Consider the following 62,831-nt stretch of genomic DNA (forward strand, 5'->3'; position numbering starts at 1 on the left):
CTCCTCTCCTGACATCCTCTGTGATGCTAAGACCCTGTGACCTCCCCTATACATCAGCACCCTCCTCTCCTGACATCTTCTGTGCTGCTGGGATGCTGTGACCTCCCCTATAAGATCAGCACCCTCCTGTCCTGACATCCTCTGTACTGCTGAGACCCTGCGACCTCCCCTATAAGATCAGCACCCTCCTGTCCTGACATCCTCTGTACTGCTGAGACCCTGCGACCTCCCCTGTAAGATCAGCACCCTCCTCTCCTGACATCCTCTGTGCTGCTGTGACCTCTCCTATAAGATCAGCCCCCTCCTCTCCTGACATCCTCTGTGCAGCAAGGGACCAAACATTATGTTTGTTGGGGACAGCATGGGGGGGGCAGTAGTGGATTAGAATGTGGGCGGATTGATCGGGGGGGGGGGGGGGGGGTAGGTGGGGTGGACAGCCCGGGGCCCAGGGTACATTTAATCCGCCACTGATGGGCACCAACTGTACACACTTTCTGTCACCCCAATACAATGAGCAGTGAAGTTCTATGCAGGATGCACTACAAATCCCAGCAATACAGTGTAGTACACACTAGTTTAGGGGGTGCTATCTGTTATGGGCACCAACTGTACATACTTTCTGTCACCCCAATACAATGAGCAGTGAAGTTCTATGCAGGATGCACTACAAATCCCAGCAATACAGTGTAGTACACCAGGACCACCAGCCCCAAAATCAAAAAAGAGTACACTGAGCACTTCTTAGGGGTGTGTATGCAACACCTAATGCCCCCTTTCTGCCAGGTCACCACAGTGTGCTGGTGAAATCACAGTAGCAGCACTGCAACTCCCAGCCAGCAGTCTGTAGTAATAGTATTAATAAAAGCTTTTAAGCCCTGAAAAGGGCTGTTTGTTTATATTGCTAGTATATACCCTGCCTACTGGAACGCTAATTCCCTTCCTAACGCTCTCCCTGACCAGCAGCAGATCTGTCCCTGATCTCTCACAGCATGCGTCTGAAGTGAGCACTGCCGGCGCCGAGTTTTATATGGCAGAGTCATCTGATCTGGCCAACCAATCGCTGCTATCGACATGTATGGGTCCCACGTCATCGCAGGATGTACCAAAGAGTCTCCTGCATGTTTATTGGCTGAGAAATAGCGCCCAAAGTTACAGGAAATGGATGACAAGATTTCCTCGAGTATCGCGAGATACTCGTCCGAGTAACGAGTACCATCGAGTACCCTAATACTCGATCGAGTACCAAGCTCGGACGAGCACATTCGCTCATCACTAATTGTTATACATAATTAGTGCCTGTTATGTTCTTATTCTTGTTTTATTTTTACTCTCATGATTACTATGTTCTATGCTGATAAACAATGTTTTAGATATATAGATCTCCTGCTATTCTATATGCGTTGTTTCTGACTTGTTTTGTACATAATATAGCTCACAAAATCTTAGATGCAACTTTAATATGATGTTGTAATTCTGACATTTATTATATGAAAAATGTAATAAAAAGATTGAAACTGAAAACCTTTCCTGCTCTCTAGACTGGAAAGAATATACCACTTCCTGCAGGACATACAGCAGTTGGTAAGTACTGTAGTACAAGTAAATTACAAATCTCTGACACTTTCTGGTACCAGTTGATTTTAAATATTTTTTTTTCTTTGCTGGAGTTCCCCTTTAAATTATCTCTTTAATGTCCAATCGCTTATCATCCTATAAGAGTGATGACAACTAACAGCAAGTAAATGGGCCTAAAGCTGCTGTGCCCTGACCACATTATTAGGTTAGCCAATTCTATTTACAGCTGCCAGGGTACTACTAGGGACGTGTAATATCAACATGAGTGCCCAAGACATCTCACAGTACACTAATGAGATGTATTAATGCTGCGTTTACACGGAACGATTATCGTGCGAATTTGCACGATAACGATCGAATTCGAACGATAATCGTACGTGTAAACGCAGCAAGATCAAACGACGAGCAAGAAATCGTTTATTTTGATCTTACATGTTCTAAAATCGTCAATTGCAAAAAATTTGCAGATCGTTCCGTATAAACAGTCGTTCACCGATTTTTCCTATGTGCTAGATAGGCTTAAGCGATCGCAAAACGATCGCAAAACGAATATTCCGTACGATATATCGTTCCATCTAAACGCTGATTGTTATTAAAAAAAAATCGTTACTTAGAAATCGTTAATCGTACGATCGGGCGAATTATCGCTCCATGTAAACACAGCATTAGACAAAAGCAAGGTTAAAAACACAGTCCAGTGGAGGTCAAGACAAGTACTGTTCAATAAGGTGTGGTAAGGAATAATGCAAATATACCAGTACCTTAATCTTGCTGCCTTGCACTTTCTTATGTATAGTCTCCTATGGCAAAGACAGTAATACTCACAGCATTAGCAATGCAAACGGATACTGATATATTTGCTTTATTCCTTACCACACCTTATTGAACTGTATGTGTATAAAGATTCAAGTGTGGGGAATTTTCCATTGAGAAAGTGCATCACTGTTGTTGAGGTCAAGACAAGGCCATGGCTAGGAACAAACTAATGGCCCTATTCCACGGGTCGTTTTAGAGGAGCAAACGAGCGCTATTAGCGCTCGTTTGCTCCTCGTTCCCCGCTCGCTGCCACCGCTATTCAACGCGGCTGCAGCGAGCGGGTGAGTGCGGGAGGGGCGGCGGGGAGCTGCGGGGGGGCTGCTCGGAGGATCGCTGATCGTCCGGGCAGCCCATAGGATATAGCAGCGTCTGCTGCCGATGCTCCTATTCAACGGAGCGACGGCAGCAGATCGCTGCTATATCAGTCGCTTGTTTTTCAACATGTTGAAAAACAAGCGACTGCAACGATCAGCCGACATGAACGATGTCGGCTGATCGTTGCACTCTATTCCACGGAACGATTATCGTCCGTAGCGGTCGATATCGTCCGAAAACGAACGATAATCGTTCCGTGGAATAGGGCCATAAGGATGAGCAGCTGATAGCAGATAACATTAGGCCTTCACTTCCTTGCTGAGTTCCTTCCGGCTAACCTTAAAGGACAACTCTAACGGGACCTGAAAAAAAAAACACAGACACACACACACACACACACCATACTCACCAACCCTCCGGTGACAATCGCCACTTGAATCGTCCGCCGTCTGCGTCTCCATCGCCTCCGTCCGCAATCTCCCTCACTTTCGGGTCCATGGGAGAGAAAAGGCTGCCGTTGCGCTTGCGCACTGGCAGCCTTTTCATTGGCTAGAGCGCATGACATGGCTTCCAGCAAGCTCGGCCAATCAGGGCTGAGAAAGCTGGAAGCCATGTAATGCACTCCAGCCAATGAAAAGGCTGCTCGTGCGCAAGTGCACCAGCAGCCTTTTCCTCTCCCATTCACTTCAGCAAAAGACGCAGAGAAGGAAGAAGACCTGGCCCGCACCCCGGGTCTGACGACATTGTCACAAGATGGCGCCTGGGAGAAGAGGACAGGGGTCGACAGTAATCAGGGGCGGATTAACTTTACCATAGGCCCCGGGCTGTTGACCAAGCTTGGGGCCCCCCACCCCACTGTAACTATGGCAGCACTAGCATAGTGTTCATACTACAGGATAGATAATGTCATGATGCCCTGATTTGTGCCAGGAGACAATACACTACTGAAAGTATAAGTCTTTTTTGGGTGGCCATGGGCCCCCCCCCCTGGAGCTCTGGGCCCCAGGCTACCGCCCGAAAAGGACCTATTATAATCCACTACTGACAGTAATTGGTAATGTATACTTTATTTAACTTCTGGGGGGGTGGGTCGGGAGTCGGAAAGTGGGGGAAGGGGGTCAGGCCGGTTATTTACACACAATACAAAGTTATATAACATTGTAATGTGTGTTAAATAAGCTAAAAAAATTTGTGGGAGTTGTCCTTTAACCACTTCCTAAACCATCTTTTACCTTCTACCCCTCACCAACCTCCCCTTACCCCACAAACTCTGAGGACACTCCAGTAGTGTAGGAAAAATTGGCCATAACTGCACCACCGTACTTCCAGAAATACCAATAAAGAAGTGGAGGAGAACCATCCCTCTTACGGGTCCCCCTCAAAGTAACTTTACATTAAAGGACAACTCCCACAAAAATTTTTTTTGCTCATTTAACACACATTACAAAGTTATATAACTTTGTAATGTGGTTAAATACCCGGCCTGGCCCCCTTCCCCCACTTTCGGACCCCCGACCCCCCACCCCGGAAGTTAAGGAATGTATACATTACCTATTACGATCGTCACGGTCCTCTTCTCCAGGGCGGCATCTGGTGACGAAGACGTCAGAGCCGAGGGGCGGTCCGGGTCTTCTTCCTCCTCGGCGTCTTCATGCAAAGTGAATGGGGATGAAAAGGCTGCTGGTGCACATGCGCACCAGCAGCCTTTTCATTGGCTGGAGCGCATCACATGGCTTCCAGCTTGCTCAGCCCTGATTGGCTGAGCTTGCTGGAAGCCATGTGATGCGCTCCAGCCAATGAAAAGGCTGCCGGTGCGCAAGCGCACTGGCAGCCTTTTCCATCCCCTGGACCCGGAAGTTGGAGACATCGCTGGATGGCGGACGGCGGCGACGGAGAGGCGGACGGCGGGCGAATCGAGTGGCGATCGTCACCGGAGAGATGGTGAGTATGGTGTCTGTGTGTGTCTGTGTATTTTTTTTTTTTTGGGGTCCCGCGGGAGTTGTCCTTTTATGTGCCCTGCAACACCTCCCTACCAAAGGCTGTCATGCAATAAAGCAAACAAAAAGCCTACACCCGAACACCAGATAACCTACAATAAAGGCAAGCGGGAGGTTCTGAATCTTTTCCAACTGGAACTGAAGCTCCCCCTCTTCACCACTTCTTCTTATAGGCCATCGTCTGTTGGTAAATGACTCACCTAGCAACTCCAGCACTTTTCCCTGTCAGCTCCTCTCCCCCTCCCACTGACCTTAACTTAAAGGGGTACTCCAGCGAAAAGCTTTTCCCCAGAAATTGAAACACATTACAAAGGTATATAACTTTGTAATGTGCTTCAATCGCCTATCTGCCCCCCTTCCCTATCTTTTCCCCCCTCAATCCCCCATAGGAAGTGAAGTAAACGCATTCTTGCCTAATGACTTTTGACCCCAGGAAGCAATTTTGTGACAATGACATCATCAAGAGGGAGGCGGGTCTAAGCTCTGTTTAGCCAGCCTCCCTTTGTCAGATGACTCAGGTTGCTCAGCTCTGATTGCCTGAACAAGCTGTAAGCCATCTAACAGTTTTACAGAATCAGTTAGACATCACAGGAGACAAAGTGCATCATGGGAAAGCCGAAACCAGGAAGTAAAGAAAAATGAAGCCACCAACTGGAGCTTCAGGGACCTGAAAACAGCAGGAAATTCAAAAGAAGACAGACTCCGGAGGGATGGTAAATGTAAAAACTATGATTGATTGATTTTTTTTTTTATCAGCGCTGGAGTACCCCTTTAACCCTAACTGCCACACACTTGTGCCTTACTTAACCCTCTAGGCCTACAATCCCAGCTAACATAGTTGGAGTAACCGGGCTGCCACTGTCAGATGCTATGGTCACGGTATTGGCACAAGGGTGCAGGGCTAGACCACGGGAACTTGAGCAAGCGAGACCCCAGGACAATTCTTCGTTGCCCCTAGTTAAGGCACCAATAACTAGACCAATGCCAGTGTTCAGATACAACGGGAGTTGTGCGTTTATTAACACGGTGGATGCCAATAGCAACAGTCTCTGGATGCAACCAGTGATAAGCAGACTTGGATACAACTGAGGAGATGGGTGATGTTGCAACAGGCCATAGTGTGACAGTGTCACTTTGGTTTGAAGAAATCTCAACGGAGGATGAGAGTAGTAGTTTTCTGAGAATGATGCTGGGTATAGCGATAATGAGAATACTTGCTGTTAGCAAGAATCTTGAGGATGAGACTGGTTTGGACTGGACCGGAATACGTCTCAGAGGTAGTTGAGAGGATCACACTGAGTTGCGGCCTTCTCCCTGAGGAGCAGCAGAGAACACGTCCTTCCCCCTTGAAGGTAGAGGGAGAACACACACCCTAGAGGGAAAGTGACTAACTGACCCCAGCCAAAAGCTCGACGGCTATTAGGGTTGGTATGGCAGCCGGGGAAAGTCACGTGACACTAGGCCGTTTGCATCACCACACCATGTGACAAGCACAGAAAAATATGCAAATCAATATACATAGGAGAATATGAAGGATACCAAACTTGAACACTGGGGGTCAAAATGAGATGAGCCCTTTGCAGTGGCCATTAACCCTTTCCAGTACAAGAACAAATGGAATATATATATATATAGAGAGAGAGAGAGAGAGAGAGAGAGAGAGAGAGAGAGAAGAACCTTTTTGTACTGGGACACTGAATAGTCATGCTGGGCCTCCGCTGGGTCTGCGCCCCCGACTCTGTGCCCTTCTTTTTTAAGTATCCTCTTGTTATCAATCATACACCACTCTGGATAAATAGGTGATATGTGTCTGACAGTGATGAAGTTAAAAGGCCACACAGCCAATCCAGTGACAGTGGCCTGGTCTGCAATTTATTGAGCTGTGTGACGGTTCATTAAATAAGTGCTGATCTCATTGATTGGTGCCAAACCCACCGACATAGGTATGTTTTTCTAATCCTTAATAACCCCTTTAAGCAAGCATCACCTCTTTCTGCAATGGAAGCTGCATTATAATATATCCATCTATATCATAAAAATCAAAGTCTGTCTGTCTGTCTGTCCTTCTGTCTGTCTGTCCTCTATAGACTTCCAAACGCCTGAACCGTTTGACCCCAAATTTGGCACACAGATACATTGGGTGCCCGGGAAGGTTATTGCGAAGGTCCCGTCCCCGCCAGATGTACAGGAGGGGAGGGGGAGGGGAAAGAGAGGCGCCCCATAGAGATGAATGGGAAAATCTCCTCACTGCAAACACAGGTGATATAATTAGCTGAAGCAGACACGGCAGTTGGAGCCTTAGCAACCAATAGGATTACTGCTTTCATTTTCACAGGGAGCAATGGTTGCTAGGGAAGCTGCCTCACAACATCCACAGTAATAACCGGTAGACCCCCTACTCCATCTATACAGTACATGTATATACAGGACCCCCTACTCCATCTATACAGTACATGTATATACAGGACCTCCTACTCCATCTATACAGTACATGTATATACAGGACCCCCTACTCCATCTATACAGTACATGTATATACAGGACCCCCTACTCCATCTATACAGGACATGTATATACAGGGCCCCCTACTCCATCTATACAGTACATGTATATACAGGGCCCCCTACTCCATCTATACAGAACATGTATATACAGGACCCCCTACTCCATCTATACAGTACATGTATATACAGGACCCCCTACTCCATCCATACAGTACATGTATATACAGGACCCCCTACTCCAACTATACAGTACATGTATATACAGGACCCCCTACTCCATCTATACAGTACATATATATACAGGGCACAACAGATATACCAAACTGTGACTGGGTAACACTGCTACACCAGACCTGACCAATACCGCCATACTGTGCTGGATAACACTGTCATACCAGACCTGACCAAACCGCCATACTGTGACTGGATAACACTGCCAGACCTGACCAATACCGCCATACTGTGACTGGATAACACCGCCACACCAGACCTGACCAATACCGCCATACTGTGACTGGATAACACTGCCACACCAGACCTGACCAATACCGCCATACTGTGACTGGATAACACTGCCACACCAGACCTGACCAATACCGCCATACTGTGACTGGATAACACTGTCATACCAGACCTGACCAATACCGCCATACTGTGACTGGATAATACTGTCATATAAGACCTGACCAATACCGCCATACTGTGACTGGATAACACTGCCATACCAGACCTGACTAATACCGGCAAACTGTGACTGGGTAACACCGCCACACCAGTCCTGACCAATACCACCATACTGTGACTGGATAACACCATCATATCAGACCTGACCGATACTGCCATACTGTGACTGGATAACACTGCTATACCAGACCTGACCAATACCACCATACCGTGACTGGATAACACCGCCACACCAGACCTGACCAATACCGCCATACTGTGACTGGATAACACCCCCATACCAGACATGACCAATACCGACACTCTGTGACTGAATAACACTGCCATACGGGTAAATACAACCCTGCAGGTATACAGGACACTACAGGTATACAGGACCCCAAAACTATACACTACAAGTGCACGGGACCTCCACAAAACTATATACTACAGGTATACAGGACCCCAAACTTTACACTACAGGTATACAGGACCCCAAAACTATATACTACAGGTATACAGGACCTCCACCAACTATATACTTCAGGTATACAGGACCTCCACCAACTATACACTACAGGTATACAGGACCCCAAAACTATACACTACAGGTATACAGGACCTACACCAACTCTATAATACAGGTATACAGCACCTTCACCAACTCTATACTACAGGTATACCGGACCCCAAATATACTATAGGTATACAGGAACTCCACCAGCTATATACTACAGGTATATCGGACCCCAAACTATACACTACAGGTATACAGGACCTCCACCAACTCTATACTATAGTTATACAGGACCCTCAAACTATTTACTACAGGTATACAGGACCCCCGAACTATATACTACAGGTATACAAGACCTCCACCAATTATACACTACAGGTATCCAGGACCCTCAAACTATAAACTACAGGTATACAAGACCTCCACCAACTATACATTACAGGTATACAGCACCAACTATATACTACAGGTATACAGGACCCCTGAACTATACAGTATAGGTATACAGGACCTTCACCAACTGTACACTGCAGGTATACAGGACCTCCCTTAACTATACACTATAGGTATACAGAACCCCTCCAACTATGCACTACAGGTATACACTAATTCCACTGATTAACTCAGATGAAACAATACCTTTAGCTTGGCCTCCTGGGCACCTTAGAACAAATCTAATTAACACACTGACACTTTATACCCGGGCAGCGCTGGGTACATTTTCTAGTTATAATTATATTTCATATGATGCACAAATCCATCAATTTTTATATGAATGTTTTTTGGAGGTCTCTCTCATATTCCCAGGAAACCACACTCCACCCGATTCTAATCCTGAATTACATTTTCCATCTATTAATTCCTGACTCAGAACATTCATTTCTTCTACTTGTTGTAGAGAAAATGCCTGAATACTCAGAATAATGGCTGCACCTGAGGGCTGACAAGAATGATACCACACTCTGCAAATGACATCACTGAGAATGCAGCTTATCCATTCACCAGAGAGCAGCGGTAACAAGCAATCTCTGGCATTTAGTGATGCCCAAGACCAGTCAGGAGTTAGGAAGAGGCTGAGACAGTTGGAACAGTAAAGCAGCAGAGTTTCAGGAATGTCACTACAGTCTGTGAATGATCTCCTCCACCACATTACAGCGGTTCTGACAGATAAGCACCATTGTGAAGAATGAGAAATCAGGAGGGGGCCTCAGCACAGCGCCCAAACCTAGGGATTAGTGATATTGTAGAGAAATCCCTAGAGCACTCTTTCCGTGCTCCAGCTGCCGACCGGATATTATACAATTGTCAGCGGAATGCTGCATAAATAATTCAAGAGCCCGACAACCTGTCATCTGCATCAGGGATGCAGGTGCCAGAGATGCTCTGGGCAGAGGAAGATGAGAAGAACATTAAACACTGAAAGAATTGATGGGCTATATGGCGTCAATGAGCACGCAGCAGCACAGAGGTTCATAAATTGACTGCAACATCACAATAGACCAATTGACTTTAAAGGGGTATTCCACTCAAACATAAAGTTTCATAAGTTGCTGGCCATGGTGAGACTAACAATTCATTCCATACTTGGTATTAGATATTTAGTATCCCTCCCCCAGTTAAAAATGCTGTTTTCTGCTAAAGATACAAAAAAACTGTGTCTGAGCTGTTCAGTCCTTCTCTACTCTCAACTGCTTCCTCCCCCTCCCTTCTGAGAGGCCTGATGTAAACAAGCCCCTATCTGCAACTTTGTAATGCTGGGAGGATGTATCAGAATGAGTTCAATAGCAACTTCACCCTCCTAGCATTACAAAGAAGCTACAAAGTTGCAGATAAAGCCTGCCAGAGACTTGTTTAAAGAAGCCATCTCAGAAGTGAGGGGGAAACTGAGAAAGCAGCTTTCACACAGTTTTTTGTGTCTTCAGCAGAAAGCAGCATCTCAGAACTGGGGGAAGGAGACTTAATAGATAATAACATACATGGAAGAAACTCGTCTCACCATGGACAGCAACATATAAACAGTTAGCACCAAGCAGTAAGATACAGGGATCAGCACTCCTGTTCCTCCGGATAAGCTACGTAGACATGTTTATCTAGTTTGAACAATGCATTTTATTTGCTCTTATAGAGTTCACTTACAAATGCGAGTTTTGCTAACGTCCACAACACTGACATTTCCTACTTTACACATCGCCCTGAATTAGACCAGTGCTCTAAATAATATTACACTGCTTGTGTGCTCATTGCAGAAGTTCTGTTTTTTTTTCTGTTTTTTTTTTTTTAAATGTCAGGTTTACATGTCTGGATAGTCTGCTGTTTGTAGTGCGGATGTTCTAGAATAAACATGACTGGAGAGACAAGGGACTGAAAGCATTCATTGTCACTGTGGGCGTTTCTTACAAGACCAGTCACCAGTAAAGGGGAAAATGTGGCAGCTATATACCTGTACAGAGCTGTGTTATACAGTTACCAGATCTTCCGTTTTACTGGAATAATACAGCTCTGTACAGATATATAACTGCAGCATCTTCTAAGCTTCTGATGACCAATCCTCTGGGAAACATCCACAGACACTATAAAAAGAAAAAAGGAAAGGGACCTCCACCTTGCTCATAGCTCCCTGCCACAGACTTAGTATTGTTACTGGCAATACTTGCAGGATTCTTATATAATGTGGATTCATTTTCATATCTACATTCAGGTTTTCATACAGTTTCATGTATTGCTTTTGAGCATCTTGGTTCATGAACAGAATGACAGAACTGCAGTAAAGACTGACACTGGTCTGTAACCAGTCTAACAATCATGTATATAACAACTGCCAACCCCATGAACTGGGGAAAACAGCTCTCCGGCCACATTGGGGGAAATCTCTCTAATCTTCCTCTCATCTTTCCAATCCATGCTTTACGTCAGCAATCCATGGCTCATTCTCTTCTTAGCACTTTCCTCAGTGCAGATACATCTGTTTGTCTCTATTTGATAGTCAGTTAATAAATTATAACTGGCCCTTGGGTAACATTCCAAGATCACTTACAGAAAGCAGCTACGAACTGTGGAAAGAGACACAAACTGCAAGGAACAATCCCGGCCAAAATCTGGAGGGTTCTCTATTACAATCATCAGCCTCCAGCAGCAAGGAAATATGTAGCAGCTGGAACCAAAACCTACACAGAATAACTCAGTACTACTGATAGAAGATTTTACCTTATTCAGGTTCTTTAAGTAATGGGAGAATACGCAGACACATTTCTAATATACCAGATATTACTCTCCGCCTCTGTTATTTACAGACCAAAATTATAATAATTTTGCAAATATGCTGATTGTTGCAGTACCAGGACACCACTAAATTTCACAGATACTCCATTGTATCCAATATTCTTCTGTAACACAGCAGGTCTTCACTGAATAATGCAACTCAATATTTTTTGTGTCATATTTAGAAATATCCCATATGTGACCCTAGTGCCTTGTTTGACACACAGGCCTCAGACATGAAGGAACATCTAGTGAATTTGGGGCCCCCTTATATTTAGGATTTATTGCAGGCATCACCTCAAGTATCTCTGCATACACTAGGCCTTGGGGTGACAAAATATTTTTGAGAGACAATAAACATTTTCATTAGCACCATTATGGGGTACATGTGACATTTTGATCACTTTTCATTCCATTTAATGTTCCTGTTGGGTACACTTCTGGTTTTAGCACAAAAACTGCTGTGGCATTTTTCATAAAAACTGCCATGTGTGAAACCAGCATAAATCAGCACCAAAAACCCTACTCTCAACAAAAAAAAACAAAGCCATCACTGACAGACAAAATGTCCTACATCCATAGATAAGCTGTCCAGTGCAATACTCTACTACAAGAATCATGCATAGGTGTATGTAATGTTTTCAAGCCACCCAACAAGAAGAGTGCCCACTCAACACCATCCAGCAAACGCAACAAAAATATTAAGCCTATCATTTGTCTAGTGAACTTCCTCACTAGGGATTATCCAGTGCTACAAAAACAAGGCCACTTTCCCCCTACTGTTGTCTCCAGTTTGGGTAGGGTTTTAAAACTCAGTTCCATTGAAGTAAATAAAGCTTAATTGCAAACTGCACCTGAACTGGAGACAACAGTAGGGGGAAAAGTGGCCATGTTTTTGTAGCGCTGAATAACCCCTTAAAGCAAACCAGTTACCAGTTTTACCTTCTATCTGAAGATACATCTACGATTCTATAGATAGGATTCCATTGGGAACCTGTCAGCACTTAAAGGAGACCTGTCACCCCCTGTGCCAGGGTGACAGGCTCCCGGACCCCCGTTACAGCCCCCTATACTCACCTGATCCCGCCGGGTCCCGCTTTTGGATCCGGTCGGGTCACGGAGATATCAGCTCCCGAAGCCCGGCGCGCGCGCTCACAGGAGAGTCCGACGCTCATAGAGAATGACGGAGCATCGGACTCCCCATTCATTCCCTATGAGCGTCGGACTCTCCTGTCAGCGCACGCCGGGCTTCGGGAGCTGATATCTCCGTGACCCGACCGGATCCAAAAGCGGGACCCGGCGGGATCAGGTGAGTATAGGGGGCTGTAACGGGGGGTTGGGAGCCTGTCACCCCGGCACGGGGGGTGACAGGTCCTCTTTAAGGTTAGATAATGCTTTAAACTTCAGTCACATCATGACTTGCATTTATGATTTTGCTGGTGCCCTGTTAGCTATCAGGCCCTTTTATATCACTGATGCCCCTACTGGTTCTGTATTGCTATTCTGTGGTGCATTGGAGAAACCTCCGCTATCTATAGTCTCAGCCACTGTCTCTTTGCCAATGATCTTAATACAATGCTTGAGCCTTCACTGTATCTGCTAGTAATTATATTCTTGAGTAGATTGAAGAAAAGCCTTGCTCTGCTATTTCACAACAGCACATGATGCCGCACACAGGCACAACACTACACGACCCCACTGATCTGCAACTGTTTGGTTTTCTTTGATCTTTAAAATGTTGAAATCTTGAGTGAGACAGAAGGATAAATACTCAGCAGGCATTTAGTGAAAAGCTTATAAACCCAACTACTTTATTAGCTGTCCTAATAACTCATTAAGGGGGTATTCTGAGTTATACGTTTTATGTAAAAATGTGCTCAAGCTTGGCAGAAAACATAAAAAAGCATACTTACCTGCCTTGCTCCCATTGCAGTCACTGTTCTTTCAGAGCCAGTGCTTCTTGTCCTTGGGGTTGGTACAAGGTATTGCCTGCTCAGCCAATCAGTGGCCACAGCGGTCTCCCACATCAGAAACAGGCAGGCTCAGAGGCAAGGGGAGCAATGTAGGTAAGTATATGTTTTTTATGTTTTCTGCTAAGCTGAATACATATTCACATAAAACTTACAACCCAGAATACCCCTTTAACTGCCAGAAAGATGCTGTTATGGCCCACAAGGGAACAATAAATAAAAGACTATAAATTTTATAAAACTTTCCTAATCGCTGCTGGTGTTGCCTGACAGAGGCAGGAGACATGCTGCACATTTGGTGGGCCTGCCCAGGTATACATGAATTGTGGGACAAGAGTCTAACAATTTACAAAGAATATTCTGGAAAGACTGCTGTCAATTCACATCAGCTGGTCTTGTGGTCAAAACTGCCTGGATCTTTTGCTCAAATTAAAAAAAGGGATTCTCCGGCACTTTCTCACCACCGCCCGCATTATCATTGCCCGACACTGGAAAACACCCACTTTACCCACAATTGCAAAATGGATAGGGGAACTTGGAGAATTTGGTAGAATGGAGGAAATCATTGCTGAGGCCCATAACCATTCTGACAAGATTGACAAATTGTGGTTTCCCTGGCGCATGTACATGGACTCTTATCCCTAACTCGCTCGCTCCGAGTCCGTTTAGGCCTTGAGCTTCTAGGCCATTGTGCATGATTGATCTTGGTGTCTCCCCCCCCCCCCCCCTTCGCCTAGTCAATGAGGTTTCTTGACTCCCCTCTTTTTCTCCCTCTCTTTCCATTCCTTTTCTCTTACCTGCTCAGATGTTATTGTAATATTTGTCAATGTTCTTTTGGAACAGTGATGATACAGCACGAATGTTCTATGCTGATTTTGCATTTTGCTTATTCTTCGGTACTTTTTTTTTAAATGGCTGGCACCATACAACTTGCAGGTCTTTTTTCATTTTATATCTTCATGATATGTAGGCTTGGTTTTTGTATGGTTGTCAATAATATTCGATTACACATATAAATACACTGCTCAAAAAAATAAAGGGAACACTTAAACAACACAATATAATGTGATATAAGTAAATCAAACGTTTGTGAAATAAAACTGTCCACTTAGGAAGCAACCCTAATTGACAATCAATTTCACATGCTGTTGTGAAAAACACACTTAATAAAGGAATGGTTCTACAGGTGGGGACCACAGACCACTTCTCAGTACCTATGCTTTCTGGCTGATATTTTGGTCACTTTTGAATGTTGGTGCTCGTGTTAGCATGAGACGGACTCTATAACCCACACAAGTGGCTCAGGTAGTGCAGCTCATCCAGGATGGCACATCAATGCGAGCTGTGGCAAGAAGGTTTTCTGTGTCTGTCAGCGTAGTGTCCAGAGGCTGGAGACACTGCCAGGAGAAAGGCCAGTACACCAGGAGACGTGGGGGAGGCCGTAGGAGGGCAACAACCCAGCAGCAGCAGGACCGCTAATTCCGAACATGAGGAGCACTGCCAGAGCCCTGCTTCTAGTGATGATTTTTGGGTGATTTTGTTGTCAGCACAACTTTGTACAGAACAAAGTATTCAATGAGAATATTTCATTCATTCAGATCTAGGATGTGTTATTTGTTTTAAAGGTTTTCCCTTTATTTTTTGAACAGTGTATTACAAAACCTTTCCCTACAGTACAGTACAAGAATATAAATACTATAATGCATGTATTATGTACAGAAATGTACTGTATATGGAGAGATAACTAATATAATACTGCCCTCCTATGTACAAGTATATACCTACTATAATGGTTGTGATATGTAGAACAATCCTGAGTTAGCACCAATGTCCGTAAATATCTGTTATTCACCCATGAGCTAGGACCTTGTGTGTGAGGAATCTAGGCAAACGGAGAGCAGCAAGGCGGTGCAAAAGCTAATGTAGAACACGTAAATCCAAAGAAAAGAACAAAAGAGCTTGCACTCAACAAAAATCGCTGCAATCCAATCCGTTTATTCAGTCATAGAAGACATGTGTGGGGAGGGGGAGTGAATGCAGGAGCGTCCAACTATAATACTGCTCCCTTTGTACAAGAATATAACTAAAAAAATATGGTTTCCTATGTACAAAAAAATAATTACTATAATACTGTCCTATATGTACAATAATGTAACTCCTATTATACTGCCCCCTATGTACAAGACTATAACTCCTATAATACTGCATCCTATGTACAAGACTATAACTCCTATAATACTGCTTCCTTTGCATAAGAATAGAACTACCACTGTCGTACAGACATAACTGTAGAGGTTGCAGTCATACCTGGCCCCTTATGTCTGAGCGGCTTCAAGTACACTTTGTCCCTAAAAAAATATAACTGCTATATTACTGCACCCCCTCCCTACCCATGTTGGACAAAAATACAACTGCTATAATACTATCTACTAAGTACAAGACTTATACTGTAATACTGCTTGTCATGCCTGCATTTGCTGTGTGATTAACACTGTGTATGCTGAACATACAGCTGCTTAGGAGTTAGTTGACGCACTTTGGGAAGGTATAAATGCATGTTTATCTTGCACAGGTTAATTATCAATGACTCGGATCACTTTTTCCATAGAGATTTCTCACTGCTGTCTGTCAGTGGAGCTTATGTAGATTTTAGGCCTCCAGTGAGTTGAGGCAAGGGGGTCAATGGTGGCCTATATGTGGGGCTCTGTTCACAGCGGCCTTCCAGTGTCTTCACAGCAGCAGGGAAGTTCATGGCAGTCTTGTTTTGGCAGTAAAGGACAGCATGTCTCTTCTCTTCTGCTTTTTGGACACCATCCAGTGTAAAACAGAAGTCATGTGTGGAGGTGAAGGCCGGATGCTTCTTCTCCAAAGGGGGCTTCCACCTGCTTGAATGTAAGTGTCTTAGCAGCTGTACGGAGATGTGTATACTATATAATGTTTTATTTGATTTCTGGCGAATGTGCAAAGCTACAATGATGATAAATGCCACTGCTGCTGCCACTGCTGCCACCTCCTCCTTCATTCTTCTGGAAAGTGACCTTCCAATTCACAATGCAAAATGTATAGTTAACATGTGAACTGGAGGGTTGATTTAAAGCATAAAGTCATTAAAAAAAAAAAAGCATAGTAGCGGGCTACAATTCCCCATTGTCCCCAGCGGCCCCATCACATAGACCTTTAATGAAGCCGCCTAAACAGAGATCACTCCAGAGCGAGGAGTGCAATGCGCTACCATGCAATTCTCCTACCTCGTTCCCCTGATTGGTAGGGGTCTGAGCAGTGAAACCCTTACTGATCAAAACTTTAGACAAGAGTTTTGTTTTTTATTTAATGCCAGTGCCTATTAAATCTGAGAACGGCAGTTTTGCATTAGCTGAAGAAGCACTGGTTACAGACTCTGAACCATATAAGCATCGAGCTCTTCATAATATCATTCCTGCTCCACGTGATCGTGCATGGTTCCAGTGTGACACAGCACCACAGTCCCTTAACCCCAGTAGCGCTGATAGGGAATAAAGTATGAGATCCAGGCAGCGACTCGGAGATGAGATGCCAGGAGGACATTACTGTGGAGACATGCTGTTCCCACTCCACATGTCTGGGCTGCAGCTATTCCTAATATTTACATGACAGAGCTGCTCAGTTATGGATGGAGAATATTTATATGAGCGCCTTACCACAGTTTACCTTACAACCTCCCGCAGACAATCCTCTAAACAAAGCGAAGTCCTCTGCAGAACACATATCACGAAGGAGGACTGAAGTAGTATACAAAGTATACTGTAGTGACTAGTGTGGTAGCAAATACCCAAAAAATCAGTTTAATCATCCATCCTTTAAAGGGGTACTAAAATACTAAGTACTAAAGTACTAAAAGATTTGAGATTTTTAATTAGAAGTAGTTTACAATTCTTTGTAACTTTCTCATAACAGTTGATTTGAAAAGAATTCTATTCTTTTCTCTATGGAGTACCCCTTTAATATGCCATATGTGCCACTAATGCAGCTGCAATAGTGCTTAATAATTGGTGAAGGAGACCACTGCCATTTATCTCTATAGATCAGGATAAGGATCTGGGGGGGTGGGGGGGGTGGCTGACTCCTACTTTCTATCGAGTGTGTCCCTATGGACAGTTGTCTTAATTTGAATTCTTACCCTTGTAGATAAGTAAAACATCACATTGTACACAATATTCTATAATATAATCAGAGGCATGTAATGTCAGTCTGCTGCTCCTAAAGCCAAGCAAATATGGTCTTACTATGTAACCTTGACTGTGGGACATGGAGGTGTTCCTGGATCTTAGTGCCCCCACCCCAATGTCCTGAATACAAATTGAGTTATATCTCTGGCAGATTGTGCTCGGATCTGGACACACAGTTAAATCAAATTATAGAAATTCTGTTTACTCCTGGATGCAAAGTATGAGGAGCGGCCCTGTTTAGTTTGGCTCAGGGACACTATATATCCAGGGAGGATCAGCTCTATTCAAACCAGCTGTTCACACAAGATCACACTGGACCTGATATCTGCACTGACTGAACCTTCAGGAGTCATAAGCACTCAGTGCTTCCCTGGTCTCCTGTCTCCCACAGCCTCAGGAGTAGTGTCAAGCGACTTGTCAAACTGTTAGGGTTCGGCAACTTTCTCTGAACCCGAACGCTTAGCATTTGGCTCCCGGTGTCTGGAGAAGTTGGGAGTTCTGGAAAACATGGATTCAACCATAGTACTCAGGAGTCTCCATACTTGCCAAGACCTGTCAGAGTGTCATATAATCCAGGTTGTTGATGCTTGCTACAACTCTTGCTACAGTCTATTGTCTTTTTAATGAATTATTGAAATAAAATTGAATGATTTTACGTGAGCTGAAGGAATCCAGTCTTTTCTTCTTCATACAGTCTATTGTACAGGTCAAGATTCCAGGCAGGTGTCTGACAAGAGAAGCGTCTTATACCAGGGTCCTTAGTACCTATGTTATAATCTTTTACATGGGAGCATGGGGCAGTATTATAGTAGTTATATTCTTGTACATATTGGGCAGTATTATAGCAGTTATATAACTAGATAAAGGTTCTAGATCTATGAATGTTATCCTTCTTCTAGATTCTTTATTTTAGAATTATTGATGTGCTGTATTTTTGTTTCTGCTTTGGTCACTTTTAGTTTTGCTTTCAGATACTGGCTCAGTATTATATAAGGTATTTCCTTATAAAGAAGAGGAAGTATTATAGCAGTTATATTTTCGTTCATAGGGGTATTATAGTAGATATATGTTTGTACATAGGGATAGTATTATAGTAGTTATATTATTGTATACGGAAGTAGTATTAGGCTATGTTCACACAACGTATATTTTCGTAAAAGTATGGCCGTTGTTGTAATCGGCTTTCTATGGGATCCTGGCCGGAGCGTATACACATGGTATACGTTCCGGCTGGGATCTCTTGCGGCGTTGCAGAGAACTGACATGTCAGTGAATAGCGGCCGCAGAAAACCTTGTCAGTGCACACTATGGAGCGAGCGGCTCCGGCTGCTCGCTCCATAGTTTGCTGTGGGGAGTTTTCATGTGGGCGCGCATGGATGTGCTCGCATCAGAACCCTGTGTCCGAAAAGATCATCCAATAATCTTTTCAGAGACTGGCCAGTTCACGGAACGGCCGGTCTAATACATAGTCTGCGCATAGCCTTATAGTACATAAGAGGCAATTTTATAGTGATTATATTCTTGAACATAAAGGGGCAGTATTAACATGGATTTTTTGTTTTTATGGAATTTCCATTTTTTGGTCTTCTACTTCCAGTTTTTGGACCAATTTTGTTGGCAGATACTGTATTTTTTCTGGTGGAATTGATCAAGTAATTGGTCTGAAGATTGAGGTTATCTATGTATCTATGATATGTACCTGTGGTTCCTGCTGATGGGCAGCAGCTAAAAACTATACATCTAGGAATGTGATGACTGCTGAGAGGTTACAGTAGAACAGAGTTTTATAATAATCTTCTTGTATCATTCAAGAAGAACTCAAACAGGTCTGCTCGGCTTTGGAGAATATTTTACACACAATTTAAGGCAGTGTTTATCTGGAATGAGGTGCCATATTTCCTGTATGCTGAAGAATGAGTATTGTATAAGGATACCAATGGAACCAGGATTTGGTTGGCCAGATGCAATCCCCTTGTATGTTACGGTGCAGGTGGTTGTTAATACTTCATGAGATGTATATGGCTGATAGCATCAGTAAATGCCGCAGAACACTGCACAATAAACTATATAGGGTGAAATTTATCAAACATGGTGTAAAGTGAAACTGGCTCAGTTACCCCTAGCAGCCAATCAGATTCCACCTTTCATTCTTCACAGACTCTTTGCAAAATAAAAGGTGGAATCTGATTGGTTGCTAGGGGCAACTGAGTCAGTTTAATTTTACACCATGTTTCATAAATCTACCCCATAGACCTTGGCCCTCCACATTGAAAACAGGGCCTTGCTCAAGCATAAAACAGCACAGTGTAATACATAGTGTACATAGTATACGGCTGAAGCGTATACTATGTGTATACGCTCCGGCCGGGATCCCATAGACTGAGAGGTAACGTATGTTTCCGTAATAATCACAGCCATTGTACAACGGCCGTGATTTTTTAAAAATATCCGTTGTGTGAACATAGCCCAAGGCTGCGTCACACTATGCTTTTATGTTTATTTTATTGTTTCCATTTCAATACATTTTGTTTTTGCCATGGGCAAAATCATTGTCAACCACGTTTTAAGTATCCAGCAATAAAATGCACATATCTTGCAGTCCGTTTTTGTTTACAATGTAAGTCAATAGGAAACCAATCTTGGAGAATCACCTCCACCAGCATCCATTTAACATATACGTTTTCATCCTTTTCAGCTGTATAAAACTTACAGCTGTAGAAAAATGCAGTATGAACCTAGACTTATATTAATGATATAAAGTGATACATTCAGAGCTCAGGATTTTATACCAGTAAACAATGCTGCGTAATCTTCTACACACAAAAAGAAACCAAATAATCATTTTCATGACCACATTTATTACAACATTGGTTACAAAATTTCCTGCGTTCTTGTGTACGTTATTAATTGTAGCACCAGGTAGAAGATTCATCAGAACAGCCCCTTCCCCTTATTCCCCCAGTAACCTGCAACATCTACATTACTGGTCATAATCATCCCCAGGAGTCTGTGCCATTCAGAGATTTTCATCTCTATAAACAATGGAGTCACTGCGTACATACACAACATCACTTATATCATATGGATGCTGAATTACATCCTGGATTATGCTCCAGAGCTGCACTCACTATTTTGCTAGTAAATTCAGTGTGTGCAGAAGCGTAGCTAGGCTTTTTTTTTTTTTCATGTGGGGGTGACGATTCACTTTTGTGTCCCCTAAGACCAACCCTCTTCCCGGCAGTAATAAAGACTTTTTAATATTTATTCTGGCTACAAGTTGGTTTATACGCACTTGCAAACCATGCACCACCGCTAAAGATAGTACCAAAATTGCAAATATGGACAGGTTTCCTTTTAGGAGATGTAGCACGTGCGGTGTCTCTTCAAACAACTGACCAATTCGCCCAGCACAACACGACAGTAACACAGAGGCCCCTTCATTCTCAGAATCAGTAATGGTCCCACAACCAGCTCTAACATCACAAATATCATGATGGCATATGCAATTACTTTTTATAATAGAAAAAAACTCAGATAGATATGTTTCTGTGTAAATAAATAAACAAATAAATAACTATAGAGATAGATAGATAGATAGATAGATAGATAGATAGATAGATGCATGCACTGGGAGTTTGGGGAGGAAGAAGGATGCAGCCATGGTGCAAAAGGAAAGAAGACATGACATTTTTAATGGGATATTTGCTCAGGACAAATATTCTGTGTCTATGGAGCTGGTGAAAGTAGCCAAGATTATACTCTGGGAGCTTCATTCATAACTAAAATAACATTCATAACACCATGGCCCCGCTCTGGGGATCGCGGGGGGCCCCAGCTGTCGGATCCCCTTATGATCTGACACATACCCAAACAGAGTTTTGCCAGTTTATAGAGTGACCTCTGGAGCAGCCCCTTACACTTACAAATGACTGATTTGTAAGTGATCTAGCCTGCCCTGCGTAATAAGCTTGAGGAGTGGCTGCAGAAAAGCCTCATATCTTTAGTGATTATAAAGCTGGCTGGTACCCACCACCACCACCACCACCTTACAGCCATTTCCTTTAGCTCTAAGTAGCCCTACTTGCCCCATTCCCAGCTACGCCCCTGCATTGCACACATATATTACACATCTTGTGCTGTTACAGCATGCAGTATAAACCATAACTGCGCTCACTATTCTTCTAGTGAAGTCACAGTGTACTCCAGAGCTACACTCACCATCCTGCTGGTAGAGTGACTCCATTGTTTATGGAGATTTATACTGTATATGATCTATAAAAAAGGGTTCAGTTGTGGAATGCTATGTCGTCTCCTGTATACATACTGAAGAATTCGAATTACATAATGCTTAGTCTATTCTGCAGGTCGAGTTATTGACTAAAACCTCTTTGGGTGACCATTGTTTTAGTCCATGTAGTCACAATATGTTGTATTTATTTATGTCCATTTAGGTCTTCCCACTCAGCTTGAAAAGAAATGGGACAAGGTGCCCTGTGACCCAATGTATTTACTATAGTTTACGCTAGAAACTGGTGTAAATTATAGCTGAAATATACGCCAGCTCACAGCTGGTGTAGATTTGAGTTCAAGGATGCACAGACAGCCAAAGATGCAAACCAATCCATAGTTGGTGATCAAGTATTTAACATATGCATGATATTAATTTAAAGGGCCAGTGTCCAATCCTCAGTATATAAAGTTTAATCGGTGTAGAATACAAAATTCTACTACTTTCTTATAAACTATGACTATAGTTTTCACTACTGGTGCCAAGTTTTGTTGAAAAACTGCATAAATTTTTGTCACAAATCCTTGCGATCACCGAAAATCTTTACTCAACAGAAATTGGAAAGGATATAAAAGTAGGTGTGATCACTATGGAGTGAACATAGTTTTGGATTACAGAATATGGAGCTTTTTTGGCACAAATTAACAACTACTAATAAATATGGCACAAACCACTCCAACAATCTTATTTTAAAGGGGTGCTCCAGCTAATTTTTTTTATTTCCTGCAGGACATACAGTACTCATAAGTACTGAAAGACTCTTAGTGAATTGTTAGTGAATCCGGACGGCCGGGTGTCCAAACCTGCGCATACCAAATCTACACTTGCTTTCAGCGAGCAGGCATAAATCATGATAAATGAAGCGCAGGAGGAGGCCACTCCTCCTACACGCCTTGTCACGCCCAACCCCCCCCACCACCACCACCGGCCCATCAGGCGAGCAGGGGATACAATATGCATACCCCAGGGAGAAGGGGCAAATCTACTCCTTCTCCCTGGCGTACGCTTGGACGGGACCTTTATAAAAGTCCCCCTTTGTGTAGAGCTAGGTAATTCCTATAAACATACACACTTAATATGTCACGGATGAAGTCAGACACTGCTACCTGCCAATTACCAGTCATTTAAGGGGAAGGAGCAGTAAGTGAGGTGTAAAGTCCTAACCTTGTGTGGTCCCTTCTTGAGACAGTTGTTTATGTGTGGGAGAGGGGATGGTAAGGAAAGGGGGGTGGGTTCCTGACATTATCCATAGCACATTCAGAGATAAAAAATAAACAGAGGGTGACTATTACCCCAAATATAAAATAACAAGGCGCCAGCACTGCTGTATAGAAAATAATCCAAATAATATCATATAAAATACAATACAAAAGGTAATTATATACAATACTGAGAGGTGGAGGGGTACCACCATGCCCTCCAGCCCCCTACCCCAATGCCTCCAACCCCTGCCAACCCCCTTTTTTGGTCTAAATTCTTCATCAGAATTCTTGTTGCCTCATTAGTGACCCTACATGCCAGAGGATGTGGTGATGCCGCTCGAGTTATTAGAGGGTTTTCAATGGACACAAACTTCTTAGTAATGTCCTGAATTAACAACTGTTTCCACAATGTCAGGAGTCCAGGTCTGGAGGTGGTCACCATATGAACCCTCAAGAACAGAGTTTTTTAGGAGATAGATGGTGCGGTGATAGGCAATATAGGGGATGTTTGGACTCCTCAATGTTTATGAACATCATGCCATAGGTTTTCTTATTATTGCTTCGCAGCGAAGATGCGGAATGCCTTACCTTCTTTACGGTTCTTAAAGCTGGAACAGAAAACAAAAGTAGTCAGAACGTTCTAGGTATTTTAATTTCTTTAAGATGCCCCCTGACCCCTCATGGAGGCAGCTGTGTCATCAAATGAGCCATCTAGTCTTATAGCTGTTTATGGTCAGGTTCCTGCTTTAGATTTAGATGCGATTCAGGGCCACTTAAAACCTGGATAACAACCCTGTAATAGAAGCCATTGCTGGCTGTCACCCAGGCTTTATTACCTCTTTAGGAACCTGAGATCTTGGCTGTACAATAACCGCATGCTGTAAAAAAGGACTGCTCTGTCTGTAGGTATACTTACAGCCCCCCATATATCCATTCTGGGCCTCAAACTCCCTTTCCCTTACAGACGACACAATTTTAATCTTATCTTGATAACTTGCTGAATTATGTCTAGATTTACGTTGCAAATCTGGGCGGCTGAAATCTGGGAAAGAGCTGAACACTGTGTTGTGATCTATGGCAGCAGCAGGAGGTCTGAAGGGGAAAATGAACCCTTCATCTGCCTGAGAGCAATGAGAATCATCCACATCACTGAGGAGAAAACACTGGACAATTTCTGTAAGATCCCATGAGTGACCAGAAATCTTTACAAGGAGGCCACAGCTGCTGTTACTGCTAGAATAGAACATCTGTACATAAAGACACTTTAAACCCCTAGGACGCCAATCGCATGATGCAGTTACCTTTCTGAGTGGATCCCATTTTTATTGGAGCCAAAATAATGATTTTTCTTGTCCACAGGCATCACATCCACGTATCCCCCAGACTCATCTTTAATAACACCTGCGTGTACAGCCGTTCGACAAATACTGGACGTCTAGAAGAGAAGACGATGACACAAGTCAAGAGACTCCAAACAACAGTGACGTCTCAGCTCTACAAAAGTGACTGCTAAGAGACTGTTGTAGCCTTACTCCTGTACCTGACATTGCATTATAGTGATATGGTTACAGTAGAATTAGAGATGAGATACATAGCTCCATCCCCTGTCAGTGACATGGTTGAATTTAATATAATTTCACTGTGGTACAGTAATGGCTATTCCATCTATAATGGCTGACAAGCAGCCTCTCTTGCATAACTAACAAGGTGGTCATGGCACCTGTATACAGCTTTGAACTATAACATTATTTTGATATCTTTTATTCACATGTACAGTATATTAGTAGATCTGCGGGTAGCTGTTTCCAGATGATGGACAGGTTTTTGCTCTGTATACTTGTCCTCATGCCGGCACCTGCACAGTCTGATCTAGAACCCGCTGGGACATTTATTTGGGATATCTGCTGGCAGATTCCGTGCAGCGAGTTGGCAGAAGCCTCTTGTCCTTACATGGTCAGAGTGAGAGTTGGCAGCTGGATTAGGAACCATTCTCCAGCCGCTCTAAATCTGACTGGGACGAAAATCTCAGCAATTCTTGTATGAGGTTCACAGGGGAAAAGTTTGTCCTGCAAGGTATTATGGAACAGCCCAAATGTCATAGCCATTCTGATCACTTGTGTGGACTCCAGGCTGATTTCCTATGATATTATTTATCTCATAAGTGTTTATAACAATGTATCAGTACAGGTAAAATGAACTTGTCTCAGAGGATTGTCTAGACTGGATACAACTGTAACAAATGTTCAGCTGTTTTTCAGTCAGGACAGCTTTTTGGGTTTTGCGTGTAAACAATTAGGCCGGGTTTATACTCATCAGGTGGTGCATCGGCTTTTTCCTCCGGTGCAGGAGAAAAGCACCAGAGGGAAACGCATCTTTGAACTTATTCCTTTGTTTTCAATAGGACAGTTCAAAGCATGCGGCGGGCAAATTGTGCTGCTGCATCGCCGAACGCTTTTTGTGGCAGAACCTTGCAGTGTTCTGACGCACCGCCGGCGTGGTGATGCGGTGGACGCCGCATCCATTGAAGTCTGTGGAGCGCCAGAGGCCTTGCTGGTACCAAAACATGCATATATGCACCGTACGGCTTTTGCCTCCGGCACTCCAAGAAAAGGTTTCCCCAATCCCCATTAACCCTTATGACCCCAGCCCTGTAGCAGAGTGGCCCATGGCAGGAGAGGCAACACCCTATAGGAGATGTCCCCATGTTTTGCTGTCCCCAGTAGAGGGCTCCAATGTAAGTCCCCCCCCCCCCTATAGTAGTTCACCTGCTCTGATGGCTCTGATGCTGCCTTCTGTAGCAGCTGACCCTATAGTAGATGGCCCCCTGTGAGGTGTACCCCTAAAGTAGACCTTCTTTAGGGGTACACCTCACAGGGGGCCATCTAGTCCTGTGCAGCTGTCCCTTATAATAGATGGCCCCTGTATGTATAATTAAAAAAAATGGTCACAATTGATATAATAAACTTATGGCAACTGATTGTAACTGATGCCAACTGATGGTTTTTATTGAAAAAAGGATAGAAAACCTAATGACAACTGATGCCTTTTTGGCATTAGTTATGACATCAGTTGTGGTCAGTTTCTTCCAAAAAAAACCCTGAAATGGATGTAACTTATGTTTGTAAACCTAGCCTTCGTGTTTCCATTGACTGACAGCTAGCATAGACCTTAAAAATGGCAGAGAATTGACACTGAAAACTTTTCATGAGGCAGGAATTAAGCTCTTTGTAGTAAACATTCTCCACTAAGATCTTGTGACCTCCTTTAGTGAACTCATCCTTGAAGATGGTGGACATCTGGCTGAGGTTTTCAAATGAAAACTCCAGGTAGACATTGCGTTTGTTTACTCTGCAATGTTTCCATGAAGTGGTGAGATATCCTTGGAAGGCCACTAATGAGAACAAGATCAGTTTCATAAAGACGATTTCCTAATATTTGCTGCTTTACTTGGTTGTAAAAAGCCAAATCACATGATCACAACATGTGCTGGAGGTTGTACAACGCTCCATGACTCCTCACTCATCCACAAAACATGTCCTGGTATGGACCCTGTCTTTTGATCTGCTACTGCTCACTGGTGTTACTGCTAATAGTAAAATAGTAAAACAGAAAATAGTGTTGCAGCATTACTGCAAACTCAATTGTTACTGATAAGTCATACATACAGGCTCTATGGGTATCAAGCTGCCTTAGTGATGTCACTGATCCTGAGTTATATTGCGTTTTTACTCCAGACACACCAAGAGCAACATTCACAATGCTGTTGACCACTTTCTAGAGTGGGTAACATCCCAAGATTTTTTTGAAAGAGCCCTATTTATTATAAATAGTGCAAGGAACAGAATGTGCCTAAGTGATGGACCTTTAATCTCATTGTTTGTATGCGGGACCATGGTGAGGTGACATAGTACTGCCTTGGGGACAATTTATCTACTAATGCAAGTCACTGACAGAGGACGGGTTGTGAATATCTGTTCATGTAGACTAGTTGTGACAGGTTAAGAATTTCACCCTCCTTTTAGCCCAGTAGACATAGTAAAGGGTTGTCACCACCCATCTGTCTGAATCGCAGTAAATATAACATTTCATCTCTCAGTTTTGCACAATCCTTACTGTTAAAATTAATAACCTTACAAACTACTCACATCTGCATAAATATTCGTGCCAATGACGGGCGCCCAATGCGAAGGTTCACTCTTACAATGGCTAGGGCAGGAAAACCTGTGCAGAGAAGTGAAATGATTAATACAGAGAATCCTGCAAATACTTGACAAAGATCTCCACTATATCACAATCATAAATGATCAATTATTCCTGCCCTCCTGTATATGTCATCCATTGTTCTGCTGAAAGTTTAGTCAGAATTACCGGTTTGGTGTTGCCACACTTTATTCTTTAGTTTCTCGGATTTACCTGGGGCAGTGTTTCGCTGGCTTCTCGTAAGGACAGATCTCGGCCACCGTTGAGTAACAATCAATTGTCTGTACTGAGGAAGGAAATGAGACTTACAGATATTATAAATGTACACACCCATAGATACCTTTATATCGCCCCTCCCCAATATCCTCCACATACCTCCCCATTAATTCCCATATACTCTATACACACACACGTCATATACACCCTCTATAACCCGATATACACCGTCTATAAACTGATATACATGGCTATATACCTTCTTATACACCCCCTTGTTAAACCACATATAACACCCCCCTACCCCCAATACACATTATATTGATACACACCTGTAACTTTCGACACCATGAAAGAATTTCCAGGTTTAAATTTACTAAAGGAAAAAAAAACAATCATCAGTTGCTGAAATTATAGGAATCTACAGCCAGACAGATATTGTTGCATCTTACCTCAATGACTCCACCCCGTTCCTGGTAGATTTTACAAAGAACTGCAGTCGTCCTTTACGAGTTATGTCCACCAGTCCACCATTGTTATCAATGACCCCATAATGTATGGCTGCTCTGCACAAGCTGGACATCTAGAGGAATACAAGTATAACCAGTAATGTCAGGATATGTGAGCAGTGGGGCACCGAAGGGAGAAGGCTAAAAGAGGGAGGGGTATTTTTTGTAGTATGTTCGCCCCATTATAGCCCTAAACCAAGAAGCAGCACTTGTTTACCCCCTTAGTGTTGAGGTCAGAGGGATTAGTTCTAATACTGGGAAAAAGAGGATAGGTGAATCTGAGCTTACACTGTCATAGAACAGGGTCCCAAAGACTTTGACCTTCTTATTTGCACAGCCGGCTGGACAAAAATACCTAGAATTGGAGAAAATGTGAGAAATAAATGTAATCACATCATTTTTTGATTACAGATTGCTGTAGATTAATATATATGTATTACTGTATGGTAGATTGCTATATAATGATGCAAATTATTATTGAACACACTCCATCAGCCGTAGACCTTTATGCTAAATATTCTCATTATACATTTTTACACATTAGCGTTGTTATAACACTACGATTGAGGACATTTTCCCTTCTGGGCAGGCCTGTGAGATCCGCTCATATATTCACCCCAGCACTGGTGTCACTGTACTTTGGTATTTCTGACTTGTTTCATCCATTATGTAATTAAATAAATATGGTTATGCTACATCTCTGCACAACTTAAATGTGTAGTGTCTAAAGCCGTTGGACTGAGCTCTGAAGGCAAGTGCAACCTGGGCACGTTCTAGCGCTACTGACTGATTTTAACTATTGATCTCCTGCAGCAGTCTATAGGAATATATTGTAACAATGGCCGGTCACAAAGAAAGAACTGCCATATGCAGAGGATTGGGGAGTCAGTGGGATCCTAATGATGAAGAGACTAGAGCTTCCACATGTGGAAATATTATCTTAAGGAGTGAACCAAATCGAGGACATTTAGTTTATTTTGCCACCTCAGCTCCAAACCCAATAAAAAGGCTCTAAAAACATTCTTTGTATTATGCCACCAGTGCTATACCTTCCCCAGGACTCAGCACTGGCAATGACTAAACCCTTTCATCCCACTATGGATTGTTATGTCACTGTGGTAACCCCAAATTTACATCCCAGCAAAGCCTATTTATCTCCATTAATAATGAGCGGGCTGAAGAATAAATGGCCTTATATAAACAGAGCGCTCACACCATTACTGGGCCAAAAATTCTGCTTTCTGTGGATTTCAGTGAACAGGGAATGTTTGCAGTGTAAATCCAACTGTTCTGCATGAAATGTCAGCAAAATATTCATTAAAAGCCATTTTATCACTCACTATGAGGAAGGCAAAGCAAAGAGGCATGGAGTACACAAACCTTACGCCTCATAAAAGCCAGTGGGCCTAATTCTTCTGATGTGGTTCCAGATATGCATTCTTTATAGAATCAGAAACTAGTTGGTGTAAATGAAGAGCAGACAGATGGGTTGGGTGTAATCTGCTGCACATCTGGGGTATTTTACACCTTTTGCTGCCCTTTAGTGCCCTACTACATGGAGCGATAATCTGCTGATTATCGCTCTGTGTAATAAAAACAATGATCAGCTGATGAATCGGCCATAGGCTGATCTTTTTGTTTATCTATATAATAAAAATCAAAGTCTGTCTGTCTGTCCCAAATAGACTTCCAAACGCCTGAACCGTTTGACCCCAAATTTGGCACACAGATACATTGGGTGCCCGGGAAGGTTTTAGCGAAGGTCCCGTCCCCGCCAGATGTACAGGAGGGGAGGGGGAGGGGAAAGAGCAGCGCCTCATAGAGATGAATGGGAAAATCTCCTCACTGCAAACACAGGTGATATAATTAGCTGCAGCTTTGCCCAGAGAAAATGGCAGTTGAGAGCCTTAGCAACCAATAGGATTACTGCTTTCATTTTCACAGGGAGTTGTGGTTGCTAGGGAAGCTGCCTCACAACATCCACAGTAATAACTGGTAGACCCCCTACTCCATCTATACAGTACATGTATATACAGGGCCCCCTACTCCATCTATACAGTACATGTATATACAGGACCCCCTACTCCATCTATACAGTACATGTATATACAGGACCCCCTACTCCATCTATACAGTACATGTATATACAGGGCCCCCTACTCCATCTATACAGTACATGTATATACAGGGCCCCCTACTCCATCTATACAGTACATGTATATACAGGACCCCCTACTCCATCTATACAGTACATGTATATACAGGACCCCCTACTCCATCTATACAGTACATGTATATACAGGGCCCCCTACTCCATCTATACAGTACATGTATATACAGGGCCCCCTACTCCATCTATACAGTACATGTATATACAGGACCCCCTACTCCATCTATACAGTACATGTATATACAGGACCCCCTACTCCATCTATACAGTACATGTATATACAGGACCTCCTACTCCATCTATACAGTACATGTATATACAGGACCTCCTACTCCATCCATACAGTACATGTATATACAGGGCCCCCTACTCCATCCATACAGTACATGTATATACAGGACCTCCTACTCCATCTATACAGTACATGTATATACAGGACCCCCTACTCAATCTATACAGTACATGTATATACAGGACCCCCTACTCAATCTATACAGTACATGTATATACAGGGCACAACAGGTATACCAAACTGTGACTGGGTAACATTGCCACACCAGACCTGACCAATACCACCATACTGTGCTGGATAACACTGTCATACCAGACCTGGCCAATACCAACATACTGTGCTGGATAACACTGTCATATCAGACCTGACCAATACCGCCACACTGTGTCTGGATAACACCGCCATACCAGACCTGACCAATACCACCATACCGTGACTGGGTAACACTGCCACACCAGACCTGACCAATACCACCATACTGTGACTGGATAACACCACCATACCAGACCTGACCAATACCGCCATACTGTGACTGGATAACACCATCAAATCAGACCTGACCAATACCACCATACTGTGACTGGATAACACCGCTATACCAGACCTGACCAATACCACCATACTATGACTGGAAAAAACTGCTATACCAGACCTGACCAATACCGCCATACTGTAACTGGATAACACTGTCATACCACACCTGACCAATACCGCCATACTGTGACTGGATAACACTGCCAGACCTGACCAATACCGCCATACTGTGACTGGATAACACTGCCAGACCTGACCAATACCGCCATACTATGACTGGATAACACTGCCATACCAGACCTGACCAATACTGCCATACTGTGACTGGATAACACCGCCATACCAGACATGACCAATACCGACACACTGTGACTAAATAACACTGCCATACCAGACCTGACCAATACCGCCATACTGTTACTGGATAACACCGCTATACCAGACCTGACCAATACCGCCATACCCCCCTCGAAAAGACACCAGATTTTCTGGCAAGTCTGAACGGGAGGGTACTGCCCCTCTGCCCCTCTACGCACCAGACCATGGGTGCCTAATGGTAAATGGTACCCTGCAGGTATACAGGACACTACAGGTATACAGGACCCCAAAACTATACACTACAGGTGCACGGGACCTCCACCAACTATATACTACAGGTATACAGGACCCCAAACTTTACACTACAGGTATACAGGACCTCAAAACTATACACTACAGGTATACAGGACCTTCACCAACTACATACTTCAGGTATACAGGACCTCCACCAACTATATACTACAGGTATACAGGACCCCAAACTATACACTACAGGTATCCAGGACCCCAAAACTATACCCTACAGGTATACAGGAACTCCACCAACTATATACTACAGGTATACAGCACCTTCACCAACTCTATACTACAGGTATACAGGACCCCAAAGCTATATAGTACAGTTATACAGGAACTCCCCCACCTATATACTACAGGTATATAGGACCCCAAACTATACACTACAGGTATACAGGACCCCAAAACTATACCCTACAGGTATACAGGAACTCCACCAACTATATACTACAGGTATACAGCACCTTCACCAACTCTATACTACAGGTATACAGGACCCCAAAGCTATATACTACAGGTATACAGGACCTCCACCAACTCTATACTACAGTTATACAGGACCTTCAAACTATGCACTACAGGTATACAGGACCACCGAACTATATACTACAGGTATACAAGACCTCCACCAATTATACACTACAGGTATCCAGGACCCTCAAACTATAAACTACAGGTATACAAGACCTCCACCAACTATACATTACAGGTATACAGCACCAACTATATACTACAGGTATACGGGACCCCCAAACTATACAGTACAGGTATACAGGACCTTCACCAACTGTACACTGCAGGTATACAGGACCTCCCTCAACTATACACTACAGGTATACAGCCCCCCCAACTACACATTACATGTATACAGGACCCCCCCCAACTATACACTATAGGTATACAGCCCCCCCCAACTATGCACTACAGATATGCGAGACCCCTAAAAACTATACATTGTGGGTTTACAGAACCCCTCTAACTATGCACTACAGGTATACACTATTTTCACTGATTAACTCAGATGAAACAATACCTTTAGCTTGGCCTCCTGGGCACCTTAGTACAAATCTAATTAACACACTGACACACGGGCAGCGCCGGGTACATTTTCTAGTTCCACCCTAAAAATCACTGGCCCCGGGTGCATATCGCTACATGCTGTAGCAATGTGCAGCGGACAGCTGATAACTGTGTAAAAAAAAAAAAAAAAAAAAGCTTATACACACCTCTCTGTGCTCCCTGATGTCCTTGTAGCTTCTGCCCTCAGCCCGCAGCCACCACAGTTCTCTAAAAGGACAGGCCTCTCAGCCAATTACTGGTCGGGGCACTGTCCCATCTTGGTCAGTGATTGGCTGAACGGCTTATCACTTCAAAGACCAGCTCAGAAGTTCCAGCTGCAGTTGCGGGCAAAGGGCAGAAGCTAGATGGACATCGGGGAGTCCGCAGAGGTGTGAATAAGGGACATTGCTAATGATATATATAGAGCCCTTGTTGCATGATTATTGAGCGGTGTAATAAGCTCAGTAGGCGAGCAACGATCTAGAAGTTAGGCGCTATCTTACATTAGTGATCAGGCCGTGTAAAAGGGCCTTAAGTAATGTTCATTCTCTTTAGCTTGTTGTCATTGTCCTTGCTAGTGTGATGTTAGAGCAGAGCTGTGTGCTCTGCAATGTCCCCATCTTGTTGTTTCCTTTCTCCTCTTGTGTTCTCAAAGACTCTGAGTGATAGAACTGAAGCTGCATTCCCCTCCTCCCCTACATCTTACTGTTTTTTAGATATTTTATGAGGAGAATACAGAAAAAGCTTGTACCTGTTGCAGGTGGATCCTTTGCACTTATCCCTCATCCTTGTCTCACATTTGATGACTTGAGCTAGAAAAGAAGTTGTTCATGTGAAGAGATTGTATTTACAGTCCTTTTGCTCTCCAGCAAAGAAATAGGCTGTATTCTCAACTACATCATCAGTGGTGTAATCGATTGTTTGGCTGCTCTCTCAGGGATTTCACCATTGCTCTCTGGTGAATGGAAAGGATGCACTCTAGTGATGTCATAGCTGTTTTAGTGAATGGATAGGCTGCATATCTATTAATGTCACCACTACCCTGTAATGAAAGGATGGATGTATTAGGTGATGTCATCTTTTTCTCTAATGAATAGATAGGCCTCATGTCTTCATTAATATCCCCACTAGGTCTTGGATGCACTCTAGTGAATAAATCAGCTGTATTGTCAGTGATAGTGAATAGATAGGCTGCATTTTACTGTCAAGAAAGACTCAAAGTTCTCAAAAATCTTTCATTACAGCCATATTTCCCATAAATGTGTGTTTAAATCTTACTCATAGGGTTCCCACTGGATGGTTGTGTTGTTTTTGGCACCACTTTAGGCTTGTTGATCTTTTCATGCACCCAAATCAGCGTCTCTTCAGGAGCACGAGGAGATTCAATCTCATTGGTTTCTTCAGTCTCCACTGGCGCAGTGTGCTTGTCACCTGCAGGGTGAAAACAGGACAGCATACAATAAAATAACTAGCAAAATGTTCCCCAGGACACAAGATGTTAACATAAGCAAAACAAGACAAGTAAATAGCTGAGTGGCAATCCTTAGGGGAATCTCTATAAACTTGCAGAAAACAGGACACCTCATCTAAAATAGAACATACCACTTATGGCCGTTCACTTCACTGGCCCTGAAAAATGCCCCTTCTTAAAGGTAAGGTCATACAAAGTGACACTCTGCACAAACTGCACCAGAAATAGTGACAAGAGGTTCAGTTAAAGAAGGTTCTGGAAAATCTGCTTCTCATTTACTTGTGTCAACGAGAACCACAGCAGATAATCGCCAAAAGTCTGACACAGAGAGTCATTGATGACTGTGGATTTCATCAGCACAGAACTGAAAAACTGCTGTTTAATATAGCCATAAGAATTAGGTTGACACCGGGATGTCAGAGTTATACAGCACTGGGTCTTCTAGATCACAATGAGCCGTGAATTATGTAATCTCTTTTCACTGCAGCGTGCTGCAACGTCAGGACATGAATGAGCTGAGCAAGACCTGATGCCTTGTGGCCAGTGTTCAGACAATGCTCCTATAAATCTCACTTTGCCTTTATGGCAGCCCATAAACCACCAGGCGTATTTTGGCACAGCATTGGGTGGATGAGGACTTAATGGAAAATACATAAGAGACCAAAATGTGCAATAGACACGTAATTCACAAGCTGGAGGCAGATTCCAGGGTTTTATTGTAAAAATAATAGAGCAAATTCCCTCTTCATTACTGGAACCTTAATATTTGGTTGCGGAGCAGCAGCCAAAGCTAAAGGGAGCACCCCTGACTATGGGAGGAGGACATCACTTACTTATAATGACATCTGCTTCCAGGCATTCAGGAGTATTAAAGAGTATAACAGGTTAAAACAATGGTGCCAAACCATATAAGAGGGATGGGGTATAGTCAAGTGAAGGATGGAGCAACCTCATTACGATAAGTTAAGAATGGAGCTACCTCCTGGTCATACGTAAATGAATAACCTTGTGGTTTTAGAGAGAAAGTTAGAGCTACTTTCTAGTCATAGAGAGGGTAAAACTACCTTCTGGTCATTGGAGAATGATGGAGCTACCTCTTGATTATAGAGAGAAGGGTGAAGATACCTTCTGGTGATTACTGAAATGCATTCTCCTAGCACTTAATAACTGATGTCAAGGAGAAAGTGATCTTTACGTTCTTTAGACTCTGATGTCTTTTAATTAGGGGTAAGAAGAGACATAACCTCTCCCTTGTAACATTGGCGTTCTTTACCTTTGTAGCAGAGGTTATTTTTGCAGTTGCCTCCGTAGATGGGTGGACACTCAGAGCAAGGTCGGCCATTCTTATAAGGGGCTTCGCCAATCCAGTTTCCCCTAAAAATGAACATAAAATGCCATCATTATGACATGTCCACCAGATTCCTCTGTGCTGCTGGGAGTTCATAAATGGCTGCAGTGTTTATGGCTCCTGATGATGACTAGGATATTTTGCCTTGTCATAAAACTTGTCATAAAGTTCCAGGAAGCTGCAAAGAATTGTCTCGAGGTGCCACTTATCATACTGTTACAGCCACTGCTCTACACATTAGTGACATTCAATTTACATGTTTTTCTACGACAAGATGATTTACTGACACTGGGTGAACAGTTTTCCAGCCCTATGACCAGCAATGAAAGGTCTGCTTGTCCCTCACACATGACCAAGTTCTTACTTTGGGGAATAGTTGCAGACGAGGTAGACGGCATTCTCCCAAATCTCTCCCCAGACATTCATCCTCTTGCAGACATTCACCGCGCAGCCCACTTTAGTGGTTGTGGCCCAGACAATCTGGAGATGGAAAAGACAAGTTGAATAGCTGCAGGTTGTTGATGGATAGAGACAGGTCAGCTGTGGTCTACAGTTTAGGAGGCTAAATAGGAGGTCGGGTTATGGAAAGGCAATAGATAAACCTCTACAGGGACATCTCAGGTAGACACCAATTCAATGTTTATCCAGCTATGTCAATAAGTGGATTTGTAGCTCATCTCAATGCAGAATCCTACAGGAACAGACCAGACTGTGGTAGCAATGTGGCTAGATCAATGCTTCCAAGCACACAACTATCTATCTACCTATCGACCCTTCCCCAGTCATGTTGTAGACCAGCATGCACCTATGTAACAGGCCATAACCCACCTACCTGAGTGTAATGGGTGCACATGGGTCCTGAGCATCGTTCTGGACAGAAGGGGTTACATTCATGGGGGTATGGATATGTGTAATCCTTGACCTCATCATACCAGGACTGGACGTGAAATGCTGGAGTTCGGTACCTTAATGAACATGTTATATAGAATAGAATATAAGTTTGTTTGTTTTTTTGTGTAAAAACAATACACATGACAGAAGAGTACTGATTGTTGCAGCTGTCATTCTCTGAATCTGTCCTTACCTGCCCCAGTGCACCGCCAGATTCTGCCCAATGGACAGGAGCAGGTTGGTGGGTCCATGTTCCCACATGCACTGTTGAGCCCAGGCTTCAGATGACCTCTCTAGCTCATCGTCCCAGGTCTGCAGAAAGGAAAAAGAAATATCTGCATTGTATCCTTGTTGTATTTTACTTATTATTGTTACTGATCTGCCATCAGAGAATGGAAATGTTCATGTTTACATCCAGAGGCACAAAAGCTTGCCCTGGCCTATTCTTTACTCATGCTGCTAGAGGGTCTGTTACAATGTATAGACAAGTATAGACTGGTCTTCAAAAAAATACCATTGCTGATAGGTTTAACTTTTAAAGGATCATCTAGACTGGTAAACTGTGACAACCTCCTTAACTCAAATCAGCAAGACAATGTCAGGATGGGATAACAACCTTTTGATGTAAACAATGAACGTTATTAAATATAGACACTAAGCTAAGATTTAATAAATGGCGAGAAATTAAAAATACAAGTACAATGGTGCCTTGGATTACAAACATAATTTGTTCCGGGGCTGTGCTTGTAATCCAAATCCACTCTTAAACCAAAGCAAATTTTCCCATAAGAAATCACTGATATGCAGACAATTGGTTCCACACCCCAAATATAATGATTTATTATTCTGAATAACATGTAAAACAATTGAAACAAACATTCAGAAACAGCAGAATATGTGATATTATAAGTTACTGTACAGTAATGGAGAGGGTGGTAAACACAAGGACTGACAGAGACTGCAGGGAGTATGAGGGAATGAGATGGGCAGATGTGGGCACAGTATAGCAGCACTCTCTGTCCAGGGAGGGAGGGGTTACAGCTATGAAGAGATTACCTCCACAGTCCTGTCCCCTGATGTATGCCCCAGCCTGAAGTGGATCTGCTATGATTTGGAAGGTGAGGGACACTTCCTGGGTCAGATGACAGAACTGTAGACCCCGCTATGCAGACCATGCCCCTCCCCCACTCGCGCTCCCACCCAGTACAGGGAGCTCTTAAACCAAAGCAATGCTCTTCAACCAAGTCACAATTTTGAAAAACTGTGAGCTCTTAAACCAAAACGCTCTTAAACCAAAATACTCTTAAACCAAGGTACCACTGTATGTTAAAAAGTTACAAAACTTTCTATATTTCTCCTAACTATAGCCATTAGTTATAGAGTAAACCAGATGTTCCCACTTGGTCCAGGGTCAGGGGACATGACCCAGAAAATCTACACCTCAGACTTCGGAGGCTGCACCGTACATGTGACCTGAAGATTGGGATTAGCTTCAGTCACCTGCAGAGCCAATTTATGTTCCTTGATCTCAGTTTATGGAGAGATTTTCATTCCCCCATCCCCCCTTCTGGACGCTTCTTGACTTAATTAACATTAACCATAATGGACAATCTGTGCTGGAATCCTGCTCATTTATTAAAATGTATCCAAAAGGCAGGTACATGAGGGTTACCATCCAATAATTAAAATCATAAGACTGTCGAGTCACCACCTGATCAGAGACTTAAGTCTGTGTTTACACAATACTTTTTTTTTTTCCCTAGCAGTTTTCTCATGTTTTTTTCATTTAAAAATACCACCCAAACACCACATGCCTTGACCTTTATAGTTTTGCTATGTGGTTACTGCCAGCATGGCTTTTTTAATATAAATCATGCTTTTATGTTTCCGTATCCATGTAATAATGTGTTAGCCTAGAGGTAAAATGTGCAGTGGGTGACAGTCCCATACTCCTCTAGGCTGGCACAGTGACAAGGGGGCTGCACAAATGATGGTGCTAATGATGTTCCCCTGGGACCCCCCCCCCCCCCCCCCCAATGGATTGTCTGAACTGATGGTATTTTTTGATGCCTGTGATGGTCAAGTGCAAAAATGAGAGTGGTAAACTTTAGCCCCTATTACACTTGCTGCTGGCACTATTACAAGTGTCAGCAGCAAGCAGGTAAGTGCAGGGGGGGCCGCGGGAAGCTGCAGGGGGGGGGGGAGAAGAGTTGTGTTGGCCTGCCCAGGTGATCGCTAAATCTTCCGGACAGCCCATAGAAGATACCGGCAGTCCGCTGCTGCCACCCTTATTCCACGGAGCAACGGCAGCAGATTGTTGCTCTCTAGACGTTTGTCTTTCAACATGTTGAAAGACAACGTCAGACAACCATCAGCTGACATCGTTCATGTCGGCTGATCGTTGTCTTCTATTACACCAGACGACTATCATCCGAATATGGACGATAATCGTTTCGTGCAATAGGGCCTTTAGACACACAATTCTTTTCTGGAAACAACAGATTTCTCCACAAGAGGCACAATCCTTAAACAGGTTGAAGGGCAGGCATAAGGATAAAGCAGGGTAGCCTACAATATTGGAGTTTCTGGGTACCTTGAGCTGGTCCACTATATTCTTGCACTTGTTAGTGTCACTAGTCTCTTGACTTCCTCCCTGGAGCAGGCAGTAACTGGATCCTGACAGAGCCCTGAGGTGGCACCTCATCATCATATCTATCAGTCTCCAGGTAATATTTCTCGTATTAATGGGGTGCAGATCTGTAGACTCATCACCACTCTCCATAGTTGCACTAGACTCTGCAATAAACTCCCTCTCCTTAGAAGGGCCACTCTTAATTCACTGAATTTCTTTACCATCAGTAGAGAGGTTGGAGCAGAGCAATCTCCTCCCTGCCTTCAAAAAGATCCCTAGCTTGGTGTATGTTAATGCTTCTCTGCTCTGACCCATACTTGGTACAATGCAGTATCAATATGAACAGTTTTAAAACATATATAAACCATAACTATGAAACAGCACAACATGGATCCCAGTGGGACACTGCAATTATACCGGTCACCATCTTCTTTACTGTTACAGCGGCAAATGGCAACAATGAGAATATATACCTGAAGCATTCAGAGCTCATTGTGGAGCTTGGGCTTCTAGGAGAAACATAGTGCTCCTGTCTCATATCCAGTGTTTTAAGGAACATACTGGGAGTTCTTTCTACATCCTTAGTGGACACATCCTCATCTTCCATTGGAAGCCACATCAAAAAGAAGAGAATACATGAGTTTTTCCCCCCTGCACCTTAAGAGAAGAGTTCTTAACAGTTCATTTCCACTTCCACTTTTCTTCCACTTCTGGATCAATCAGAATTATTCAGGATTATTATACATTTCTGACCCCTGGATCAGTCTCCATTTAGCCATCTATGTAACTTGCTGGATATGACAAAGTCCAATGGGACCAGTAATAATTCCTTTATTTATATAGCACTAAGTGCAGCACATTACTAATCGGTCACTGTTCCATTAGGGCTTACAATCTAAATTCTCGTGGAATGAATCTAAAGCACCCAGAGGAAACCCCTACAAACCTGGGGAGAACGTCCTCCTTGCAGATGTTGATCTAGGTGGGATGTGAACCCCGGACCCCAGCACTGCAAGGCAACAGTGCTAACCACTGAAACACCATGCTGAGTTCCAGTCATTTCATTTAGCAGCTTAAAGTCCTCCAGGGCTCCAGACAGGTCATAGCTAGGCCATATGATGAGAGGATGTCTGCTGTTCACTCACTTGTACTAAAGTTATGGCTGGAAGTGTTGGAATGTACAGATTTTCTGTGCAATTAATAAACCAAAAGGTGTGTCAATAGTCTTCCTGTGAATGACTAGCAATGGCAAAAAGTGATCTTTATATCATCTAAACCTATATTGTGGGATGACCACTTAGAATGTAGAATGTTCACTAGAGAGCAGCAGTGTCATTACTGAGAATGCAGCCAATCCATTCACTAGAGAGTAGTGGTGACATCACTGAGAATGCAGCCTATTCATTCATTAGAGTGCAGCAGTGACATCACCAAAAATACAGCCTATCTATTCACTAGAGAGCTGCAGTCACATTACTGAGAATGCAGCCTATCCATTCACTAGAAAGCAGTAGTGACATCACTGAGAATGCAGCCTATCCATTCACTAGAAAGTAGTGGTGACATCACTGAGAATGCAGCCTATTCATTCATTAGAGAGCAGCAGTGACATCACCAAAAATACAGCATATCTATTCACTAGAGAACGACAATGTTATCACAGAGAAAGCAGTCTATCCACCGAGCAGTAGAGAGCAACTGTGACATTGCTGTGAATGCAGCCTATACATTCACTGAAGACCAGCAGTACTATCACTGAGAAGGCAGCCTATACATTCACTAGAGAGCAGTACTGACATCACAGAGATGTATTTGATCCCTTATATTTTATCCATCAAATGACATTACCGGTAAATCCTTTTGCACACATCACCCCATATCTGTTATTTTGAGATATACATTTTTCTTTGTGAAGGGGGGCTGCATTAAAAGTCCCTTTTAGTTCCATAAAGTAAGTACACAGTAGTTCACTGATGCTCCCTGGTGCTCAGTAAACTTTACCCTTTCCCGTCAAAGGAGGAACGTCTCTATGGATGACATGGCCTCATTTTCCATACAGTAACTCTATAGCTCCAGCATATAGATTTTTTTTTTTAATTTGGTTTTGGCTTCGATCCACTGACTTTGAGCCTGGAAAATCTACAGGATAACAGAAGCTCGGAAGCCGCACGGTTGTGTCTGAGTGCAGAGGCTTTGGTATATTTCATGGCAGCAGCAGCATATCCTGTACACAGCTGCTTCCCCACATCTTCTGCCAAAAGTCTCCACTACAAATGAAACACTATTCCGAACGTTCAGCTACAATAAGAGATAATCCAGCTCTCAGCTTCTGGACGGACGCTCCCATTCTCTCGGGGATGAGGCAAGAGATTTTTTTTTTCTACACTTAAATGGAGAATTTTATAGAGAAAAGTTCAATGTCATTAGGAAATTTCCATCATTAGACAAGTCATTATATCAGATTAGTGGGGGTCTAATAGCAGAGACCCCTCCTGATTTCACTCTCCACTAAAATAACTAGAGTGCCTGGGACTCCTGTTCATTGCTTTAAAGTTTAAAGTTTTCACAGAATACACAATGAATGACCAAATGAGTGAGATTGTAGCCACATTTTGCCATGTTTGATGAGACTCCACCTGTATATGACACGGTTAAGGCTTGGTATGGAGGCATTAGTGGCTGTTGTCCTTAAAGGGGTTATCCAGTGTTAGAAAAACATGGCCACTTTCTTCCAGAGACAACACAAATCTTGTCTTCAGTTCAGGGGTGGTGTGCAGTTAAGGTTCATTCACTTCAATGGTGCCATGTTTTTGTAGCACTGGAAAACCCCTTTAACTTCTGGAGAAAACTGTGTTAAGCTAATTCATGACAACATGAAGACCATTTGTTCTCATGCAACCTAGATGGCTTCCACCCAGGAGCTCAACCAGACCACCTAACAGACCAGAGTTGGACCACCTATTATCAATGCATTAAAATATCTATAGGACCAGATAACCTTGCAGACAATCAGATGAATACAACATAAAATTAGATTACCCTGCAGTTAACCAAGCATTCAGTGCATTCATAGTAGTAGATCTCCCAGCAGCCACTTCCATCATTAGAAAATGTTCATAGGACTAGATCACTCTGCAGCCAATCACATGACAACACCAAGCATGGCAGTAGATCACGCCTGCACTGTGGAGCTCCCCTATTTGAGGTCAGTTCCTAAATGAAGGTTTTATAGAGATCTGTATAGGGCAGGGGGCTACCTCAGCCAATCACCATCCATAGTAATGACATTTTGTTTGTACAGCGCTGCCATTACTGTAGGATGTATTTTCCATATGTGACGCTGGTGTGGGATCTAATGATGCAGTGCATGGCACAGGACTCCTCTACCTGCCACTTCTCCTAAAATGCTCCTTCTCATGAAGTCACTTCAGGTCACCTCGGACCATGAAGTGAGGTCCTGAGGCTGTAATTTTCATGGCAAACATTCCGGCTGCGTCTGCCAGCTCTTCCCTGTACTTTTCCACAGCCCTAGAATAAGGCTCTTTCTTGCCCGTCTGCCTCTGTGGGCAGAGAAGTTACCTCCAATAAACTGACTCTGGCTTCAGATGTTTTTCACCTAATCTATTCTTGTAGCCATAATAACCCTTTCACTGCCAAAGCAACTGTGCGCTGCTGGAGAGTAACAGGACCATCAGCGCTGGGCCAGGTATCCACTGCCACCCTGCATCGTGTTAATTCACATTCCACAGAAAACCCCATTGATAGACACCATATACTAACATGTATATTCTTTAGTTCTGCTCATGCCTGTCATATTGTTTAGGGACTAGACAGCAGGTTTTAGTTTTCTGCTAGAATATTACTCTATGTGTCTCCTATTCTCACTGGCACTGGGAGCGGAGAGACACTAATGATGGAGGATTTCTGGGTAAGGGCAATAGTGGTGCGACACACTGTATTTTACTTAGTAATATATCCAGTAGGTGTAACTGCTTTGTACTGATCTATGGTAGTGAAGGAGGATGAGGAATAAACAATGGTGGATTCTAAGTGCAGGATAATCTTATAATGTTAAAGGGGTTATCGAGTGCTACAAAAACATGGCCACTTTCTTTCGGAGACAACATGACTCTTGTCTCCAGTTCAGGTGTGGTTTGCATTTAAAGGAGTTATCCAGCGCTACAAAAACATGGCCACTTTCCCCCTACTGTTGTCTCCAGTTTGGGTGGGGTTTTGAAACTCAGTTCCATTGAAGTTCCATTCCACCTGAACTGGAGACAACAGTAGGGGGAAAATTGGCCATGTTTTTGTAGCGCTGGATAACCCCTTTAAGCTCCATTCACTTCAATAGAACTGAGCAGCAAAACCCCGCCCAAGCTGGAGACAAGAGTGGGGCTGTCTCTGGAAGAAAGTGGCCATGTTTTTGTAGCGCTGGATAACCCCTTTAATGTTTCTTACCTGATAACACCAGAATGAGGTGAGGGCACTAAGGCTATACCCCGAAGTTGGGTCTATAATCCACATGACTTGCATAACGCATTAATAGGGATAAAAATAAAATGTAAATCTACCATGTAACGGTGACCACAACATTGGCACACTCCTTTCCTGAAATACTTTGTACTGCTTGGTGGACCCAGCTCCTCCCATTGTGTATGTCTCATTCTGTTAACCCTCTACAAGACCAATCCACTAATTTCCTGAATTTTGGGGGAGATTTATAAAACCTTGTACAGAGGAGCAGTTGCCCATAGCAACCAATCAGAATCCAGCTTTAATTTTTAAAATGGCTTCTGAAAAAATGAAAGCTGGAACCTGATTGGTTGCTATAGTTTCATATATACTCTATGCTGTGGGGAGGAACCTACACTTTGGCTTCACTTTTTTTGGAAATGCTAATTTAGATCAGTTATTGATTAAATATATGACCTATTAATACAGGTCACATTTCATCATAATAAGGAGAATTTCCAGAATCTATATGTAGATCCCTTATGTACAGCCCTCAGCATAATGCAGGTCTGCATTGGTCTCCATAGGATTCATATTTTTTTCCTAGACATAAAACTCTTTCATTCTTATAAAATCCTGGAGAATCTGGAGAACAGAGAATTCAGTGGAGGCAAATGTGAAGCACTGTTCGACAGGTTCTGGTTATACACAGGCAAACGCTGTGCCTCAGCCTTCATATCCAACGCCAACCAAAATACTGGGCTGTGCCTTGTTCTGCCTGTGAGTTCTCACTCCATTCTCAGCTCTGTGACCAAAATAGATTCTGTGAGGCCTAAAAGACAAGAGGCTCTGAGCAGAACCAGAGAAGAGACAGACACTAACCCACCCTTCTACAGTCAGACATCTTAAATGTGACCCTTCATGTCATGGAATACAGTCGTCAAAACTAGGTTAACAACCAACATGGCCGCATGCACAGGGGTCGTCATCCTGTTTTCATGCATTTCTAAGTAGCTGCCACCCTAACTTTTTTGAGGAAGTATAGGTGTATCACTATGGGACTTCACAGCATTGCCATTCATAGATCTGGGAAAGCTGAGTGGTCACAGTATCAGTGGTCACAGAATCAGTGGTCACAGAAGTTGTCACTAGAGATGAGCGAACCTCGAGCATGCTCGAGTCGATCTGAACCCGAACTTTCGGCATTTGATTAGCGGTGGCTGCTGAAGTTGGATAAAGCCCTAAGGCTATGTGGAAAACATGGATATAGTCATATCCATGTTTTCCAGACAACCTTAGAGCTTTATCCAAGTTCAGCAGCCACCGCTAATCAAATGCCGATCGTTCGGGTTCAGATCGACTCGAGCATGCTCGAGGTTCGCTCATCTTTAGTTGTCACCCATCTTTCCCAGAAACAGATATAAAAGAGTTAGACAAAATTTTAAAAGGACAGACTTACCATGTACTCCATGTTGGAAGCTGATGGGTGGACTTGACCTCGAAGCTTGTTGTGTAGTTGCAGGATTTCCTCCTTATCTGACCTGGATATGGCTCTTCGGTTTCTGGAGTGGGGGGCACTGTCCTTGTATTTGCTCAATAGATTCTCCAGAAAGGTGTTATTAGCCAGGAACATGCAGTGACACTGGTCCACCAGGAAGAGGGCACCGAGCGACAAAACCCACAGACTCATGATGTTATAATGCTGATAGGGAATTTACATGCAGGAGGTGCTGGGAAAGGAGAGGTCTAAGATAAAAAAAAATATAGAAGAAGCAATGTTAGAGGCAAAAAACATTATTTCCCCAATATGGACTTTAAGTGGGATGAACAGCGTCCCTATCATCTGCAAAAACTTTTACAAGTTCTAGAGACATGTCAGAAGTTTTATACAGTAAGGGTCTGGGTACTCTCAACCCCCTACCCCCAGCCTGTAGAATGAATCAGAAGAAGCATGTGGCTAAGTGCTTCACTCTCCAGCTTACTGCCTTTCCTGACTCCCTGCTGAAGGTGGGCTCTATTGTAAGCCTATGGAGACTATCTCCTGCAGCGAGCCAGTGAGCTGGGGAGTGAAGTGCTTAGCCATTCACTTATGGTTCATTCTAGAGTCAAAAGCTCTAGGGATAAGTCAACAGTCTTTTCAAATCACAATACTTGTCCTTTAACATAATAGTGTACATCATGTTATCATGCATGGGGTGGTGTGACCATTTCCTGTAAATAACAGCATTGGTCCAAAGAAATAAAGCCAGCCCTGGGTCACCATTAAAACGAAATAAGGTCACAGTGGAAACGGAGGTTTGGTTAAATTGCAATGTTTCGGCAAATTGCATTGAAACGTTGATAAAGGCAATTTGCCAAAACAACACATCTGTGTTTGTGGACCTCAATAAATTTGCATGCTGCTGAATTTGACTGGACCTCTGTTTCCGCTGTGACCTTATTGCATGAGACCTGCTCTGAGGTTGTGAAGAGGTGAATCCGCATCCAGAAAGTCACTAGAAAGCTGGTGGACTGAAGGAGATGAATGTGTAAGATACAGAGAGAAGATGCCATAATAAGGCCCAGTGTATGGGTACGTTCACATGTTGCAGATTTTCTGCAACTGATCTGCACCTGATTCGATACTTTGATTTGTTTTGGTGCAGAAACCCTGCACATTTTCTACAAAGGATGTGAAGCATATGAATACACCCAATGCAAGCGTTGTGACCAGTATATCCAGAGAGATCAGGAGGCCTAACAGACGGGGGCTGAAGGAACAAGTGATAAGTCTATAGATGCTGAATAGAAAACCCGAGTCTATAATAAACCTTCCTTCTTTAAAGGGAGACAAGTGGCACACGTGGTACCAAGTGGTCAGAGCAACCAAAGTTGCGTTATGAAGTAAAAAAAATACTGGTGGCTGCAATAAAGACAAGATCATTGTGTTACATAAGCTGCATTATTACGCGGGAGGATTTCCCAGCAAGGCTTTGACTAGAACTGTGTAGCCCTATAATAGTTAGAGCTCTCTAGTGGCATACATGTTTCTATGTTGGCAGCTGCAGGTGATCCGAAGGAAATTTCTGCTAAAGGTAGCAGCCTTGTCAGGACTCATGGAGAAGCTTGGCAAAGTGGCTGGTGCAATACTGCGAGGAATACATACTGTTTAGGCAGCAGCCATACATTGTGTTGGACACAGACTACACCGAAAACTCATATGGGGAACCCCAAATAATCAAAACAAATATAAATTCAGACCTTAATTATTAAAATGCTAATTTTATTAAGTCAATCACAGAAAAAACAACACTAAAAACAAGACCTGGGGAGGTGGTAGACCAAGTTGCTGGGACAAGTTATTTAAAGTGCCGATGCATCCATATACATATATTTTAAACTACATGTTATAATTCATGAATTCAATGAATTATAACATGTAGTTTACAATATATGTATATGGATGCACCGGCACTTTAAATAACTTGTCCCAGCAACTTGGTCTCCCACCTCCCCAGGTCTTGTTTTTAGTGTTGTTTTTTCTGTGATTGACTTAATAAAATTTGCATTTTGATAATTAAGGTCTGAATTTATATTTTTTTTTATTATTTGGGGTTCCCCATATGAGTTTTCGGTGTAGTCTGATTTAGGTTTGACATGTGGGGACAAGTGATATGGTCCTTCACATCGTTTTTTTGGTCCTAGTTTTATAGGTGTTTTCATATTGTGTTGGACACAACCTGATCTTCTGGGAAATCATGGTCTGCTTGGCTTCTGGTACAGACAACTGAGAAAATTGAGTCAAAGATAGTGTTCTGTGACTTTCAAGAGTATTATTCTACCTAGTGAGCGTGTATCCCCAGTATCCCCTCCCTCCAACACGACAACTGTGTGCAGAGACAATCCCAGGTGATACTCCATCCAGTGTGACATCCAGTTATATCACCTTCCACTAGAGACATCAAAACATACTCATTTTTACTGCGAGCCTCAGAGGGGACAGAGATCACTGTGAGTGGTGACTATTTATGGACACCGTGACAGAATGCGTTGGTGCTATATAAAGAAATAAAATAATCAGACCATACAGGACTTGCACACAATAATACTAACATATCAGTGACCAAGCTCAGCCATTGGATGCCTGGTATACGGGTGAGTGCACAGTAAGGTTCGCTTCCATCCACGTGTTCTGTGAGGGGTGCTCTGGTGGTCTCCGGCAGGAGCAGCAGCCGGCTCTTGTCCTTACTCCTTCAGTGCTGCACATTTGGCTTTATAAATATGTAAACTGCGATTTTCCCATAAGACTGAAACCGGAAATGTTCAAGGGGGAAAAGTGGAACATTCCACAAGCGTCAAACGACTTAACCCCCTGTGGAACACATCACTGTCTTAAGACAATCAGATACTAGATAGACTTAGACACAGCAGCTTAGCAGACAGTATCACATATGATAGGCTTAGATACAAAAGTTATCAGACAGTATCACATGATACACTTAGATACAGTAACTCCTCAACAAGGTATCACACATGACAGACTTAGCTACAGCAGCTCAACATTCAGAATCACACAACAGATAATGCAGCTCAATAGACAATATTAGGACGTTACGCATGTAGCACACATGATATGCTTAGATACCAGAGTTAGTATCACATATGACAGGCACAGATAGTCTCAGGCTCAGCTCTTAGCTTTTACTTAGACGCATCAGATCTTATACTCCAGTTACCTCCAAAGCTGCAAATACAGCTCTACTTAGTGCTGCACCTGAACTACAACTCTCAGCATACCGTCCCTATCAGCAGATCTGCTTACATAGCAGTACATGTCTCTGACCTCTACAGAGGAGGTTGGAGGTTCAGCTGGAGCAGAGGCCTCATGGAATAGTCTAAGTCATACAGTGAATCACATTAACCATAATAAATGCCAGAGCCAAATCCTCTTCTTCCATCTCTATCCATCCCCCATGACTCTATCCCAGACCCCTAACCACAGCAGAGACAAGCATTAATCACCAAGGGAGGGGGTGCAGGGGGGTCTGTCCATGATATTATGCTGGGATATTACCCGCTGCAACCAGTGATTACTTACATGTCCCAAATGGTGAAAAATGTGATTTATAATTACGGATAACATTGTTATTGTTTATCCGTCAGCCAGTGACTCAAAACATGACAGAAGCAAATTATATTCCATTATTCTGGCAATTGTCACAGATCCCCACATTAGGGATTAGAAATTTTGCCCTTAATCATCCTATACCAGGTGCCTTCAGAGCGCCATCTACAGATGGGAATTCATACTACACTACACTATTCAATATAGCCTCCATTACCTGAGATTTACTTAAACCCCTAAAATCCCAGTAACACCTGGATCCTGGTGATATATCATGCAGTGAACTGTTGCTATCATATTCACAATAATTCAGTGAAACAGAAAAACAGCAAACATGTCACAAGTCACACAATGAAGCGCCCCCACACCTATATGTTACTATTTCTTATTGTATAGGTATAATCTTCTAGTACCCCCAGTATAATAAGAGAGAATACTATCTAATGTATTGCACTTAAAACAAGAGACCACTATTCCATGTATAAGCAGAGAATATGTAAAAGCTAGAGGGATCTACCTGCGCTCACCTCTGGATCCCAGCATTCATGTTGTAGGGTAGGGGGTTTCTTCCAGTGTTCATCCCTGTACCACAGCTGTCATGTTATATACTGAGGACAGGGGGTCCTACCTGTGCTCACATCTGGATCCCAGCTGTCATGTAATATACTGAGGATCTACAGTCATACCTGTGCTCCACACTGTTTCTGGCAATTCTATTTTATACAGTATATGGGAGCTCTACCTGTGCTCACATATGGATCCCAGCTGTCATATAATATACTGAGGATCTACAGTCATACCTGTGCTGCTCACTGTTTCTGGCAGTTCTATTTTGTACAGTATATGGGAGCTCTACCTGTTCTCACCTCTGGATACCAGCTGTCATGTAATATACTGAGGATCTACAGTCATACCTGTGCTGCTCACTGTTTCTGGCAGTTCTATTTTGTACAGTATATGGGAGCCCTAACTGTTCTCACCTCTGGATACCAGCTGTCATTCTATATGCAGAAGAGAAGTCCAACCTGGACTTAGTTCTGGACCCCAGTTATATACAGTGGGGAGGAGGGTCCCTTACCTGTGTTTAGCTCTAAGCTCAAACAATCATGTTAAATAATATACAATTGGGGGCTACCTATAGTATATGGGAGTCCTACCTGGCCTCACCTCTGGATTTCAGCAGTCATAATATATACTGAAGAAGGGGACTGTGCACTATAAATCATGTATATCATGTTTAACCTATACTAACCTCCTGGCTTTAGCAGTCATACAGAAGATATGGGATATTTGTGCTCAGCTCTGAGCTCCAGCAGTCATGCTATATACAGAGGATGGAGGGTCCTACCTGTGCTCAGCTGTGGAGCCCTGCAGTCATGGTATATACAGAGGATGGAGGGTCCTACCTGTGCTCAGCTCTGGGCTCCAGCAGTCATGTTATATACAGAGGATGGAGGGTCCTACCTGTGCTCAGCTCTGGAGCCCTGCAGTCATGTTATATACAGAGGATGGAGGGTCCTACCTGTGCTCAGCTCTGGGCTCCATCAGTCATGCTATATACAGAGGATGGAGGGTCCTACCTGTGCTCAGCTCTGGGCTCCAGCAGTCATGCTATATACAGAGGATGGAGGGTCCTACCTGTGCTCAGCTCTGGGCTCCAGCAGTCGTGTTATATACAGAGGATGGAGGGTCCTACCTGTGCTCAGCTCTGGGCTCCAGCAGTCATGCTATATACAGAGGATGGAGGGTCCTACCTGTACTCAGCTCTGGGCTCCAGCAGTCATGTTATATACAGAGGATGGAGGGTCCTACCTGTGCTCAGCTCTGGAGCCCTGCAGTCATGTTATATACAGAGGATGGAGGGTCCTACCTGTGCTCAGCTCTGGGCTCCAGCAGTCATGCTATATACAGAGGATGGAGGGTCCTACCTGTGCTCAGCTCTGGGCTCCAGCAGTCGTGTTATATACAGAGGATGGAGGGTCCTACCTGTGCTCAGCTCTGGGCTCCAGCAGTCATGCTATATACAGAGGATGGAGGGTCCTACCTGTACTCAGCTCTGGGCTCCAGCAGTCATGTTATATACAGAGAATGGAGGGTCCTACCTGTGCTCAGCTGTGGAGCCCTGCAGTCATGCTATATACAGAGGATGGAGGGTCCTACCTGTGCTCAGCTCTGGAGCCCTGCAGTCATGGTATATACAGAGGATGGAGGGTCCTACCTGTGCTCAGCTCTGGGCTCCAGCAGTCATGCTATATACAGAGGATGGAGGGTCCTACCTGTGCTCAGCTCTGGGCTCCAGCAGTCATGCTATATCCAGAGGATGGAGGGTCCTACCTGTGCTCAGCTCTGGAGCCCTGCAGTCATGGTATATACAGAGGATGGAGGGTCCTACCTGTGCTCAGCTCTGGAGCCCTGCAGTCATGGTATATACAGAGGATGGAGGGTCCTACCTGTGCTCAGCTCTGGAGCCCTGCAGTCATGGTATATACAGAGGATGGAGGGTCCTACCTGTGCTCAGCTCTGGGCTCCAGCAGTACAAGCTCCAAAGTTCTCACTTGCTTTCTCAGCACTGACTTCAGGGCTCAGGACTCTCTCCTATTTATACTTGTGGGGACGTTTGATCATATCCTGGAAGTCTATGTTCTTGGCAACATTTCCTTCACTGACGAAATGAAGAAATAGGTGTCATCAAGGATCTGCTTGTCCAGGCGATGAGATAGCAGCAGGTCCAAGGCTAGGTCACAGCAGTAGTAGTAGCAGCAGCAGCAGCAGCCTGGGAGTGCAGGGGAGAACTCCAGCACTCAGCTCCTATAGGTCAGTGGATGAGGGACACTACAACCCTCCCACCAGTACATCTGCTCCTGCTGCAAGGAATCTCCAGGGCTTCAGGCTTTCTAAACAATCCAAGGAGCTGAGGAGACAGGAGCTTAGATAGTCTGCAACACCTGAAGACACAGCTCAGAGGTAGTAACTGCCACCTGCACCTCCACAATTCACACCTAGTATATAGCCAGGGGCGAAACTAGAAATGGCTGGGCCCCACAGCAAACTTTTGATTGGGGCCCCCCCCCCCTCCTCGACCAACCACTATGCCATCAACACACCCAGCTCTACACAGGTTCTATACACCATATAAATTACACTGCAGTTATATTAAGTGACTCACAGGGGACGCCTTCTCTCATTAGAGTTGTTTCCTTTTCATTTTCTTCTCCATCTGTCCTGGGCCATTATAAGAACTCCGAGCCACGAATCCACAGAATCTGCCAGACAGACAAATTAGGCTCTGTGTAGACAGCTTATAGATTGCCCCTAGTTCAGTCCTCCATATAGATGGCCCCATGTGCATCTACTATAGTAGAGATCCCGCTCTGTGTAATCCATTTATAGTAGATGACACCCTCTGTGCATCACCTATATCAGAGGTAGGGAATCTCTGCTCTCCAGCTTCTGCAAAACTACAACTCCCATCATGTATGGACAGTCAAAAATAAAGCTGTAGTTTTGCAATAGCTGGAGAGCCAAGGTTCCCTATCCCTGCCCTACAGTATATGGTCCCCTCTGTGTAGTCCTCTTAGATGACCCCTCTGTGTCAACCCCCCCAGTGTAGTTCCCCTTATAGATGCCCCCTAGTCCCCTTCATAAATGGCCCCTCTGTGTAGTTCCCCTTTTAGATGGCCCACATTCCCCATAAAAGTAGCCCCCAGTGTTGTCCATCCCCGTCCCGCATATAGGTAGCCCCCAGTGTTGTCCATCCCCGTCCCGCATATAGGTAGCCCCCAGTGTTGTCCATCCCCCATATAGGTAGCCCCCAGTGTTGTGCATTCCCATCCCCCATATAGCCCCCAGTATTGTGCATCCCCCCATATAGCCCCCAGTATTGCGCATCCCCCATATAGCCCCCAGTATTGTGCATCCCCCATGTAGCCCCCAGTGTTGTCCATCCTTAGCCCCCAGTGTTGTCTATCCTTAGCCCCCAGTATTGTGCATCCCCTTCCCCACATAGCCCCCAGTATTGTGCATCCCCTTCCCCACATAGCCCCCAGTATTGTGCATCCCCTTCCCCACATAGCCCCCAGTATTGTGCATCCCCTTCCCCACATAGCCCCCAGTATTGTGCATCCCCTTCCCCACATAGCCCCCAGTATTGTGCATCCCCTTCCCCACATAGCCCCCAGTGTTGTGCATCCCCTTCCCCACATAGCCCGCAGTGTTGTGCATCCCCTTCCCCACATAGCCCGCAGTGTTGTGCATCCCCTTCCCCACATAGCCCGCAGTGTTGTGCATCCCCTTCTCCACATAGCCCGCAGTGTTGCCCCTCTGATAAAAAAAACAAACACATAACTCACCTAACCCCACGCTCCCCCGTCGGTCGCCGGTCTCCTCTTCTCTCTGCCTCCGCCCGATGAGCAGCCCTCTGGTGAAGTCCCGGCAGCGTCATCGCTGAGCGCTCAGTGTGCGCCGCGGCGGCTGGGACTTCCGGTTTGTGTTCTTAGTACCGGAAGTCCCAGCCGCGGCGGCGCACACTGAGTGCTCAGCGATGACGCTGCCAGGACTTCACCAAAGAGCTGCTCATTGGGTGGGACACTCTTGTGATCGCAAGCAGAATGCTTGCTTGCGGTCACAAGAATGATTGACAGGGCGGGAAGCCTATGGCTTCTCGCGCTGTCAGTCAGAACACTGAACACCCGGGAGGCCCGCTCGGCCGCCGGGTGTTGCAAGCGGTCATCTTTGGGGGGCCAAGGCCACGGGCCCCCTGATGTTAGGGGCCCCGTAGCAGCCGCTACGGCTGCTACGGCGGTAGTTCCGCCCCTGTATATAGCACTATAGCATGAATGTGTATAGCCACCTGCTCTTTCCTAAACGAGGTCATGGCTCCAGAGTGCAGCATGAAATCAAGTCATTTTTATGAGGATTAATTTTACTGTGAATCCACATTACAATAGGGAACACTGAGCAATCTAAGTAACTTGGAGCAGGGCATAGCAACCAGGGCCAGACTAGCAGGGGCAAGGATTCCAAAAACTGCAAAGAGGATACCAAGAAGTCTCTGGCAATGCATCTACTAAGGCAGGGGTGTCAAACTCAAATAGACAGTGGGCCAAAATTAAAAACTTGGACAAAGTCGCAGGCCAACCTTGATATTTCCTTGATATTTCCTTGATATTCATTGAAGCACATAAGCAGCATATCTGGAACCTTCAGAGCGGCGTGCAGTGTTCCTGACACTGACAGTGTTGTGCATCAACAAGCACTTTACACTAAGATAAATGATATGGTAAATCCCTATAATAGTGTCCCACAAAGTTGCCCCCACAATGCTGCCCCATATAGTAGTCATCCCCCCCACAATAATGTTCCATATAGTAGCCATCCCCCCATGATAGTGCCCCATGTAGTAGCCAGCCCCTAATAATGTCCTATGTAGCAGCCAGCCTGTGCTCTGAACACCGCTGATACCTCTGCTGGGGACAGGGGCACAGTTGGTCCTCTTGCTGCCTGTGCAGAAGGGCCATGGTGATAGCTGCTGCTCCTAGCCTGGTCTCCGGTGTGCACAATAGCCAGAGCCAAACAAAGCCTGTAAGGGCCCTCAAGCAGTGCTGCCTGCACTTTTTCTATCGATTGATTTTATAAATTGGTTTCCTAGGCGGGCCAAAAATAATGGGGTATAGAGAAATTGTCCTGGAGGTTAAAGTGACTGTACCACCAGACCCAGGCTGAAGCACTGGAGGCGGGCCGACCCACCCTTAGTGGGAGAAAAAACTTCACCCCTCTATGATAGGTTTCCATTGATTCTAATGGAGTCACGTCATGGAGGGGCTGGGGTTTCTTTCTACTGGGGGTGGGTCGGCCCGCCTCCAGTGCTTCAGCCTGGGCCTAGTGGTACAGTCACTTTAAGGGCCTTTTACAAGGGTCGATTAAGGTGTCAGCAATCAGTTGTCACAGCACAGGAAGGAACACTTTTCAGGGTGTGTGTTGGTACTGGAAAAGAGCTAGCTAACACTCAGGCCCCTTCACAAGGGCTGCAGTGGTACCACAACATCTCTAGCTCCTGCATCTAACACCTGCCATCACACTCTATTTGATGATTGTGCTGGCCACTGTATACGACCAATCCATTGCTGTGGTATGTGATGACATCCTTCTACAAATGATGAGGTCCCTCACCTCTGTTTATTATAACATTATAATGAAGTCATCGGTCACTTTTTTTTTTTTTTTGCATTTTTTTTCTCGGCTTAGCTTCTAAGAGCCTTATCACTTATTATTCCACTTACAGGGCTGGTTGGGGTGTCACTTTTTACACCACAATCTCTAATTTTTGTTAGTATCATATTTGTGTAAATGGGAATTTTTGATTGTTTTTTAGAGATGTGACAAAAAATTGCAATTCTTCAATTTCTTATTTTTGTTCACAGTACATCAACACTATCATTATATTTTACTACATCGGACAGTTACGCACGCCACAATACTGTATATAATGTTTATTTTTATGTTTTATTTGTAACATAGTAAAAGAGGGTGATTTAAACTTTTATTGCAGGAGGGGCTTTGTCATATTTGTAAAAACGTATTTATTTTTTACACTTTTTAAAGGGTACCTATAATTTGGACTGAGCGGCAGTATACACTGCAAAAATCCTGCCGGCAGGCTGTCTGTTCAGGCGTACACAGGAGACGGATTTCTTCTGGCTCTGCCTCTATTGCCATACACTTACAATGCTGGCAAATGCTGCGCCGGATAAAATCCGTCAACTACGGAGGATTTTTGCTGCCTATCCTGCCACCTGCTCCAAATGAGAGGTACTCTTTGAGATAGGGGAGTGGCTGCCTCTACTTAGTCGTGGACTCAACCCATCCCACCCAGGAGGATATTATTTTTGCTAGTTTTAGTTGGACCCTGCATGCCCAGAGCATAGGCTTAGGCCACATTCACATGTTTGTGGAATGCCTGTAACAGACTCCCCCCATGCCCGGGCAGCATCTCTGATAAGATGCTGGGAGCGAGGAACTGTACAGATATGTGCATATCTGTGCAGTTCCCCCAGCATCCCAGCATGAGGCAATCTTATCATGGTGGGATGTTTACATTCCATTTGCTATACTATTTGGTATACCAAGAGCCTCATTATTTTTATAGAGATTTTTTGGCAGTTGGGGGGGGGCTGCTTTTAGTGATTTTCATATCTGTATTGGGTCTGTATCTTGCTATTAGCAGCGAGCTGGTGCACCTTTTTTGTGTTTTTGCAATTTCGGCCATAGCAACGTGCTCCTGCTTAGTGTGAATGGTGTTTTAGGAGAGCTGACCAAATTTGTCTTTTAACCCAGCAGAAGCACAGGTGAATGTTTAGACCCAGACAAGACTGATGTATGTGGAAGGGGTAATGTCTATTTTCTGTTTACTCCCAAATCGTGCAGGTTGAAAATCATTGTTATGACGTGTCCTCCCCAGTCCTTGCTAGGGCGGATATCCCCAGAGTTCAGGCAATGCAGCTGGACACTCTGATGGAATTTTTTTTAGTTCAGTTCTTAACTACTAAATGGTTTAAGTATTAAAGTCCAAATCCTTTTAAGTAAGAACCACTCTCTTACTACCTGAAACAAAAAAAACAACACAATATGAAAAACTTAAAGGGAATCTGTCAGCACCCAGGCCCTACCTAAGGTGCCGACAGTGTGCTGTAGCTGGCAGTCCCCTTGTGAGCATGTTGCCTTTTGATAATTTGTCCATGGATTGGATTATGCACAATCTCAGGTCTCCTAGTGTGATGAAGAGTCAAAGAAGAGTTGTGCCTCAGCGTTTGTGCCTTACTCTGGCCACCTCACCACTCCTCCCTCCCCTTCATGAATATCAATGGTGCCTGGCCGCCTGCTTGCTTAGCCATCAGCCAGTACCTGCCAATAGGCACAAACGCTGAGCCACAACTCTTCTTAGACTCCTTCATTACAATAGCAGACCTGAGATGGGCATAATCCACTCCACGGACAAATCACTAAAAGGTACCATGCTCACAAGGGGACTGCTAGCTACAGCACACAGTCAGCAACTCAGATAGGGCCCGGGTGCTGACAGATTCCCTTTAACACAGGTCAACACATTTCCACTGACACACTACCTGTTCTACTGACAAGGCACCACTCTTACCTACTCTACAGAAAAAAGGGATGTGATGTGGGAATGTGGTTTTACATGGTGTTATTAACCATATTTAGTACTGTGCAGTACTTATCACATTTTACCCCATTTATATGCAGTGTTCCAGGGATGGACAATATAACTATTACAACTCAAAATTACCACAGACTCAACCCTCAGCATACAGACCCTAAAATCAGTACAGTCTCTAAAATAAATGCAAACCCAAGGAGGAAGGGGGGGAATCTCTGCGAATTGTTACTCATCCCATTGGGGAACACTTGTCATCCTCTCCCCTGCCTGAAATGGCTGAGAATAGTTATCAAATTTAGGGTTGGTAGGAGGTCACTTATGATTTCTAAGTGTTCCAGTTAATTCTATATACCTAGGAACCCCCCTACCACATGTCTCAGCATCCTTTGCTGTATATTAGGGGCAGTTATTGTTCCCTAAATACCAGTTATTTCGGTAACCCTGTGTGTGACTCATGGAGAGTGACGTTACCGCTGACCACCACAAAATTGCACAATCTCGTCATCTGCCCTGATGTTTCAGCTTTGTGAAAAATGGACACTACAAGAATCAAGGCATCTCTGCAGTTCCCATATCACATCCTCAAATACTGGTAAGACACCAAAACCGGGGAAGATGGTCTCTTTCAGATTAATGAGCAGTCTCTTTGCTATGGGTTACTATTGCACATCTGTTCTGCACTTTTTAATAAAACTCCTCCCACTGCATGATCACAATAACAACCTATGACTCTATGAGCTTATATCACACCTAGGGTATAGTTATACTGTAAGTGGTGAAGTGGCATCATGGAAAGACTCTAGTATTATAAAAAGTGCATAAAACGTGGGCACCTGCAATAAATTTTGCAATTGGACCCAGAAGCTTCAAGTCACATCCCTGGTCTTAATGCCAAGACTTTATACTAAACTTAGGCCTGGTTGCATCTATAGATTACACTGGACACTAAACCTTTAAAGGTTCCCAGATTGATAGGGGATTGGAGACTGTTCATGTTCTGCCTGCCATGTTGGATGATGTGCAGTGATCTCTTCCATCTGGATCTGCGGTCACAACATTTTTGGACCTCAGCATTGGCCTCTTCATGACAATCTCATTACAGTTCTGGTGAAGTCTGCAACATTGTGCAGAGATGAAAGTCAAAGTGGATCATCAGAGAGACCGCACATCAATCTTCTTTCACAGGGCTGTGTACCATAAATGGAGGAGAGGAATACTTCTGATCATTGAAAAGAGGCAAGATATTCTTCAGATCTTTAAGATGATGAGACTAATGACTACAGTAATGGAGACAGTCCACATTCCTCTTCCATCTGCTAAAAATACCAGGAGAAACTCATCAGCAGGATGTTACAGTAATAATCATGCTATATGCTGGGAGTAGTAGTGCCATTCTGGACAGCCTTATTAATATTCAATTCAGAATAGGATAATGTCTATTGCAGTCATGACTACAAAGGAACATTCCCAGGGTATCCTCAGAAAAGTTGACACGTTAAAGTACAGTGGTACCTTGGTTTAAGAGTAACTTGGATTAAAAGCGTTTTGCAAGAGCTTGGTTAAGGAGCATTGCTTTGGTTTAAGAACTCCCTGTACTGGACGGGAGGGGCATGGTCTGCATATCGGGGTCTACAGCACTGTACTCTTACCCAGGAAATCTCCCTCACCTTCCAAATCATAGCAGATCCACTTCAGGCTGGGGCTTACATCAGTGGACAGGACTGTGGAGGTAATCTCTTCATAACTGTAACCCCTCTCTGCCCAGACAGAGTGTGCTACTATACTGTGCCCACATCTGTCCTGCTCATTCCTTCATACTCCCTGCAGTCTCTGTCAGCCCTTGTGTTTCCCATCCTCTCCATTCCTGCTATAATGTGCCTGCACTTACACTCAGCTATACACACTGCTGCTATAATGTGCCTGCACTCGCACTCACCTACACACACTGCTGCTATGTGCCTGTACTTGCACTCAGCTATACACACTGCTGCTATAATGTGCCTGCACTCACACTCACCTACACACACTGATGCTATAATGTGCCTGCACTTACACTCAGCTATACACACTGCTGCTATAATGTGCCTGCACTTACACTCAGCTATACACACTGCTGCTATAATGTGCCTGCACTTACACTTAGCTATACACACTGCTGCTATAATGTGCCTGCACTCACACTCACCTACACACACTGCTGCTATGTGCCTGCACTTGCACTCAGCTATACACACTGCTGCTATAATGTGCCTGCACTTACACTCAGCTATACACACTGCTGCTATAATGTGCCTGCACTTACACTCAGCTATACACTGCTGCTATAATGTGCCTGCAGTCACGCTCAGCTGTACACACTGCTACTTTAATGTGCCTGCCCTTACACTCAGCCATTCAAACTGCTGTATAGAGAAGCTTCTGTCACTGTCCTCCTGCACAGCTCTGTAATCTCACTTCCTGATTGGTCCATGCTGAACACACACCCCTTCCCAATTGCTGTCATGTGACCACAAAGACCTGTGACAGCAGCCCTGCTTTTCTATTCTTGCCTGTTGTAGTACGCTACTTCATTATGGGGATCTGCATATCCATCCTGTATCTAAACTGCTACTCTATTTCCAGGTTTATGCACTTACTATACATTATACACCACATGCTGGTTGCTATACTGTACAGTAACCTATAACATCACAATCAGCCGTTTCTCATTATTTGTTTCATGTGTTCTTCATGTTATTCAGAATAAAAACTCATTTTTTGGGAGATGGAACCAATTGTATGAATATCAGTGATTTCTTATGGGAAAATTTGCTTTTGTTTAAGAGTGGATTTGAATTACAAGCACGGTCCCCGAACAAATTACGCTCATAAGCCAAGACACCACTGTATATCTCATAAACATACTTTACAGTCTATCTACGCCATTCATAACAGGATTAAAAAGAACTGGACAGTCCACATAACCACTACAGAATAAAGCTTGTGGTCCCTACTTACCTAGGTAAAATATTCTTTAGTTATTATTGCAACAGCCCATTTTGTGAGTGCATTATAAACAGCTTACATACAGTCTCCTGCTGCTTTTTTTTTTACTGCAACTGCAGTTGTGGGGGTCAGTATTAACATTCATTTGCTATGGTAACCTGTACCACAACTGTGTCGCCCAAAGGTGGATGCAGCCCTAATGCTGCCTGGAAAACAGAAACGATAGGCTGTATCCATGTTTTCCAGGCCTCCCAACTTCTTTGGATGAAGCAGAGCATGCTCGAGTTGTACACATCTCTATACTGTGCCTTACAGCTCACTCTACAAGTTAGACGACTTGCTGACCAAAACAGCTTAAACTCTACAGAAGTCTCTACTGACCATAGCAGCTTACATTTTAACAGGGGAGAGAACACATCTGACCACAGGGGCTTACACTCTACAGAATACAGGATTCTACTGCTCATAGCAGCTTACAATCTACTGAGAATAATGCTGATTGATCATAAGAGCTTATTATTGGCCTCTAGTGCTTGATAAGTGCCCTTGTCTTCCTGTGTATGAGTCCTATATGGAGCTGTTTGCAATTATACAAACTTTATTAGGACAACATGCAGTAAATATTCTGGTTAACACTTTTACTATAGAGCAGTAAATGCCCAGAAACGGGCCCTTCCCATCTGCAGTGTATTCCTCCTCAGTCACCTCTATAATCAGATGCAGATCTCTCTGTAGCATCCAGGAGAATGAGAACACTCAGCTTGTCCAAAACAGACAGATCACTGAGTGATACGGCACTGTCCCCTTACACAGGAGTGCAAGCTCCAGTGCGTTACAGCAACCCTATGCCAAGCAACCTTCTCCACATTGTAGGGATGTGTTCCCAATTAACTAGATTAATGTTCCCTGGATTGAGACCAGTCCACAGGAAAATAAAATTGCAACATTTCTGAAAAGATCAGCAAAGTGTACGACAGATGAAGGAGTCACGGAGAAAAACAGTCATTAATTGTAAAAGAATATTAGGATTGAACGATGGTGTTTAGAAAGATGAACAGAATTGTAATCTAAAGTCCTTGCTGCATTTAGTAAATGAATGGCATGCACTGGCACTGATGTCACTACTGCTCTCTGGTGACGCACTCAACGAGACCACTGCTTGCTAGTGAATGAACTGGCTGCATTCTCAGAAGAGGCTGAAGCAGTCTAGTGAATGACTAGGATACATTCTCTCCGATATCACCACTGCTTGCTAGTGAATAGGATATATTTTCTCTGAAAACACCATAGAAACATAGAAGACTGTCGGCAGAAAAAGACCACCTGGTCCATCTAGTTTGCCCCTTTTAGTAATTACTTTATCATCTTGAGATAGATATACGTTTATCCCATCCATGTTTACATTTCATTTATTGTAGATTTACCAACCACATTTGTTGGAAGTTTGCTCCAAGCATCTACTACTCTTTCAGTACAGTAATATTTTCTCACGTTGCTTCTGATTTTTCCTACAGCTAACCTCTGTATCCCCTTGTTCTTGAGTTAAGTCTTTCTAAAGACACTTCCCCCTGGAGCCTTATTACTGCTTGCTAGTGAATGGATAGGATTAGGGATGGTCCGAACCTGACGAGGTTCGGGTTCGTACCAACCTGAACTCTCGGCAATGATTCCCGCTGTCTTCCACCTCCGTGGAGCGGGTTGACACAGCCGGAGGACCGCCTGGAAAACTGGGATACATCCATAGCCATAGGCTGTATTCCCAGTTTTCCAGGCAGTCTTCCGGCTGTATCCACCCTCTGCACGGAGGTGGAAGACAGCGGGAATCATTGCCGAGAGTTCAGGTTGGTACGAACCCGAACCTCGGCAGGTTGGGACCACCCCTAGATAGGATGCATTCTGTCCGATATCACCCCTGATTGCTAGTGAATGGATAGGATGCATTCTGTCCGATATCACCCCTGCTTGCTAGTAAATGGATAGGATGCATTCTGTCCGATATCACCCCTGCTTGCTAATGAATGGATAGGATGCATTCTGTCCGATATCACCGATTGCTAGTGAATGGATAGAATACATTCTGTCCGATATCACCCCTGCTTGCTAGTGAATGGATAGGATGCATTCTGTCCAATATCACCGATTGCTAGTGAATGGATTGCTAGTGAATGGATAGGACGCATTCTGTCCCATGATTGCTAGTGAATGGATAGGATATCCCCACTGCATAAAAGTGAGTAAACAGGTTGAAGCTATCTAGTCAATGGATGGGATGTCACCAACGCTAGATACTGAATGGATAGGCCTCATCCATCTAGTGAATGGATGGAATGCATTCTCAGTAGTATCACTGCATTTTTTATAATATAACCAGATTGCTAAGAAATGCATAGGCTTCACTGCCAAATACTGTAGTTCTACAGTAAATGGATAGGTTGCATTCTCCCCGATACCCTGCTGCTTGCTAGGGAATGGACAGCCTGCATTCATTCTTATGTTACAGCTGCTCTCTAGTGAACAGCTTGCCTAACGCTTACCACTTCCTAACATATGATCTGGATTTACAATGGTCTCACACAAGTGTGCAGCAGACAAGTTGTAAGTGTGACTCTTATAAATAGCTGACTCCTCCTGTTAGGTTTGGTGATAACCGCAGGTGTCTATGCCAGACTATGACTCCAACCTCTGTCGATCTTACAGTAAGTAGGATTTATTTTATATTTTGTTATGAAGTCCCTGGCACTGCTGGTACGTGGTCAGAGTGGAGCCAGAAACAAAGCAAGTTCAGCAGTTAACCAGAAGTGTCAGAAATGCTAAAAATTAAAATTTTCCATGTACCTTCCACAAAAATCCAGATCAGGCTACTTAAATCT

General features: G+C 43.9%; 1 protein-coding gene across 3 annotated transcripts; it reads right to left on the reverse strand.

Moving 5' to 3' along the window:
* Positions 1-23,421: 23,421 nt before the first annotated feature.
* CRISPLD2 (cysteine rich secretory protein LCCL domain containing 2) lies at positions 23,422-51,591 on the reverse strand. 3 transcript variants are annotated; one of them, XM_069966328.1, is made up of 15 exons: positions 51,312-51,591; positions 45,159-45,445; positions 36,809-36,927; positions 36,557-36,689; positions 36,089-36,204; positions 35,650-35,750; positions 34,184-34,336; positions 33,657-33,717; positions 28,524-28,590; positions 28,179-28,309; positions 28,059-28,102; positions 27,724-27,796; positions 27,456-27,531; positions 24,612-24,745; positions 23,422-23,918 (listed from the first exon to the last, which is right to left on the reverse strand). In XM_069966328.1, exons 2-15 carry the CDS (start codon positions 45,387-45,389, stop codon positions 23,864-23,866), a joined length of 1,494 nt encoding a protein of 497 aa, XP_069822429.1. In that variant the 5' UTR covers positions 45,390-45,445; positions 51,312-51,591; the 3' UTR covers positions 23,422-23,863. The 3 variants fall into 3 exon arrangements, with proteins under 3 accessions (XP_069822429.1, XP_069822430.1, XP_069822431.1); XM_069966329.1 differs by lacking the exon at positions 51,312-51,591 and adding an exon at positions 50,210-50,249; XM_069966330.1 differs by lacking the exon at positions 51,312-51,591 and adding an exon at positions 47,792-48,019.
* Between the last annotated feature and the right edge of the window lie 11,240 nt (positions 51,592-62,831).

The sequence above is a fragment of the Dendropsophus ebraccatus genome, chromosome 4 (genome assembly GCF_027789765.1).
Source record: "Dendropsophus ebraccatus isolate aDenEbr1 chromosome 4, aDenEbr1.pat, whole genome shotgun sequence".
NCBI lineage: Eukaryota > Metazoa > Chordata > Amphibia > Anura > Hylidae > Dendropsophus > Dendropsophus ebraccatus.

Bases quoted from the DNA above. Each gene is read 5' to 3' on its own strand.
- CRISPLD2 (XM_069966328.1), bottom strand. From the start codon at position 45,389: ATGAGTCTGTGGGTTTTGTCGCTCGGTGCCCTCTTCCTGGTGGACCAG. The intron at 24,746-27,455 runs GTGAGTAGTTTG...CTTCTCTTCTAG, and splicing joins GCACGAATATTTATGCAGAT to ACGTCCAGTATTTGTCGAAC. The intron at 23,919-24,611 runs GTAACTGCATCA...TTTCTGTTCCAG, and splicing joins AATGGGATCCACTCAGAAAG to CTTTAAGAACCGTAAAGAAG.